This window comes from Tachysurus vachellii, chromosome 8 (assembly GCF_030014155.1).
Source record: "Tachysurus vachellii isolate PV-2020 chromosome 8, HZAU_Pvac_v1, whole genome shotgun sequence".
In the NCBI taxonomy this organism is placed as follows: Eukaryota; Metazoa; Chordata; class Actinopteri; order Siluriformes; family Bagridae; genus Tachysurus; species Tachysurus vachellii.
In genome coordinates, this window is record NC_083467.1 from 26,596,645 (window position 1) to 26,657,592 (window position 60,948).

Genomic DNA, 60,948 nt, shown 5'->3' on the forward strand with positions numbered 1-60,948 from the left:
TCCATCCGGCCTGTTTTAGTGGGGGGAGTCTTGAAGGAACTGACCACCCTGGACCCCAATAAAGCAGCTGGGTCAGATGATCTTGCTGCTTTTTTTATTAAAATTGCTGCCCCCGTCATTGCGGCTCCATTAACAGCCCTCATTAACCTCTCCCTCTATACAGCCGAGATTCCACCTGCTTGGAAAGAAGCGATTGTGCTTCCTCTGTATAAGGGCAGTGATCAGGCTGACCTGAATAATTACAGGCCAATTTACATCTTGCCATGTGTGTCTAAAATTCTGGAAAACCTTGCCAATAAACAGCTAATCAACTATCTTAATGTGAACAGTATCATCTCTGTGGCACAATCTGGCTTCCGATCAGGGTATGGTTGTGTTACAGCTACCACTAAAGTGCTCAATGACATTACATCTGCATTAGATAACAAACAAAACTGTGCTGCTATCTTCATTGATCTTGCAAAAGCTTTTGACTCTGTGGACCACAGCACACTTATCCACAGACTCAGCAGCATTGGTGTCACTGATCACTCACTGGTTTGGTTCTCAAATTATCTTTCTCACCGGGTTCAACGTGTAAGATTTGAAAACCTTTTCTCCCATTCTCTCCCGTTCACCAGGGGTGTCCCCCAAGGCTCCATTCTTGGTCCCACACTTTTCTCAATTTATATTAATAACATTCCCCAGGCAGTTGGTAAATCACTCATTCACTTATATGCCGATGATACAATCCTTTATGCCATAGGTCCCTCCTCTGATGCTGTTCAAGCTACCCTGCAACATAGCTTTTACCAACTACAGCAGTCTTTTACACAACTCAATCTCACTCTCAATACCTCCAAAACAAAAGGCATGTGGTTTTGCCGTAGGGGTACTACGCCTCCTCCTGCCCTTAACATCACCACCTGCAAGGGGGCTATTCTAGAACAAGTCACTGCTTATAACTACTTGGGCATCTGTTTGGAAACTTCACTTTCTTTCTCTATTCACATATCAAAGCTGCAATCTAAGGTCAAAGCCAAGCTTGGTTTCTTTTACAGAAACTGCTCTTCCTTCACCACTTCTGCCAAACTTATTCTTATTCAAATGACCATTCTACCCATGTTAGATTATGGAGACACTATATATAGGGTTGCTTGCAAGTCCACCCTATCAAAACTTGATGCTCTTTACCATTCTGCTATCAGGTTTGCCATAAATGCTCCTTTCAATACACACCATTGTGTTTTATATTCATCTGTAAACTGGCCCTCCCTTCACAATCGCCGTAAAATTCACTGGTTCACCTTCATTTATAAGACCCCTCTCGGCCACTCACCTCCTTACTTAGGTCACTTGCTGCAGTTAATGCCTGTCACGTATAACACCCGATCCTCACCTCATTTTCAATTAAGCATTCCTAAAACCAACTCTGCGTTTGGTCTTGCATCTTGTATGTATTTTTAATGTTTTGTATTTATTTTAGCCCTACTTCCCTTTCCCTCAGTGGTTAATCCACTTGTCAGGCTGCCATTGTAAATAAGAACCTGTTCTTAATGATTTGCCTGTAAAAATAAAGGTTAAAAAAAAAAAAAAAAATACACACACACGCACATACACACATGCACACATACACATACACACACCAAGTTTAGGACATTGTACTGTTACTGTATTTTCATGTTCTGGTGATATACATTACGACCTACTCAATACCAGTAAGTGTAGCATTCACCAGTGGAGGCACTGTGCTACTGGATATTAATGGAGTTTCTTCGTTAGCCACCTCAAATACTAGTTCCGGGTTGTATTGTAATTCTACTTAAGTACAGGGAGATCAGCCAGTTCACCATTCCACCGCTGAGAATCCAGGATCCTGCTGCACCATTGCTATACATATTGTAGTTTAACCCTAAATAACTAGCTAGTCAGGTGGTATTAGTTGTTGTCTGTGTTTCAGGTGACGATCACGGGTGAAAAAGGGGTTTCACTTATATTAGGAAAATGCCTCTATGGTTCATGAATGGCCAATTCTCCTTGTCTTCATTGCACTATCAAGTTTCCAGGAACTCGAGTTTCTGTTGTTGATTGACAGTTTTTCATTTAAAATTCAAGTTACTTGAGTGTAAACTTCCCTGAAACAGGACATCCAGGAGATCAGAAACTCTGAAAGTCTATCAACTTCTCTGTGGGATATATCGTTGGCCAAGCATACACTTTGATATTTACACTTTTATCTCCAGTGCCTATATGTCCATCCTGTGACCAGGCCAATCTTCCAGGATACTTCCAGAGGGTAATCTGATATCCCTCCTCGCACCTCAAAGATCATAGATTTCTTCACTGCCAACCCTGTCACCAAAGGCAGCAATTGTCAGGAATCAACCCGGACTTTTGGCCATGTGCAATTGTTGTTGTTCCGTGTCACGTGTTTGCCCGTCTTTGTTCACTCCTCTCCGTCTCCACACACCTGTTCCTTATCGTTAATTGTTATGTGTATTTAACTGAGCCGCGTTGCCGATGGCAGCACAAAATCATTGAATAAGTGTCAGTGTAATGTCTATGTCTCGTCTGTGTTACCTTATTGTTTCCTTGTCATTTGTATTGCTTAGTTATTAAAGTTATTAAAAAGTTATGCTATTAGTTATTAAACCCTATGTATTTGAAGCTATCCTGCGCATGGGTCTGTCTCTCTCCTTCCTGGTTGTGACAGAATGATTACGCGCAGTAATCATTCTGTGACAGAATGATTACTCTGACACAGCAGGATAGCTTCCAACCTGGACCGGCTTATTGGGGGCATTTTTTTCCCTTTTTCTCCTCCTCCAGGACTGTTCCTTTTGATTTTCAGTTTTCCAGTCATCCTGGACCTTTTTTTGGTGACATCGCTCCGCTTTTTTTTGGTGGGGGACGTCGCTCTGTTTCCGGTTCACAGAGGAGGGCGTCGACTCACTTCTGTGCCGCAGAGAATGTCTCCGTCCCAGTTTTGCCCCCCTTTTTTTTTGGTGCCCAGTGGCATCGCCCCACACCTGTTCCGGTGGGGGATGTTGTTCTGTTTCCGGTTCACCTGAAGAGGACGTCACCTCACTTCATCCGCGGGGGGTGTTGCAGGCCCGTGTCGAGGATTTGTTTCCCACCCTCCAGCCCTCTCAGCTCTGGTCGTCAAGACGTAGGTCTGGCCGTGGTGCAACGGGGATGTGCTCTGCTCTTCAGCTCGGCGGTGGACGTCGCTCGGCCCTCTCTGGCTACGCCGCTGTCAGGAATCAGCCCGGCCTTTTGGCCATTTTTTAAGTAAATTAGGCTCCAGCTCACATGAACTGAATGGCATCTGGTGGCCATTTTTCAGATGTCAATATGATTTGAACAACATTTTAATATATTGCAAATATGTTAGGTTTAGGTGCCTATTATGCAATTATGCAAACATCTTTTATAGCACCTTTAAGGTCAAAATAAGATTTCTCAAATTCAAACTAATTCAAATTTCTCAAATGCAAACTAATATATTGAGCCAATTTTGCATGATATAACCTCAGCTCAGAAGTTGTCATTGGAATAGAATTTTTTTTCCTTTTTTTTAAAATGTTTCATTATGTACACTACATATTATCTAAACAAGCCTTAATAGGCTTCTTTGTTTGATTGTATTTATTAAAATAGTTTTGTCCCCTTTTAAGGAAGGTGTATTTATTTCTTGAATAAGTTGTGTACTTGTGAGTAAATGTTTGTTGGTTGTTTTTCAGTTATATGTAAGAAATAGAAAACTAAGGTAGAAAGCTAAGGTTTGAAAAACATGATTATATTAGAGATTAAATATCTGTGCCTGGATAAATTCTGAAAGGATGCTAATGCAAGGTGAACTACTTCTTCTACCAGTTGCAGAGAGTCTTCTGCTTAGAAAGAGAAAATACATACATTTTTGACATATTTATATAGAAAATGTTATTGAAAGAAAAATTGATTGTGGTATATATTTCTATTTTTTAGTCTTTTTTATTTTAACAATATCACACCACTGTGACATTAATATTTATTTACATATGTAGGAAATATCTCATAAGCAATTGTGCTATGGCGACATAAATATTTTTTCTTTTTAAAGTTTCAAGAAGTTGTAGATTCTTAAATATATATTTTATGTCCAGGCAGTGATACATACAGTGAAATATACCAGTGCTTTTGCATGTTCAGTCAACTGAATCTCAAATTCAACTCAAACTAATTGGAAAACAAAAACCATTAAGCTATAGCATATTGAGGTGGAATGTGGTCATGTTTTGAGTAGCAGTTGTAAAAATGCACTGATGAATACAATTTTATTTTGAAATGCTTTAATGTTTTAGGCTTCACAAAAAACTGAAGGAAAGAGGAAGAAAAGCAACAACAATAGGATTCCAAAGCACTTTGCTTAGACTCAGCAGAAACAAATCTGTTGCTTAAAGGTCAGTGTAAGTAAACATCAAAATAAGATTTTCCATTCAAATGTTTTAAATGCAAAATAATAAAGTGAGCCAGTCTAGAAAGATGTAAATGTAATCAGCTGACCAAATATTTATTTATTTATATAATGGTGTTCTAGTCTATTTTCTTTAACCTTCATATTTTCCCTGGGTCATTTTGACCCTGCTGGAAGAATTTAATGTGTCATAACTTGGGTTTTCTTCCACATATTTGCCTGAAATTTAGCAGGATTGTTCCAAATTTTGAACTTTGCAAGCAAAATTAATTTTGTCTATTTTCGTTGAACTATGTGTTCAGACTAGTTTATACTACGCGTTTTTGGCCTGGAAAAAAACAGGTTTTATTATTTGCTGGCATTAAAAATGGTCAAAATGGTTTCAAACATCTCCTGCCCTTGAAATATACCAGCCTGTAATAATGCATCAACTTTTGTGCCTCTATAGTGAAAATAATGAAAAATTTCTTTCTTTTTTTTTTTTTTTACTAAAAAATGAGGCATTTTTGTATATACTGTAAATAAGGCTTATTATACTGAATATATATATATATATATATATATATATATATATATATATATATATATATATATATATATATATATATATTGAAAACAAATTAGAGTAAAAAGGTAAAAAAAAAAAAAAAAAAAAAAAAAAAAAAGGGAATAATATATACTTCATTTTTTATAAGCAGTCAAAACAGACAAGGCCAAGTTGACTCAGCGCAGGACAATACAAGGGTTAAACCAAGTTTCTTAAAATTACATTGTACTCTATTAACAAGAAAGATAATGCTGAACGATATTCTCGAAATGTTTGTAAGATTAATAAGCATGGCAGGAAAATGCAGTCTTCTGTATAATTTCTGTTGCAACACTAAACTACAGCAACTCTAAAAAGACACTTAATTAAAACCACAATATTATATTGGCTACTAGATACGGTTGTGGGGTTGTGTTAACAAAGTCATCACAAACCTCTTCCCTAATTTTAAAGAAGAAAAAACGTATGCTTCTTTTTCCACCTAACTCTATACTCAGCATCCTCTACTCTTGAACCAATTAACTTCATATCCTATTTCACCACATCCATATATCTTCTCTTTGTCCTTCCTCTTGACATCCAGCTCCATCTCCAATATAACCATTTCCCCCCTCTGTACATGTCCAAACCATCTCAATTTAGCCTCTCTGACCTTGTCCCCAAAACAGCCAACCTGAGCTGTCCCTCTGATGTGCTCGTTCCTAATCCTGTCCATTCTTGTCATTCCTAAAGAGAACCTCAACATCCTCATCTCTGCTACCTCCATCTCTGCCTCATGTCTTTTCCTACACTTCTACAGGGGTGTCAAACTAATTTTGGTCTGGGGCAGCATACAGCTTAATCTGATCTCAAGGGGGCCAGACCAGTAAACCCATAGCAAAATTACATAGAACTAACAATAAGTCCACTTTTTTCTTTGTATTAGTGCAAAGAAGAAGTAAATTATAAAAATCTTTATATTAAATGAATATTACAAAAATATATTATGAACAACCTAAGTAGTATGTGCAATTTCAACAACACTTTTACCCAGTTTAACATTTACTTAAGTGTAATGCATAAAAACTGAACAAAGTTATTGTACAATGGCGCAAAACATTTAGTCACAGGTTTGTGGAACTTAAAAACACTGTCCTGCATTTTAACATAAATCAAACATTAAAATATAGAAAGTGTTTAAATTCTGAATACATGAATTGACTCCACACAATCTTAAGTAGCAGCTGTTTTAAAAAGAAACTCTCTGTAAAAATTGTTAATTTATACGTAAGTATGTATATTTTTTAAAGTAAACAAATTAATTTTATCAATTTGCCCCTGAAACTTGGCATCTTTTAGTCTGCACAAGTGCATCAATATCAGGCATTATGTCCTGAGTAGCAGCCAATTTTAGAATCTCATTTAAGTTCTTATGTGTGAGCTTTGAGCGCAGCTTCGCTTCTTTAATTTTCATTACTGAAAAAACTTGCTCACAAAGGTAGGTAGTCCCAAACATGCACAAAATTTTTGCAGCCAGTGCTGTTAATTTAGGATAGCCTGGCAGGAGATACTGATAAAAAGTGTCCAAGCCCACAGAGACAAATTTATCCTTCAATTTTACATCACACTGCAAATCAATTATTTCAGGTTGCATGTCAAAAACATCAGAAGCTCTGACTGTGAATGGTGAGCGAAAAACTGTGAATTCTGTCTTGAGTTCGCTAAAGACCCGAAATCGTTTCTCAATCTCCCTCAGCAACCCTGAAAGTTTGTATTGTAAAGTTTGTATTTGTACTGTCTCACATCAGGATTAACGCTTGCTGTGCACGCATCTCTTAGACAGGGAAAATGAGCAGGGTCACCACTTGCCATCTGCGTCTCCCATAACGTGAGCTTTAACTTGAATGCACGTACGCTCATAATACTGTGTTACAACTTTTTTGCGTCCTTGCAACATTTTGTTCGGGTGAAAACAGATTGCTGTTTCCTCAGACCCACCAGCATTTCATTTACCTTCTGTCTTCTTAGTTCTCCATGCAAGCTGTTGTATTTTTCTCCATGCTGAGTTTCATAGTGGCGCCGAATATTATATTCCTTAAGCAACAAAACTTGCTGCGTGTACACCAGGCACACAGGTTTCCCATTCACCTCCGTGAACATATAGGAATAGGTCCATTGTTCTTGAAAAATCCGACACTCTGTGTCCAGTTTTCTCTTTCTTTTTTTTGATAAAGACATTATGTTGATGAGGGTGCCAGGGCCAACAGAAAAGCAGGTAAACTGATAGCACCAAATGCCACTCAGACCCTGAAGCTCAGGAAAAAAAGGAATGCAGGGTACAAGTCAACTTAAATTGCATTAAATCTTCTTGTTTTAATTCCCATATATTCCCATTAGTTCCCATATATTCCCATTAATTCCCATGGAAAGTTTCCAGCCTTGAAAATTCCCAGAATTTTGCAACCCTACTAAAAAGAGAGGGAAAATCAGAAATGAACTGAATTATGTCAGACATCTGTTCTGTCGATAAATGTGTGAGATATTATGGAAGACCTTTTAACATCTCAAAGTTTGCCTGAGTCCTAATCCCTACCTGTCTCCATACAATATTTGTGCAGCATTGACTTAAGGGTCTGATGAAAATGTTCCAGCGTGCCTTGACTTTCAGGTTGATACGCGCTGAGTGATATGCGGTGAGTTAATGCAAGAGACTTCATTACTTCTGTGAAGAGTGTTGAAGAGAATTGGAACCCTGAGATATATATATATATATATATATATATATATATATATATATATATATATATATATATATATATATATATATAAGATACATATACTAGAAAAACAGTTTAATGTGAAGTTATTACTAAAGCTTTAACAAGTCAAGGGTTTGTGCCTATTCCTCCTCCCATCATTTACGCTTGGCCCATTTGCTGGGCACCTCCTTAAGAAGGAGTCGGTTTATTTTAAGAGAAGTGCCTGGTGTACAAGCTCCTGCTCTAGATCTGCCTGTTCTACTGCAGCCATAAATAATCCAATTCACTGGAGCATTCTGCCATGGACTGGGGGGTGAAGGTGAATGTTTGTGCACAAATCTTTATGGAGAACAAACAAAACAAGCAAAGGCTGAGAAGGTTCCAAAACAATTGAACAATAAATGGAGCAAGGCAAACTAGAATGTGAAAACAAAGCAGATAGACAGTGCAAACAGTAACCATAATCTATTCATACACACAGACATTAGCATAATGCTTTAACCAACAGGAAGGAAAAAAGGGTGACTAACAGGGAAATACTAATCAGGTATGTGAAATCAAGAAAGGAATTTGAGAAGGTGCAAGTGTAGAGATTTAAAAAAAAAAATGGGAGAGACTTTCCTCTGCTGGTCTTGTGAGAATTTGTCCCTGGTGGCTATGACACTCCCTAATGTGTCTTATGCAGATAAGACTGGTCAGACTAGATGAATGGACTAGAAACTTGAAAATTATATAATGGAGATTAATTTGGGGTGTGTTCATACACCGAGGTTTATCAAAACATTTCCATTCAAGCTCAAACTTATTATGTTCCATGTCTGTGCTAATGTATATCCTAAATTGGATTTTGATAACCTAATTAATTTTAAACAGATTTCAGTAGACATTTGACAGGGTTGATACTGAGCTATTATCATGGATCTTAAAACATAGTTTCAGGCAGTGACCCACAACTAGCTAATGTAGTCTCACTGAACTTGGCCAATGGGGGGCACTATTAACTAAAGTCAGACGTCTTCAGATTCTTCCAAATTTTGACCTTTCTGGTTAACAAAAGTTGAAGTGCTGATACTATCTTGGTATGTAGAGACCATGATCACTAGAATTTGTTTTAACTACTCTGAATCGAATGCTCCCAACACTACACAAAGGATTCATGCAATAGTGGTCCATCTATTTAAATAAGAATGGATCCTGATCCATACAAAATCCGCACTAAAGATTTACTAATAATTATACAATGTTTTAACATGAACTTTATGAGTTATATAATTAAACAACACCTGCCACTATTCCAGTAGAATCCACAATGACCAACTAGCAGATGTAGTCTCACTCAAAGTGGCCACTGGGGGGCACTAGGAACAAACATCCAATCGAGACAACATTTTGTGTGTCGCATTGTTTGCTAATCAGTAATCATCTCTGAATAGCCACTGTCATCTGAGCAGCTTTCAACAGTCATTTTAAACAACTATCATTTAACTGTCATAAAAAACATTGTCTCTTTAAGGTTCAATTTATCTTGACACGAAATGGCCACTGGGGGCATAGTTTTTGAAGCCTGCTGATCACTGCTTGTGGCAATATTTATTATTATTCATTCATTCATTCATCTTCTACCGCTTATCCGAACTACCTCGGGTCACGGGGAGCCTGTGCCTATCTCAGGCGGCATCGGGCATCAAGGCAGGATACACCCTGGATGGAGTGCCAACCCATCGCAGGGCGCACACACACACTCATTCAATCACACACTACGGACAATTTTTCCAGAGATGCCAATCAACCTACCATGCATGTCTTTGGACCAGGAGAGGAAACCGGAGTACCCGGAGGAAACCCCGAGGCACGGGGAGAGCATGCAAACTCCACACACACAAGGTGGAGGCGGGAATCGAACCCCTAAGCCACCGTGCCCCCTATTTATTATTATCATTCTGATTATTCACTGGAGAGAAGGTGCACACAAATAAAAATAAATGAAAGTTTATTTTTAAATTTGTCTTTATATAGACCGTTTAGCTCAGCCTTAAGAATTTTTTTTATATAATTTCTAAAATATGTGAAAACTACTTTTTCAAACTGGTTGTACGATTGTTTATCCCAAACTTGTCAGATGAGTGTAAAAGTGTTAATTATCAAAACATGTTTAAATTTGTAAACGATATGCTGTGCATTAATAAATTCCAACAAGTTAGATGATTTATCCAAACATTTTGCAAACACTGCGATCAACATAGCCTCCACATATCAATTAGTCAACACCCATAACTGAGGACTGGTTGTATGTATCAACATAAAAGTTCTTTAAGTTCTTTACATAATCGTCTTCAAGCAAATTTTATGAAGAGACATGCAAAGCAATCTTCACAATGTGATCTCTGTGAATGTGAACATACAATCCACAAAGTATCCAAATCCACTTCATAGTAACTAAAGCACTATACTATCATCTTTTTTCAATTACAAAAAAATCATGTAAGGTATTCTCATAACAGTGATCTTATTTTAATGATTGTAAGATACAGCAACAACAATGCATTAAAAAACAGCTTAAATGTAAGTAGTGACTCAAGTTCTATGCAAAGCAGTCGACAAGTTTTGCACATCAGATTTTCTTTTCAAATCTGTCAAATTCGAGCTAAGAAAGTGAGACTCTTAAAACAATATAATGCCGGTTTCCTCTTGAATTTGTATTTATTCTTTATACAATAACAAACTAATGAAGCATTAATAGATTTTTTTAATGAGTTACACTTTTAAAAAAAGCTTTTTTAACTAGCTGTTTTCCTAACAGATAAATACATAAATGCACAATGCTTTAACATGAATATTAAGAATTGTATTTAATGCCATAAATGTAATTTAAGAATGCATGTGGACAAACAGAAATTTTATTATAATAAGTTGTATTACCTATAGGATTGAATTTGGAAATTATATTGATTTCCCAAAAAAGAAAAGAAAAAAAGAGTTATGTACATGACTGAAGCTTATGTCTTCACTGACCTTTGTCTTTCTATTCTATTGATGGAGCTTGGTGTCACTCTAACAATTACCATGTTACTATTGCTGTTTCTATGTTGGTATGTTAGAGGCCATAATCGAATGCTCACAACTCCACACAAAAGATTTTAGCTAGGATGGATCCTGAGAAATACACACTCAGTACACAATATTCTAACCTGAAATTATTCTAGAAAGAAAACAACCACAAAACATTTACTCATACACAATTTAAAAGAGCACAATGTTCTAACATGAACTTTATGAGTTATATAATTAAACAACACCTGCCACAATTTCCAGTGGACCAAACTGCTGTATTAAAGCTTAATGGCAATGAATATACTGCATAATATATTGGTATGAATGACTTCTTGAAGAATGCTTCTTGAGGGAGATATTCTTCTTATTCCAAGTGTAGGTAGAAATTTCATTTCTCTCTAGGAAAAGAAAAAAATACACAGTTTTGAACATATTGAGATTAAAGGAGTCAGTAATTAAGTGAATTCTATTGTAAATTCTTTATATTTACACAATCAAATTATATAATACAATGTTTATTTCTCACCTTCAGTAATAGCAGATGAAATTAAGCTCCTCACTGCAGTCTCTGTTCTCCCATACGTATGTGTTGAAGTTGTATGCTCCACAACTGTAGGACTGGATCGGGCATGTAGGCAGTGATACCAGGCTCCCTAGTGTTGTCCCGTTCACCCAGAACCATTGTCCATCGAGGAAACGCAAGCCTGTCCACACACTGGCTGTTTGGGCTTCTTCCGTCTCTGTTTTAAGCAGGTCTAGCACTGTTTGTGAATCCACAATTGCCAGGTTAGAGTAGTATGTCCTGCAGTACTGGAGAGCCTCCTCCCATGTTTTTTTCTCCTTTACCAACATAAATCTCCTAGAACAAATGAAAGAATTTCCTACCTGACAGCTAACATCATACCATCCATATGGACTATTAATTACACAACTCTCTCCATCAAGTGACAAATCATTGGGCTCATTAGACCTCCAGTGAGTGAAATTTGTTTTTTCACCATCAGACCACTGCCAGATGTCTACATGTGGTGCAGTTCTGTTCAGCCCAATCCAAGTCCAAACATTGGATCCTACAAGCTGTATAACTTTCTTGTTTTCCTCTTCAGTAGTGATGGTAGCAAAATCCCCATAATGCTCTCTGCAATAGTTCTGAGCTGTAGTCCAGATCATCCTCTGAGGAATGTAAATGTATTCTCTTATCAGACTTACAGTCAGCCCATAAAGGGCCACCAGGTGACAAATGAAAAAGAGATACTTCATTTTTGTTGTACTGCGTCTAAGCTCTGTAAACCTTTACTTGCATTGCCCAGCTTGCAACGTTCTGACCTCAGCTTGACTGAATGTCTTAAAAGCACATGCAAAAGAGAGTTGAAACGTCATCAAAGCCCAAAGTGTTGCAGACATGGACATCACATTTCTACCTGCAGTTAGGGTTTTTCAAAAGTCAGCAAATTCCACCAGTGGTTTAAAAATACAGTACATAAAATCCCTTAGCCTAATGTTATGGATTTCCTTTCCTGTGAATGTTTAAGCAACAACTGTCTGGTTGCTTGGCCCCTGAAAATGCTGCTTGTGGCTGTTGTGGAAGTTTGGAGAAAATACTGTAGCACAGTGGTTGGCAAAAGTAAGAAGGTTCACAATTTATGTGTAATGCAGCACAACAGGACTCAGTGCTTGAGGAAGGGCCTCAATCATTTGTTACATTAAGTATTTATATTTATGATTAAACACAAAACCAAAAAAAGTAAAACATTGTCAATCATTTAATCATTGGCTACATTACAACGTCTGATCATCACCTGATCAGGAGAAGCTTACTAAGATCAGATCTAATATTTTGCACAAGCAATCTCTGTTCACAACAACTTCTAGTCTTTACAAGCAACTTGTAAACTTCTTTCTATCACAATTCTTTCATCTTGTCCTTAAATCAACACAAAAATGTTACCAATCATTAATCATTATCAAAAATTTAAAAGATTGGAGATTTAAAAGACTACACAACACAGTACACATAATCAATCAAGAATATGACTACATTTTTAAGGCTAAGTTTGATCATGTACAATCTCACAGTATTGTATCATTTCTCCTTACAGATTTTCAATGATCATAAAATACATGATCTTCAGTGGATGTTTTTGTGGGGACAGGACCTGAACACATAAAACGCAAATAAAAGGCAAAATACTTATCTGATTATGATCTCTTTACAAGTCATATGTGGCCTCAATTGGAATTGTGTTGGACTCTGCTGTCTGTAATTATCTCTATCTGGTTCTGAGTAGGCCAATCAGAGAAAAGGGCATCTTTAAATAGTGGAGTCCTGTAGCTGTCAGGGTCATTTAATTTAGATTCATCTACAAACAGTTCAAGGTCTGGATTCTACAATGGTGTCTTCTGCAAGACAATGTCTTTGGACCCGGGGCTGCAAATTTTATTCACAACTGCTACACAAATGTGCTGTTCTTCATTAGCTTCTGTGAAAAGAAGAGTTTGCGGGTTTGCTACAATACGGCATTTCACTTGGCATTTCAGGTAAGACTCTAATATATCTCAACAATATGACAGATGTCATGTCAGCTGTTTTCTGTTCAAGGGGAAGAAATGGTACTGCAAGTGGAACGTACGTATACTGTTTTACTCCCCTTTGAGAGACTTAATTTTACTGATTCCATCTATAAAATGATCAACCTGCATTCTGGATCCTATACCAATGTGTTTCTTTAAACAAAAAATTAAAAAATAAATAAATTCTTCCCTTAGCAGTGGCTATGTGCCGAATTCTTTTAAGCTAGTGGTTATCAAACCTCTGATTAGCTGCCCACCTATAGGCTAAAATCAAATCCCCCCTTTATCTCCAAGATACTAGAAAAGGTTTTAGCACAGCAGTTATGCTCATACCTACATAGGAATAATTTTCATGAAATGTATCAGTCAGGATCAAGGCCTCATCATAGGACAGAGACAGTGCTGGTTAAAGTGGTAAATGATCTGTTACTGTCCTTTGATCAGGGTTGTGTCTTTTTCCTGGTGTTGCTTGATCTTAGTGCAGCTTTTTCTACCATGGAACATGTTATTTCACTTGATAGGCTAAAACATGCTGTTGGTGTTTAAGGGACAGTCCTCTCCAGGCTCAGGTCTTATTTGACTGATTGTTATCAGTTCATAGATCTAAATAACGACTACTCTAAACAAACTAAGGTAATTTTCGGTGTTCCTCAAGGTTCTGTTTTCGGTTCATGTTTTTCTCCCTTTGTGTTTGAACAATTAAAAAGCACTGTGGCTTAAACAAATATTGCCTCAAGGTCAGCACAAGCAGACACCAAAATAAGATTTCCCATTCAAATGAATCAAATGCAAACTAAAAAAAGAGCCACTGTAAAATGTTGTAAACTCAGCGTTCACTCTGTCTTTGTCTTTGACATTTTTCTCTATTCTGTTCCCAATATATAATCTAAACAAACCTTAATATATTCCCTTATTCCATTATATATTTCAAAGACTAGCTTTCCAGTCTATATTCTATAGATAACTGAATACCAACCATCAAACATTTTCTCTCAAGTACACAATGTATTATGGAAAGTAAAGAGGGTCAACAATATAGAAATACAGAACAAGCGTGTGTGGGAGGAATTGTCTGTGGTAGCTGTGACAGTTTCCACTTAATCAGACTGGCAACATCAGCATAGCAAGGGGCAAAGCATCCTTAGAAGGACCAGGGGTCTCATTTATAAAACTGTGCGTAGGATCCCTACTAAAAGTTTACGTACGCCCAAAAGCCAAAAATGGCGTACGCCAAAAAAAATTCCGATTTATAAAACCGTGCGTACGCACTCCTCTAAGCAATGTTCCCTTTATAAATCACAGATCACCCACAGATGTGCGTACGTGAACCAGCCTCATATCCTGCCCTGTACACACCCATTTTTAACCATAAATAGTCAATGCAAATCACTGCGCGGGCACGAGAGTGGACCTCGTTATAATGAGTTTTCTCTGCGGGTTTAAAAATGGGGTGAAGAGCCAGCGTCTCAGGGGGTAGCCACTGTCGCCTGCAGGTTATAATTATATTAAAAGCAATGTTTTCCCGCTGGAAACAGCCAGTTGCCAAGAACCCCAGAGTGGTGAGGACTTGTATTTGGACTATGATGGCATGGTTCCGGCGTGTTGCCCTCTCTAATACTGGACCCAATTCAGCACATAGATCTAAGTTCTAGATCTAAATCGGCTTATTAGCCAGTCATCATCATGGGACAGGAAATCATCATGGTCCCTGAAATCTCGTTCTCTCCTTATTCTGCCATTGGCGTAATCCTCCAACAGTGCCAGCAGTGCCATCATGAAGCATTACATACCCGGGTCACCGGAGGATTTATATGTTTCTAGCAATTAGACTGATCGTTAACACCTTGACAAAATCACAGAATTAATTTGTGGGCGAAAATTTAAGATGAAAATGTTATAGTGAACACATGCTTCTTCATGACGGTTTTGTAATGAACAGCCGCCTTCACACTGCACACGACAAACGGACACGACTGTCGGATTTCGCCCCCTAGTGACAGTCGCACGGAATATGCAATATGATCGTGTAGACGTCAACATGGGAGATAAGTTAATTCTCGTGGTCTCGGAAAACCCATTACTAGATGATCGTGACAAAAATGTTCTCCATTAAGGCGCAACTCTTGCACTAAACGGTGATACTCACCGAGTCTTTTTCTCCGAGTCAGGTGGTGTTTTATACACACTGATTTGTAATGTTTTCTTTGGCGTCTCCAGTAAAGGAGAGTAAAAGCAAGAGCCTGTATTCTCCCTCCATTTATCATGGTGAATGAAGAAATTAATTAATGAAGGAGTAAATACAAACAATCAATACAACAATAAATCCAGAAAGACCGTGAATAATTTTTGAGGAAACATGGACACAACATTAAAAATAATACAATATAAATATTAATAATTTATTACTTTTTTATCAATAACAATGTATTTAAAACAAAAAGATTGTTTTTGGTAAAGTTTAAAAATGACTAAAGTTAATATTAATACATCCTGCCTTGATGCCCGATGACACCTGAGATAGACACAGGCTCCCCGTGACCCGAGGTAGTTCGGATAAGCGGTAGAAGATGAATGAATGAATGAATGAATGAATGAATAATATTAATACTTTTCAATAATTCTTATCATCTCGCGCACACGAACATGATAGGACAACATTACATCACATCCGGTCGGCATATCGGATGCGGTGTAGTCTCACAAGTTCAATTTTTATAACGGATCCAACGCTCAAATCGGATCCGAAAATTACGGATCCACAGATGGTCGTCACCTCACGCAGCGACCTTGCGACTCTCCATAGGAAATGAATGACTTCCGGTTTATCAGCGGTCGTTTGTCGTGTGCACTGTGAAGGCGGCTTTAATAGTTAGGACCGATGATGAGTAGCGATTGTGCTTCATGACTGTATTTGCAGACTTTGACATTTTATGATATATGTAGTACATTAAGGAAAATATTTCGTTTTTACACTGTGCTCTGCAGTTCTCTAATAAAAGGGTATTTCATGCTATTCTGTATCACATGTAGTCGTGCTATCTCCTGCGCTCCCGTTGTGGACAATGTGACTGTAAGGCAGCGCTGATTATTCATTCATTCATTCATTCATTCATTCATTCATTTTCTACCGCTTATCCGAACTACCTCGGGTCACGTGGAGCCTGTGCCTATCTCAGGTGTCATCGGGCATCAAGGCAGGATACACCCTGGACGGAGTAGCGCTGATTATTATTATTATTATTATTATTATTATTATTATTATTATTATTATTATTATTTAATACATTTTGAATTATGTTTGGATTTTACTAGATGTATATAGCCTAAAACAATCGGCACAAATAACACTGTTGGATTTAATCTTCATGATAATGTGGATATAACGTATGAAATGGGGTGAAAATGAAATGTCATTAATTCTTACAGTATAATCGTTCTTCTCACATGTATTTTCTACAATCTAACTTCAGTTCACGACCTCACCATCTGTGTCGCCAATTCCCTTTGTCTCCAGAATGTGCGTACGCACGTCTCAAAGTTTGCTTAAAGGTGCGCACATTTTCCCGTCAAGTTTGTTTTTTATAGATCACAACCTTTGCGCGAAAACTGCACGCTTTATAGATGAGACCCCTGATCTGCCAGCTCCTGCTTTAGAACTTTCTGTTCTGCTGCATACATAATTAGTTGAACCATTCTGTCAAGGTAGATGGTGGATGCATGTGTACAAATCTTAATAAAGAACAACAAAAACAAACAAAGACAAAACAATTAAACAATAAAATGTGCAAGGTGAATTAAACTATGGAAACAAAGACTGTAGACAGTGCAAACATAAAACTTAAATAGGGTGACTAATAGTTAGAAAAATTCTAAACTAAACAGCTAAACAAAATAAAGAAGACAAATGTAGAGATTAAAATAATTAGAATTCTCTCTGCTGGTCTTATGACGAATTTTCCCTGGTGGCTGTGACGCTGACTCCTGTGACTCAGGCAAGTCATACTAATCAGACTGGAAGAATGGTGGCACTAGAGTGCAAGTGTTTGCATTTCAGTCAATATCTGCTAAATCATGAAACCTACAAACAAATCTCTTTTTCACTTAGGTTCTCTAAAACAAATTTTCAAAGTATTCAAACAGATCCTGAGTGCTTGAATAGATTTGAATGAAACTTGAAAGTCATGAGAAGATTCTGAGGTCATTTGGAGTGTTGTCATGCAAATTAGTGATAGAGGATAAGGTCCGATAACTGTTACTTAGGAACAGTCATTCCATTCAAACTGAATTTTTTTATGGTCCATCTACAGTATGTGCCAAGCTGTGTGCCAAATTGTATTTTTGATGACCTAATGAATTTTAAAATGTTTTAAAATTTCAGTATGCATTTGACAGTGTTGAGCTATACAGTGAGCTATATACAGTACAGTACTCCCTATGACCAGGTGCTCTGTCTAATTACAGCGGATGTGAGGAGAAATCTGTGCATGTTCAACATTCCTTGAAGAATTTTCAGGGAATGTGAAGAACAGCTAGCGGATGCCTTAACTGATATTCAACATTTCCCTGACAATATTGTTCCTACATGCCTAAAGTCCACCACCATCTTCACTGTGCCTACAGTGTCCTGCCTCAACAATTATCACCCCGTTGCACTTACATAGCCTATAATGAAGTCGAGAGGCTCATCATGAACCTTGATGCTATTTTTACTGGACCCCTTATAGCATGCTTATCATCCAAACCACTCCATTGATCACACACCTGCACAGAAAGGACACAAACATACAAATGCTGTTCATAGACTTTAGTACAATATTCAGCTCAGTCATTCCTCAGCACCCCATTAGGAGCTGAGCCTGCTGGGCCTGAGAACCAGAGAATGTCAGTTAGTCTGGATCAGAAACAGCATACTGAGCACTTGGGCCTCTCAGGGCTGCGTGCTCAGCCCACTGCTGTTCACTCTGCTGACTCATAACGGTGTAGCAATGCACAGACAGCTCAAATCACATCATCAAATTGCCAATGACATGAACGTGGTGGGTCTCATCAGCAAGAACGGCGAATCATTATACAGTAAGAGGGGTTACAACAGCCTGGTGTAGAGACAACAACCTTTTTCTGAATGTTGACAAAACAAAAGAAGAGCCTAGAGAGACCACTCTCCACTGAACTACCATGGAGATTGTCAAGAGCACCAGATTCCTTGGTGGTCATCTGGCGGGTTAAAGCTATTTTACACCCCATCCTGGCTTTAGTACAATATTCTGCTCAATCATTTCTCAGCACCTGATTGAGGAGCTGAGCAATTGCATCCTGCATTGCAAGACACTACAGCGGATAGTGAGGACAGCTGAGAAGATCACCCGAGTCTCACTTTTTCTTCCATCATAGACATTTACAGCACTTTGCATCTGCAAAGCCAACAACATTGTGGACAACCCCACACACTCATCACACACACTCTTCACCCTTCTGCCATCTGTGAAAAGGTAACAAAGTATTCAGACCTCAAAACCAGACTGTGTTTCTTTGCTCAAGCCATTAGACTCCACAGTACCCATAACTATGAAGTGAACTGAAAACACACACTCATATTCAATATACAGCTATGTTTACAGCTCCACTCATATAAACACTGATTATATGTTGTTTTGCACATCCGCATCAATGCTGTTTTATGCTCAAATCACAATTTAATTGATGCTAACAACTGCTGGTACTATAAATTTAGCACACGCACCACCACACATAAGCCTGTCAAACTCAGAAGAGCCAATCAGGAGCAGCCTTTAAACTCCTCACCCGCCAAGAGCGGGCTAATTCAAACAAAAGGGCTCAGCAGCTGGGAAGGTAAGCCACCTTTTTTGACTGGCTATAAGCTCATGCTGTCTTTTTCCTCTCTATGTGTCTGCAGAATGTATGCCATGGAGAGCATGACACCACCCGCTACACTGAGCCACTGCCATGCTCCTGGGATTCACCTCGCTGCCTCCTCACACTCACCCTACACCTCTTCCAGGAACCATGCTCCACGAGGCACCTTCCATTGCAGTTTAATTTCTCACTGTAATAAAAATAAAAAAGCACCTTTAAAATCCCTCTACCCCCTGCTAAAAAAACCAGCATTGCTGGTCCAGCATAAGGTATGTTTTGCATGCTCGGACCAGCTTGGGATGGTGGTATGCTGGTCCAGCATTAGGTGCTGGATGCTGGTGTGCTGGCCGACCAGCCTGGGATGCTGGTGTGCTGGCCGACCAGCCTGGGATGCTGGTGTGCTGTTCAACATATGTTGTTTTTTGGATGCTAATATAATCCCAGCAAGACCACAACAAAACCCATTTGTTACATATCACATTTCTTAGTGCATATTCATAGTTATATATTTTCTAGAGAATTGCATAGTCATCATTTTCTAGAGAATTGCAATTCACTTTTTAATAAAGAAAAACATTCTGGATATTCCTTTCATTTACATGGCTTTCTGGACCAGCATGGAATTCATGCTGGTTTATGCTGGATTTTTCAGCAGGGCCTACTGCCTCTGTGCTGCTTTGTCCCATGTCTCCCACTATGAGCTGCTACAATATGTTTACAAGAATCCTTTTATTTTTTTACATCCTCTTATTTCCACAATGGTTAATTACAGACTCACTGTTCAGTGCTATTTTATGTCCTGAAGTGTATTGTGTTATCTGTCATCACTGCTTCTTGTTCAATTTCAAATTTTATTTGTCACATACATAAACATACACAGTATGACATGTAGTAAAATGTGTTTGACTGTTCCTTATAGAAGTAAATACAAAGGAAAAAATATAAGTGCAAAAAAGAAAGCTAGATAGAAAGAAAAATAAACATAGATCAGTAAATTTAGATATAAATGTAGATACAATAAAGATAAATAAGATAAAAATAAAAACAGATCTCTACAATTAGCAATGAATATATACATGATAGTGTGCAAAGTAAAGTAATGTAAAAGTAGTGTGCAAAGTAATGTAAAGTGGCCAGTGCGTGAAGAGTCCCAAAGTGACGTGTGCAATGTGTGTGCACAAAGGTCTGTCAGAGGTATTAGTGTCATGTGTGAGTAGTGAGTTTATAGAAACCTGGTTCTAGGTATTCTGTTTGTTGAGGGCTCGGCTGGCCTGTGGGAAGAAGCTCCTCATTTTCTCTGAGATTGCCTTCAGGGAACGGAAACACTTTCCAGAAAGCAACAGAGAAAAGAGTGTCAGTGTGACTGGTACGTTCGGCTGACCACACCTCCCTCTGGAGAGCTCGTCTGTCCTGCTTGGTACTGTTTCCAAACCAGGCTGTGATGCTTCCTGTCAGGATGCTCTTAATGGTACAAGTGTAGAAAGTCCTAAGCACCTTAGAGGGCAGTTTAAAATCCCTTTAGCATTTGAGGTGGAAAAGACGCTGCCAAGCCTTCTTTACCACAGTGCTAATGTGACAGGACCATGACAGGTTGTACGAGATGTGAATACATAGGTACTGGAAACTGTCCACTCTCTCCACTGTGGTCCCATTGATCCTAAGCATTTGGTATTTCCTCTCTTTTGGGGTGATTGTGGAGGGAATTATTGTGTTGAATTTTGAACTGTACATGAGTTTCTTCCCATAGCGCTGCTTCGCCTCCTTCACCACAGGTCTGGCAGTGCACGCTTGAGGTTGCTAAACTCCTGAGGAAGGTAAAAAAAAGTGACATTTGATGTTTAGGAGTTCCAAGTTGGGTGAGCAGGAGTGTGAGAAAGGAATGGATGGCATGGACTGGCACCGCTCGGTTTAGCCATGTCTCGGTGAAGCAGAGGAGGTTGCAGTCCTGTACTGTTGTCTTGCACTGCTTGCACTAAAGATGCACACTATGCACTTTATGTGGTTAGGACGACTTACTTTTCAGTCCTTACTCTGTGATGTTCTATGTAGCTCTGTTTCGTTTTATGTAACTCTGTGTTGTTTCATGTAGCACCATGGGCCCTTAGCTATATATGTATGGTTGAAATGACAGTTAAAGCCTCTTAAATTGACTTAAATTGAATGGGATTTGCACCAATTATTATGATTTATGGCTTAAGTTATTATGGTTTTTTTGGATTATTTGGATTTTTTGGATTATTATGGATTTTGGATAATCCATTTTTTTATGGATTATTATGGATTTATTGCACCAAGATTATGGCTGCTATAATGTGAGCAAATAAGTCACTTGTTTAATTGATCAACTCTAGACAGTAAGGTTGCCCAGGCACTTCATGTAGTTTCACAGTTACTAAAGCAGTAGATTTTTATTCAATAATTATTATAGCAGCAAGCAGTAACTTGAGGGTCCAAACACCCAGGGTGCTGCAAAATAAGAATTCCTCCTACATGTGTTAGATGCAGGACATCATAATCTTTTGAAATCTGTTAACAACTGTTTATTTGAGTCTTATATCTTGTTACAAATATGGGGTGCTTCACTATTTTGATCACTAGCCACGATTAAATGTTTGTTAGCTACTCTAATGGCAGGTTCTCCTTTGGCTTCCTTGCTCATGAGACAAATTCTCCCAACTAGCAAAAGATTAATGCTACATTTACGTATCTAAACAAGAATGGATCCTGATCAATATAAAATCAATACAAAATGTTCTAACATGAACTTTGTTGCATATTACAACTTAACATGAAATATGACCGATCCCAGGTTAATCATACCTATATCTATAATATCTATGTCTGAATGATTTCTAGAATAATGCTTCTTGAGGGAGATATTCTTCTTATTCCAGTTGTAGGTTATATATAGTTTTAACATATTCGGTTTGAAGGAGTCAGTGATGGAGAAAATATAAGTGATGTAAACTTTTATTGTAAATTCATTAGATTTACAAAATCATGGTTAATGTTCTGGTTATTTATTATTCACTTTCAGTGATAGCAGGGTGAATTAAGCTCCTCATTGCAGTTTTCCCACACAAAAATATCGAAGTTGTATGCACCACAGCAATAGGGCTGGATTGGGCATTGAGACAGTGATACCAAGCTCCTCAGTGGCACCCTGTTCAACTGTTCCTGAGCGGAGTGCCATAACATTTCCAGAGGGTAATCTGAGACATTTACATTTACAGCATTTGGCAGATGTCATTATCCAGAGCAACATACAAAAGTGCTTTTAAATCTCCATCATCGAATACATTAACTCTGGTTCACTAGGTTACAGACTTAAGATACCATGAGCCTAAAACATTGTTCAAAGTTTTTTTTTATTTTTTTAATTTATATACACACAAACTAGCACTTTCTCCCCTCTTTGTTGTATAAGTGATCTGGCACCCCTCCCCACACCTTAGAGATCATGGTCATACCATAGATATTTCACAACCCTGTCTCCCAAGGCAACAATGTCACTTAAGTAACTAAATCCCTGAGACTTATACCATCAACATTTAGAAATGCTGAGACTATTTTCAACCATGTTTTCAGGCATTTGGACATTCCTAACGATATCATAAGAGGGATGATTGAGCACAGTTTCTGCCATGGTTAGAATATGCCCAAATTTCCCTGCATCACTCAACTACACAGTTCAACCTTCTTGACGAGTTTTTGTTTTTGAGGCTAGAAAAAGTGACTGATTCTAATCGGCTAACTGCAGCTATGGTTTTTAGCATATAAATGTTAGATTTACTTGTCTTACATTTCTTAAGAAACAGTTATCTCATTCTGGATCTGCCCGCTATATATATATATATATATATATATAAAGTAGGCTTTGCATATACTTAAATGTTAAAAAATGCACTTATGTATAGAATTTGATGTCGAAATGCTTTAGTGGTGAAAAAGACAGAAAAGCAAAGAAGCTGTAGCTTAAATTCAGTTTTCTTTTTTATTTTATTGCGTCAAGGTCAGTGCAAGCAAATGTTAAAATAAGATTTCCTATTCAAATGTGTCAAATGCAAACTAATATAATAAGCCACTCTAGAATGATGTAAATGTGGTTTTTCCCCTATTCTGTACACAGTATTTCATCTAAACATGCTTTAATAGGGTTCACTCACTCTCTCTCATTTTCTACCGCTTATCCGAACTATCTCGGGTCACGGGGTGCCAACCCATCGCAGGGCACACACACTCTCATTTACTCACGCAATCACACACTACGGACAATTTTCCAGAGATGCCAATCAACCTACCATGCATGTCTTTGGACCGGGGGAGGAAACCGGAGTACCCGGAGGAAACCCCCGAGGCACGGGGAGAACATACAAACTCCACACACACAAGGCGGAGACGGGAATCAAACCCCCAACCCTGGAGGTGTGAGGCGAACGTGCTAACCACTAAGCTCCCTGCTTTAATAGGGTTCTTTATTTTATTTATTACTATTTATTTTATTTATTTCCTATGAATAACTGAAAACCAATCACAAACATTTACAATATTTAAAAATCACCCCTAATTCTGAATGAGATAAAAGGATTTTACTGTTATATTAGACATACTACATAAGATCTAGGTCTGGATGAATTCTTAAGAAATGCTAATGGAAAATGAGAATCCTCGTTCCAGTTGTAGAGAATCATCTGTTTAGAAAAAAGAAAATAAATTAATACATTTTTGACATATTTATATAGAAAATTGTATTGAAAATAAAGCTAACTGTAATATATATATATATATATATATATATATATATATATATATATATATATATATATATCTTTTATATATATCTTTTTTTTTTTTTTTTTTATTTAGTGCAGATTTGGCATTTCTAACAAATGTCACATCAAAATGACATCAATATCTCAATATTTTCATAGTTTCTTATATTTTCCTTCAGTTATCACAAATAGCTCCTACAAAGTCACAGCTCGATAGAGTGTTGTTTTCCTGCATGCAAGACACAGACTAACTGACAGCCCATAATAAGTGTAATAGCAGTTTCAAACTATTGCTAGAATTGATATTTTATGTAAAAAACAAGAACACTGTGATGTACAAGTAAAATGTACTAGTGCTGTTGTATGTCCAATTAAATAAATGGACCCAAACTAATTATAATACAATTCTGGATAATGATCTGGATGTTTAATTTTTTACCTTCAGTCATAGCAGAGGAAATTAAGCTCCTCATTGCAGTTTCTGTTCTCCCAGATGTATGTGCTAAAGTTATAGGCACCACAGCGATTAGGCTCGATTGGGCATTGAGGCAGTGATGCCAGTCTCCCAAGTGGTGCTCCGTTCACCCAGAACCAGTTTCCATCGAGGAAACGCAGGCCTGTCCACACACTGGCTGTTTGGGCTTGTCCTGTCTCGGTTTTAAGCAGGTCTAGCAGTGTTTGTGAATCTACAAAGGCCAAGTTAGAGTAATATGTCCTGCAGTAATGAAGAGCCTCTTCCCATTTTTTTTTCTCCTTCACCAATATAAAACTTCGGGAACAAATGAAAGCAAAATTGTTATCACAGTCATAATTTCTCCAGCCCTGTGAATTCATAGCAGCACAACTCTTTCCTGGAGGCTGATAATCAGGCTGACTTTTGTACCACTTTGTGAAATTCAATTCTTCTCCATCCAACCACTGCCAGGTTTCTGCATGCGGTGAAGTTCTAGTCAGCCCAATCCAAGAATCATAGTATGGCCATATAACGCTCACAGCTCTCTGGTTTTCCTCTTCAGTAGTGATGGTAGCCAAATCCCCATACTGCTGCCTGCAGTAGCTCTGAGCTGCATTCCAGGTCATCAGTTGAGGAAAGTAAACGTATTCTCTTATAAGACTTACAGCTGTCCCATAAAGGACCAACAGATGACAGATGAAAATTAAAGATTTCATCTCTGCTGTTATGTCTCTATGCGCACTAAACCTTTACTTGGATTTCCACTGGATTTTGGATTAGCGTCCAGCTCATCTAAATGAGTTTAAAGCACATGCAAATTAGAATAACAGCGTCACTGTCACTTCACCAAAGCACAAAGTGTGACCAGCTTGGACACCTGTAATATACAGTATATCATAATTGATTGATGATCAGAATGAATAGAGTAGGAATGAGAAAAGATTCTTGAATATAAATGGCTAACTCTTCATTTTCATTCTAGTAGTATACTGTGTGCAGTACACAGTGAGTTGAAATAACACCCAAGATGAAAGATTCAAGTATGACATTGCTGATAGGACATAAGTAAATTGCATCAGGAAGCAGAAGCATGCAGTGATAAGGGTATGTGGAATAATGGAGGTGAGTACACAGAAGAGCGGTACTGCGGAAATAGTATTATCATATTTATCTCCCAATAGAGTTTTAGAGTGATTAGCAGAAATAGCGATCTAAAAGGCACAGAAAGTGTGGACTTTGATGCCGTTGTCCCGAGGCTTAGAACATTCTACAATGCCCTTCATACCTCTCACCACATTTGTCACAGCCATCTACAGGGTGGCTCAACCCCAGCAACCACCAACTCAAGATTTAGTTACGTATGCCCTCAACTATTTTCATTCCAGTTCAGATAAGCCTCTCAAAGTCTCTCTACTATTTCAGCATTGGTTTTAATGCAGACCCATCAGAAAGAAGCCAACCCACAATATCCAATTTCTGCAGAATCTATTTCATGTACAAGCCTTGTTGGAGTACCCATAGCAGAAGTATCCATAACCCTTATATCCCGCCAGCTCCAAATTAGCCTTAACTAGTGACCGTATCTTTGAAGTACCCCACTGTCCACAGCTTTCCTTGGATGCAGGCACACAATCCCCACATCGATGGGGGCAAGAGAGAGATCCTCACCTGGTAAAGTGAAGAAAATTTTATTGTCATTTCAACCATATATATCTCACATAGTACATAGTGAAATGAAACAAAGTTCCTCCAGGACCAGGGTGCTACATAAAATAACATAAAGCTACATAAAAAAAACATAAAACTAAGGACTAAAAAAAGTAATTTAACTTTACACATACAGTAAAGTGCATAGTGTGTAACCTAGTGCCAACAGTGCAAGACAAAAAAATGAGCAAGACAGGAGACAGGGCAAACAGACAATACAATACGTTATGGGGGAGATAAATAATATAGAGCTGATAGTTTACAGTCTGTATGGAACATTGTACCAAGAAAAGGATTCTTGTAAAAATATGAACACATATGATAGCAGCAGTTGGTAGCAGTATTAAAGTGCGATGTGCAAAAATAGCATATAAACATTGTTAAAGTACAAGTGTTAATGTGCAAAGAACATGTAGTGTTCACGTAGTCCACAGTAATTTACATCAATGCTAAGAACTGTGAATTCCAGAATGCATTTTACACTCCTTCATGATCTTTTTAAATACAAGAATCATGAGTGTTTGAAAACAACCAAATGGCTCAACTTGCACCAACCATGACAAGCTCTCTTCTTTTCCAGGTTCCAGTTTAGTATTTTATATCAAATTATCTCTAAGAATATCAAATCAGACTCACTGTCATTTGGTTTGTTTCTCAGTTTTTGTGGTTATGAGTCACCTTGTTTATGCTATTTGATTTTTTGCATCTGTTTGCACCATGACAGAAATTACAAAAATAGACTTGGCATGTTTTGTGAATGGGGGCACGGTGGCTTAGTGGTTAGCACGTTCGCCTCACACCTCCAGGGTTGGGGGTTCGATTCCCACCTCCGCCTTGTGTGTGTGGAGTTTGCATGTTCTCCCCGTGCCTCGGGGGTTTCCTCCGGGTACTCCGGTTTCCTCCCCCGGTCCAAAGACATGCATGGTACGTTGATTGGCATCTCTGGAAAATTGTCCGTAGTGTGTGATTGTGTGAGTGAATGAGAGTGTGTGTGCCCTGCGATGGGTTGGCACTCCGTCCAGGGTGTATCCTGCCTTGAAGCCCGATGACGCCTGAGATAGGCACAGGTTCCCCGTGACCCGAGGTAGTTCCGGTAAGCGGTAGAAAATGAGTGAGAGAGTGAGAGTTTTGTGAATTTGCAAAAAAAAAAAATAAAAAAATCCATTATGGCAGAAATAACTTTGTGAGTTATTTTTAATACTTTGAGAGAACAGTGTGGCCGCTGTTTAAATTTCAGATAATATGGGGAGAAGAAATATTAGTGCATCCCATATTGTTCTTAAGATATTACCTAAAATGGAAAGCTTCTCAAGGAGAAGATGAAGAAGAACAAAGAAGAAGATAAAAAGTCTGAATTAAAATAATAGTATTCCAGAGCACTTGCTTGGACTCCTAAAAAACACTCTAACTACAATTAATCTCTTGCTTCAAGGTCAGTACATACAAATATCAACATGTGGTTTTGCACATCAGATTTCCCATTCAAATGGGTCCAATGCAAACAAACAAAGTGATCCTCTCTAGAATGATGTAACTTCAAGTAGTTTTCAAGCTTTCAAGTAAACTTGTCTTGTATGCTAGATTTCTAGATTTCTGTACCAACAAACATTTACTCAGATGTACACAATGTTTTAACATGAACTACATAATTAATGAACTACTGCTACAATTTTACAATGAGCCAAAACTAATTTACTATTATATTACAGCATAAAGTGATGATCTGGGTGTTAATCATATTACATAATATGTAGGTCTGCAGGAATTCTAAGTAATATGATTTTCTGCTAATTTCAGTTGTAGTGATTAGTGGATGGTTGTACGTAGGGAACAGTGGTGATTAATGGTTCTTTAGTCTGAGCAGTGGTGATAAGTGGTTGGTCAGAGGGAGCAGTGGTGATAAGTGGTTGGTCAGAGGGAGCAGTGGTGATCATTGGTTGGCCAGAGGGAGCAGTGGTGATCAGTGGGTGGTCAGAGGGAGCAGTGGTGATCATTGGTTGGTCAGTGGGAGCAGTGGTGATCATTGGTTGGTCAGAGGGAGCAGTGGTGATCATTGGTTGGCCAGAGGGACCAGTGGTGATCAGTGGTTGGTCAGTGGGAGCAGTGGTGATCATTGGTTGGTCAGAGGGAGCAGTGGTGATAAGCGGTTGGTTGTTGGGGGCAGTGGTGGTCATTGGTTGGACAGAGATAGCAGTGTTGGTCAGTGATTGGTAAGAGGGAGCAATAGTGATCAGCGGTTTGAAGTGGTTTGGAGCAGTGGTGATCAACAGTTGGTTGTTGGGGCAGTGGTGATCAGTGAGTGGTCAGAGGGAGCAGTGGTGATCATTGGTTGGCCAGAGGGAGCAGTGGTGATCAGTGGGTGGTCAGAGGGAGCAGTGGTGATCATTGGTTGGTCAGTGGGAGCAGTGGTGATCATTGGTTGGTCAGAGGGAGCAGTGGTGATAAGCGGTTGGTTGTTGGGGGCAGTGGTGGTCATTGGTTGGACAGAGATAGCAGTGTTGGTCAGTGATTGGTAAGAGGGAGCAATAGTGATCAGCGGTTTGAAGTGGTTTGGAGCAGTGGTGATCAGCAGTTGGTTGTTGGGGCAGTGGTGATCAGTGGGTGGTCAGAGGGAGCAGTGGTGATCATTGGTTGGCCAGAGGGAGCAGTGGTGATCAGTGGGTGGTCAGAGGGAGCAGTGGTGATCATTGGTTGGTCAGTGGGAGCAGTGGTGATCATTGGTTGGTCAGAGGGAGCAGTGGTGATCATTGTTTGGTCAGAGGGAGCAGTGGTGATCATTGGTTGGCCAGAGGGACCAGTGGTGATCAGTGGTTGGTCAGTGGGAGCAGTGGTGATCATTGGTTGGTCAGAGGGAGCAGTGGTGATCATTGGTTGGCCAGAGGGAGCAGTGGTGATCATTGGTTGGTCAGAGGGAGCAGTGGTGATCATTGGTTGGTCAGAGGGAGCAGTGGTGATCATTGGTTGGTCAGAGGGAGCAGTGGTGATCATTGGTTGGCCAGAGGGAGCAGTGGTGATCATTGGTTGGCCAGAGGGAGCAGTGGTGATCATTGGTTGGCCAGAGGGAGCAGTGGTGATCAGTGGTTGGTTGTTGGGGCAGTGGTGATCATTGGTTGGTCAGAGGGAGCAGTGGTGATCAGTGGTTGGTTGTTGGGGCAGTGGTGATCATTGGTTGGTCAGAGTGAGCAGTGGTGATCATTGGTTGGTCAGAGTGAGCAGTGGTGATCATTGGTTGGTCAGTGGGAGCAGTGGTGATCATTGGTTGGTCAGAGGGAGCAGTGGTGATAAGCGGTTGGTTGTTGGGGGCAGTGGTGGTCATTGGTTGGACAGAGATAGCAGTGTTGGTCAGTGATTGGTAAGAGGGAGCAATAGTGATCAGCGGTTTGAAGTGGTTTGGAGCAGTGGTGATCAACAGTTGGTTGTTGGGGCAGTGGTGATCATTGGTTGGCCAGAGGGAGCAGTGGTGATCAGTGGGTGGTCAGAGGGAGCAGTGGTGATCATTGGTTGGTCAGTGGGAGCAGTGGTGATCATTGGTTGGTCAGAGGGAGCAGTGGTGATCATTGTTTGGTCAGAGGGAGCAGTGGTGATCATTGGTTGGCCAGAGGGACCAGTGGTGATCAGTGGTTGGTCAGTGGGAGCAGTGGTGATCATTGGTTGGTCAGAGGGAGCAGTGGTGATCATTGGTTGGCCAGAGGGAGCAGTGGTGATCATTGGTTGGTCAGAGGGAGCAGTGGTGATCATTGGTTGGTCAGAGGGAGCAGTGGTGATCATTGGTTGGTCAGAGGGAGCAGTGGTGATCATTGGTTGGCCAGAGTGAGCAGTGGTGATCATTGGTTGGTCAGAGTGAGCAGTGGTGATCATTGGTTGGTCAGAGGGAGCAGTGGTGATCATTGGCTTTTCACACTGGTTGTGAGTTGAGTGAATTTGCACATTTAACATTTCTAACAAGGTTGTCAGGTGCGTCTGGATGACATTGTTGTTGGAACCTGACATGAACTACTGTACAGATGACATGTTAAAACCACACACAGTTTAATGACTCAATTTAATTTATTTGTTATGGCACAAAAAATACACAAGATAACTACCCAAAACATTACTTTTAATTTGTTAAGTCCTTAAAGTACATTAAAATAAATATTATAATTTATTTAACCACTTAAGGACACATTTAGTCCAATAATAAACCTTTATTCTATAATTTCACATTCTATTTTAAAGCTAAAAATGTGGGTTCAATGAGAAGATAAGTCCAGTTCATGCTCTTTAAATTTCTTTATTTAATTATTATCGTTCTGTTTGCCTGTGATATGATATAAACCAATCTGCATCAGGGTGGAGTTTGTTTTTCAGCTTTAATGCAGGCTGTGAATATATTTTAATTATATCGGCCATGGTGAAATAGTACAGTAATTACAGTCATTTTACTGTTGTGTGTTTTAGTGTAGTTTGGCCAAACCCAGAGTGTTATGTAACAATAATAGTCAAGAATGAAGTTTTCTTTACTTTTAAGATAAAAACAACAGTAACAACAATAATATTCATCTTCATCATGATTGAAACTGTTTACATATCTATAAATTTAATTTAAAATGTCAAAAGAAATGTAAAGAAAGATTTAAATATATTAATTGTCAACATTATTATTTATTGTGATTTTAATGTTTTTACATTTAACAAAATGTTTATGATAAATTAACTACACTGATTTTGGTTCTGGGGGGGCACGGTGGCTTAGTGGTTAGCACGTTCGCCTCACACCTCCAGGGTTGGGGGTTTGATTCCCGCCTCCACCTTGTGTGTGTGTGGAGTTTGCATGTTCTCCCCGTGCCTCGGGGGTTTCCTCCGGGTACTCCGGTTTCCTCCCCCGGTCCAAAGACATGCATGGTAGGTTGATTGGCATCTCTGGAAAATTGTCCCTAGTGTGTGATTGTGTGAGTGAATGAGAGTGTGTGTGCCCTGCGATGGGTTGGCACTCCGTCCAGGGTGTATCCTGCCTTGATGCCCGATGACGCCTGAGATAGGCACAGGCTCCCCGTGACCCGAGGTAGTTCGGATAAGCGGTAGAAGATGAATGAATGAATGAATGATTTTGGTTCTTTTATTCATTTATTATTACACGGCTTCAGGAAAGCTGACAAAATAAAATTGTGCCACTAGATAGTGACCACTAGGTGGCGGTAAATACTTACACCTGTATTCTATTTTAATAATCTACTGGAATAAATTCATCCACTCTTCTATTTTTCTCGTTTTTCGCTCTTGTTAAAAAAACAAATAAAAAGCGACTCATATCACGAATTTGTTCAACTTATCCAGGACGCACCTTGATTGAATTTTAATAGACATGCTTCTTTATAATTACACAATTACAAGTCGTTTGAAGTTTCAGCCAATCAGCTTCGACCTCCCGGCGCACTCGACCAATCAGAGGAGATGCAGGTGAGACGCAGACGTCAGTGTGGTGGTAGTGGAGCTTCTCAGCAAGCTGCTGGTCCTAATAACCTCTCTGTCTATCCCTCTCTTATTTTGTCTTATTTAATGACGTTATTTACTCAATTCCTTGTGAGCTGGAGATGTTCAGGAGTTGTGTGTTTCCTGTGCGCACGCGCTGAGACCCGTGATGGATGAAGGAGTTGATTATTGTGTTGAGATCTTAGCAGGAACTTCAGAGGAACAATAAAGAGGTAAGTTCAGAGAGCAGATCTTGTCCTGGCATTGTGGTATCATGAGTCTGGCTTGTTTTATGAGATGACATGCAGATCATGCAGGATGATTATAACACCTTCATGAAGAGGATCTTCTCAATGATCCATAGTGATGCATTGGTTCAGTTCTGTTTATTTGACTTTGTCAGAATGAGGCTCAATACGTTATACTGTACATCATGTATCATAAGGGCGGGTGATATAATGCTAGAAACTTGTATTGTGATTAATTATGTCACAATAAACTTTTGTCCAATATCATTGGTATTGTGATTATTTATTTAAAAAAAAAAAAAAAAAAGACATAATCTTCCACTATAACATATTTTACACATCATTTCCAATTTAAATTGTATCTTTAAAAAAAGCCTTTAAACTCTTTAACTGGTTATTTTTTTAAATGTTTACGGACATGAACAGCAACATTACAGTTTTGTGGCATTTTGTCACTATGTCCGTGTGCCTTGAAATATCATGAAGCACATCATCTGCCTACAAGAGTATAACTCTGGGTGTGGTGAAGCTTGTATATTTACACAGGATGACAAACACCCTTCCTACGCTGATATTTTAGTGTGCTCTCAAACTGTAAAGCTAAAGCATTTTAAAAAAAAAAAAAACATTTATTACGGTTGCAAAAGTGTCTTCTATACATAAACTTTAGGAATGAATAGCATTTTTTAAAGAGAGAGATAAAAAGAGAGAGAGGTTAAGATATACGTTTATCATGTAGCCAAAACACATGTAGCATTTATCTGTGTGTGCTTCTGCTACTTTAAACACACCCGGCTCGGTGAAGGTCAGTTTTATTCTATTATCTTTTTTAATTCCATTTCCAGCCCCTTGTCAGGTGACCGTATTAGTCTTTGCTCTGTAACAGTGACGTTATCCTCCACAGCGTCTTTGCACAGAAGTCAACTTGGAGCATAACTCTGCTAATAACAAACATGATCTCATTCTCGCTAGTCACTCTGGGGTCATAGAGCTACTTGGGAATTATATTTCGCGTGTGCTTGTGTTATATGAGGTGTATTTATTTATTTTTTGTCACAGAGATGGCGAGTGACCGTACAGCCATCCTGACTGACGATGAGGAGGAACAGAAGAGAAGATATGTCCTGGCTGAGCCGTTTAATACCCTGTCACTGGGGACAGCAAACAGCACTCCACCCAGTCAAACACCATCATCTACCTCTATTGACTCCCTGCCCCCTCCAACCTCTTCCAGTACAGACTGTCTGGAGCGAATATGCCTGAGAATAGATGAGCGTCTCCTGATTTCCAAGATCTTCTACTTCTTTTTCTATGCCGCGTACGGATCCCTGCATCCTCTCCTGGCTGTCTACTACAAGCAGCTGGGCATGACACCGAGCCATAGTGGTCTCCTGGTGGGGATCCGTTACTTCATTGAGTTTTGCAGCGCGCCGTTTTGGGGTGTAGTAGCTGACCGCTTCAATAAAGGCAAAGCCGTTCTGCTGTTCTCTGTCTTCTGCTGGGTGGTGTTCAACCTTGGCATCGGCTTCGTCAGGCCAGCAGCCATGACATGCATAGAGAACAATAACGTAACAACTCCAAGTTCCTCTGGAAACCATACCAGAGTCCGTCGAGACGCTGTAGGGGATCTGTTGGGCACGCCCTTAAGGTTTCAGACTTTGTCTGAGGATTATAGGCCACTGGCTCGATATGTGAGAAGTGATAACACAAGCACGTCTCCCTCCACTACAGCTACGCCTAAACCACACAATGTAATTTATGACAATAGCCAAGTGCACACTATCTTCCTCGTGATTCTGCTGGTGATCATCATTGGCGAGTTCTTCAGTGCTCCGGCAGTGACCATTGTCGACACTGTGACCCTGCAGTACCTGGGAAGGCAGCGTGACCGCTATGGCCTCCAAAGGATGTGGGGTTCTCTAGGTTGGGGTATAGCCATGTTATCTGTAGGCATCTGGATCGACCATACACACATCACCCTGATCATCCAGGGGGTCGGCTGCACCGTGCCAGACTACAAGAACTACCAGATTGCCTTCATTGTCTTTGGCATACTCATGACTCTAGCTCTTATAGTTGCAACGCAGTTCCGCTTTGATTCCCGGTTTGGAGCTGAGCCTTCAGAATTGGATGTGAAGCAGCAGGTGGAGATCCCTCATGTGGTCCAGAACACATCCAGCATGGAGGAAGTTCCGGTGTGTCCCAGGCCTAACAACCCCCCCAGGTTTCCTTTCAAGGACATGATCCGTCTGCTTTGTGGGATCCGTTACGGCTCCGTTCTTTTCGTGGCCTGGTTCATGGGTTTCGGATATGGCTTCGTGTTCACGTTCCTGTACTGGCACCTGGAGGACCTGGAAGGGACCACCACGCTGTTCGGGGTGTGCTCGGTGCTTAGCCATGCCTCCGAGCTCGCTGCCTACTTTATGAGCCACAAACTCATCGAACTTGTCGGCCACATCAGGTAAATTTGCTTGAACTCTCGAGAGCATGGTGATAACGTCACTTTAATAATGTCTAGTCCACTGAACTGAAGTAAATGGCCACCAGTTAACCTTATATTACACAATCCTACCTGGAAGTTAATATAACACAACTTTACCTTTATATAATGCAGACCATGTTGGTAGAGAAGCGTAAAGATAAAAAAAACAAACGTTAAAGTTCCAAAATTTTATTAAATACTAATGGACACCGGAACGCTGTTCAATTCTGTACTCTGATTAGTCAGAATATATATTTTTGTTGATTAATTTTCTATTATACCAACTCTGAGAGCAGTGCAACTCTGAGAGCAGTTCTCATATAAATCTGTTTTCTTGTACGGTGAAGATTTCTTAAAGTAAGAAGCTGTTTGTTGAACATTTATGAAAGGAGTCGTGCTTTAAACGTTTTCAGGACGGAGAAGGTTACGCAGAAGGTTACGCATTGCAGTATCTTGGTAAAAGAGCAATGTTTTTTTGTCTTGACAATAAATAAAGAGAGACTGGTGAATGAACCAGTGTTTATAGCTGCTGTAACGTATGTAAGAACAGGAACTAACTAGTTTCTGGATGAACCACAGCTCTAAATGGAAATGGGAATAGATACAAACTCATACTAAGTTGTTGTGGTATAAAGAGAAAGAAAAACGTTCTTAATACTGAGTGAATTGATCCTTACACAACAATACCCATATGCTCATGCTTTATGAAGCCTACAGTATATACCACACATTATGACTATGTCCTGATTTTATGTGATTTATTTTTGTATTGGCGACACTAGCTGTGTAATGCTAACTGGTGGTCATTCATATTCTGTCACTGTTTTTAGCCACTAAGCATATGAGCGTTTCTTTAAAGTCTTGTTGAGTTAAAGGTGATTTAACTGACTTGAGTTTGAACACAACAGTGAATGGAACTGAATGTGGTAATGACTTTGAACTGTGTATTGTAGCTTCCTGTGTGTGTGTGTCTGTGTGTGTGTGTGTGTGTGTGTGTGTGTGTGTGTGAGAGCCTTCAAAAGTTTGCATAAGCCATTGCAAGGAATCTACAAGGCATTACACAGAGAAAGCTGAGAGCTTTTTTCTGTATTATGATGAAAGCGAGTTTTGAAAGTCATCTTCAGCTTGTAACGTCATCGCACCTACTTCCTGCTGCTGCTAGTCTCCAGCATGTAACTGAACCGAGTGTAAAATCTCAAAATCATTTCCCGGCGGTTTCAGGATTTTGACAGACCAGTGTGACATGTCTCTCTCTCTCACACACACACACACACACCTCAGTGTAAAATAGTATTACATTTGCTTGTTTGTTTGTTTTTTTAATCTGTTATTACTCTTTTGTTTTACCTTCATTAATTGTCATATTCCAGAATCCTCTGTGCTATGCAGGAAGAAAATAGTGATACAAAAAAAACACACACAGAACTGTTCAGGAGAAAGTAGTTTGTGTGTGCGATTGTGCCTTATGAATGTATGGCGGTTGAAGACCTACTTATTCAGGAAACACTTCAACTAGCACTTCTTTCCTTATCTTTTGCATTGAAACAAAAAAAAAAACACAACCTTTTCATTGTAGCTTTGAACAAATGTTTTAAACTCATGGCATCTTAAGTATATAACTTAGTGAGCCAGCATTAATGTATTCAATGTTAGATTTAAGCTCTTATGTACGTCGCTCTGGATAAGGGCGTCTGCCAAATGCTGTAAATGTTATGATGGACTGGTATCCTGTCCAGGGTGTCTCCTGCCTTGGGCCCCTAGGCACCAGGTTCCACACAACCCAGTTGAATAAGCGGTGTAGAGGATGGATTGATGGGTGGGTGGGTGGATGGGTGCGTGAATCTGTACAACAGCAACAATCTGCAATCTGTACTCCTTCTTTAAAAATTTTATTTTTCTTTGTAACATCTACACGTTTAAAATTGTGACTGTCTTTCTGGAAGTTATCTGCATTTAGGTGAATTCCAAATGATTCCCAGAACACATTGTGCACTAGAAATGGTGAAGAAAGTATTGGATGGATGGATGGATATTTTATGCGCAAACCTAAAAAAATAAATTATTTATTTATTTATTTATTTATTTATTTTTTCCACACAGAAGATAGCAGAAGAATGCATCTCTAGGTTTTTCTCCAAATGTGAGATTTCAGTCATTGATTATGTTGCATTAAAGGTGGGGTGCGCGATGTTTGAGAAATGCTTCAGAAAACTGAGTCGGGCCGACAGACAAAACAAACGTGTAGCCAATGAGTAGAAAGGGGCGTGTCATGTCAATATGCGGCGGAGAGAGTGTTCAGTGCACATGTGTGACATTAGCAGAAAGTGATTGAAACATTGACATGGAGGATAAAAATTAAAAGTGAAGAATGGCTTACGATAAGGCAAGCAGCAGGACCCGTGTTAATATAGGATCAGCTTTCCAGCGCTGGAGAGAACTGAACGTCTTCCGCGTGAAACGGAACTAAACCTTTCACGGTACAACACACAGTACTACAAAAACACATTTGTATTACCATAGTATTACTCATTGTGTTCATTTAATGATAAAAATATCCCCTCGGCCAGCCGCCCCGGCAGGTTCCGCCATAATAGTTGCCTGGGTTACGTATGTATGTGTGGGGCGGAGCTATCAAAACAGGGGTGACACCCATTTGGGTTAGGGGCGTGTTTGTTTTGGTGATTTCAAATGTCAACATTGGCTTTCAAACATCGTGCACCCCACCTTTAAGTAAAACCCAGAATATCACATTGTGTAACTAATTGTATTGTAATTAATCTAATTCTAATCCTAAATTTTAATCCTAATCTGTATCTAATCCTGAATCTAAAACACAAACCACTGTTTACTTTACAGCTGCTTGTAAATCAGAACTGATTACTGTTTCACTTTTACACATCTGTCTGATTCACAGAGCACCTTGTTACATGTACAGTAGATACTTCAGAGGAAGTAAAGGCGCCTACTCTGTCAGTCTGTTGACTTTAGAGCAGAACAGGTATGAGAGCGGCTGTGCACCAGCTGTACAATAAAGGGCATGAGTCAACAGAGAGAGAGGGAGGGGGAGAGAGAGGTGGAGGTAAGGAAGTGGCTTTAAACACACATCCTCCGGTGCTTAGACCCCTCAGATCGCAGCTTGACGTTGTACCACCCGGTTTGACATTTCCAACATGATGTCACAAAAAGGCAGCCTAAAGGATTTAATTACAAATGTTTATTCATTACTCAAGTTAGAGTTTAACGTATGATAAACTCTAAACGTTAGAGTTTAAGTGTGATCAAGTGTGTTTGTTTTTTTTCTTTCTCAACATCAAGTTGATTTGTGATGTCACACTTCACACTAGTGTAACTTCACGGTGTGCTTGTGGGTGTGGCCTGTCCACATTAGTAGTTAAACACAGCTTTTTAAAACAAACTCATAAACACCTCGCTTGTCCAGATGATCGTTTCGTTCTTATCTTGGCTTAGCGAATTGAGCTAACTGTACGTGCTATGTACACTCGCCAGAGGAACCTGTGATATCTGCTACTTCCTCCATAATTGTATCCCTCTTTGTAACGTTTACACGTTTGAATCTGTGACCACGGAAGTGAAGAAACGGCGGTCCGAATGCAACATCAGGTTGGAGTAATCAATTGAGCCAATCATTTGGATTTTTCATGTATCCCATCACATATGATTTACATAGATTTCTCACTTCAGTCCACGAAACTCTATTATATTATTCCTGCTAATCCTGTAGTAGATTGATTCATACGGACATGCCTATGTCTGATGTTTTTCACCAATAGTAGCGCACGATTTAGGTCACATGACCGTCTTTCTGGAAGTTACCTGCCTTTATGTGAATTCCAAATGACTCCCAGAATGTAGTGTGCGCTACAAATGGTGGTAAAATGGATTCAACCCATCTATTGTTAGACTGTGAGTCATTTGGGATTCAGGTCCTTTAAATTGTTTATAATTATTGATTTAATGATGGTGTGTGTGTGTGTGTGTTTCCCTGAATCAGAGTCAGTTCACTGCCTGTGTGACGCATGTACACATGAGGATGGGTTTCTGAACACTAAATAGTCAAATTAATGCCAACCTAAGGAACGAATACTCACATATTCAAATTATTCAGACTAGACGTTCTGATTTGCATTCTACACAAAATACTGACGTCACTTGCAGTGTCATGTGGCAAATCCCAACGTCGAATTTTAGTGTATGTCTGTCTCTAAACCTAAGTGGTAATGACTGGATTATACAAACAGTGGTTTAAGTGGGATTTCTCCATTGAATGGGCATGTGAACACTGGTGCTTGGACCCCGGTGATTGCTACTTCGACACACATTATGATTCAAATTGATTCAAATCATAAAAAAACGGTTCAGTGTGTTCATAAACACTACGCTCTCAGGTCAGTCTGATTGTTATTCACGAGCGGTGCTTGGACCCCTTAGATCGCTTGACTTTGTGTTGTATTTAAATCCACCTGGTTTGATGGGTGTGTGATCTGTGCACTGCTTCCCAGCGCTGCGTCCTGTGTTTAGCAGTCAGATTTCTGAGCTGTGTGCTAACGGGACCCCAGGGTCAGCGTAATCCGATCTCTTCCATTAGCTAACCAGATGTCTGTGCGGTCAGTCATCGATCCGGCCAATGTCCTCCTCCCGAATCCATCCAGCACTCAGAAAGTCGGCGAAAGACAGTGACGGAGACAAAGGCCTGAGTAATAGACTCCAGATTTGCGTGCGTATCTTCATACGTCACCTCACGTCACGGCTGCATTTGCATGTTCAATTTGGTGGCTTACGTGAGTTTCTGGCAAACTGGAAGGTTTATTTATTTATTTATTTATTTATTAGTAATGATATGGTTTAATCATTTCTGATGACACTGGCTATTATCTACAGGGAAGTATATTTTTATGCAAGGGTTTAGTTTTCATTTTACGGAAACACTTTAAGCTCATCATGCCATCATGTCGTTCTCTTCCACCAAATCCGTTCCGAGTAGAGAACATGTTGGTGTTACATAGACACAAAATAAATTACTAATGTTTTCACAACTTAAAGGTGGGGTGCACGATGAGTCAGGCCGACAAACGTGTAGCCAATGAGCAGAAAGGGGCGTGTCTTGACAATATGCGGCGGAGAGAGTGTTCAGTGCGCATGTGTGACATTAGCAGAAAGCGATTGAAACATTGACATGGAGGATAAAAACAAAAAGCGAAAAAAGGATTACGATAAAGCAAGAAGTAGGACCCGTGTTAATATAGGATCAGCTTTCCAGCACTGGAGAGAACTGAACGTCTTCTGTGTGAAACGGAGCTAAACCTTTCACAGTACAACACACAGTACTACAAAAACACATTTGTATTACCATAGTATTACTCATTGTGTTCATTTATTGATAAATAAATCTCCCCTCGGCCAGCTGCCCCAGCAGGTTCCGCCATAATAGTTGCCTGGGTTGCGTATGTATGTGTGGGGCGGAGCTATCAAAACAGGGGTGACACCCATTTGGGTTAGGGGCGTGTTTGTTTTGGTGATTTCAAATGTCAACATTGGCTTTCAAACATCGTGCACCCCACCTTTAAAGGAGATTAAATTATAAGAATTCGAAAGCAGTGGTTAAAATCTGATCTCGATAACACTGAATATCAGAAATGTCATTAATGATGCGTAAACTTTATTCTATATGTCTTTATTATGTCTTTATTCGGTTTGACAGCACATTTATTTTGACATACAGCATGTGCAAAAAAAAAACAGCAGCAGTGACCAAGACATGGAACATATCTAGAAACATAGACAAGAAAATACGATGAAGATCCTTAAACAGATTAGACTTAGATTAGATTTGTCTTTGTCATTGCATATGGGTACAAGGGAACAGTGCAGTATAGACATAAATATATACACAGAGAATATATATGACAGTTATATATACACTGCATATATTTGTGAATATAACTGCAACCTGTGATTAAATAAGTCTGTTTACATCATCAAGCATCTGGAAACCAAACTGTGTGGAAAACCATTAGCATGTTTACAGCTTTACGATTATTCATTTAGCAGACACATTTATCGCTTTTCTCTAAAGTGACACCAACGAGGAAGAACAAGCAAAGCGATCTATCCAGCAGAGAACAGTACAAGAAGTGCTTCCATTCAAGAGCTTTAATAGAGTGCTAGAGGAACAAAGTGCCCAGAGTCGAGGTGTAAGTGTGACGTGTAAGTGCCACCATTGAGGAACAGTCATGTACAACAGGGGTGTCAAACTCATGCCCGCGGGCCAAATTTGGTGTAATTATATTTGGCCCACGAGATCATATCAAATGTGCATTACAGCTGGCTAGCCGCATGCTCCGCTAATACTACAAATCCCAGACTGCCTTGCTACTGTATTGAGTGTAGTCACGAACAGCAAGCGCCCCTCATTCTCTGTTGACAGTCGTTAACAACCATGTTACAGTCACATCGGGCAAGTTAATTCCACCCTCCACAAAAATGGCCAAACGAAAGATGGACAATAGGAGCTTTCAATACAGGTTGGAGGCAGATTATCTGTTCACGAATATAAAGGACAGACCTGTTTTTCTTGTGTGTCGAGCTAACGTGTCTGTAACGAAAGAATATAACATAAGAAGACACAATGAAAAGAAACATTATGAGAAGTATAAGGACCTGGACGTAAAGCAGAAGCTCCAGAAGGCGGAGGAGATGGGGAAAAAAAAAAGTCTGGTTTCCCGGCAGACTATGTTCATGAAAGCAAAATCAAAAAGTGAAGCTGCTGTAAAGGCTGTAAAGCTTTATTGTGGCAGCAGAGATTGCAAAATCTGCCCGGCCCTTTAATGAGGGAGAGTTTGTCAAAAAGTGTATGGTCAGAGTTTGCAAAATGAACACCACTGATGTGTCTTTTATTTCAAATTTAATTTCTTATGTGTTTGTAATGGGGGGCACGGTGGCTTAGTGGTCAGCACGTTCGCCTCACACCTCCAAGGTTGGGGGTTCGATTCCCGCCTCCGCCTTGTGTGTGTGGAGTTTGCATGTTCTCTCCGTGCCTCGGGGGTTTCCTCCGGGTACTCCGGTTTCCTCCCCCGGTCCAAAGACATGCATGGTAGGTTGATTGGCATCTCTGGAAAATTGTCCGTAGTGTGTGAGTGAATGAGAGTGTGTGTGTGTGCCCTGCGATGGGTTGGCACTCCGTCCAGGGTGTATCCTGCCTTGATGCCCGATGACACCTGAGATAGTCCCCGTGACCCGAGGTAGTTCGGATAAGTGGTAGAAAATGAATGAATGTGTTTGTAATATCAAGCTCTGGTTGTTCCAAATCCTGTGTTCAAGCAAAACTAAAGTTTGTTTCCATATGAAAAAGGTTGAACATTACAAATCAGTTGCAGTTAATTTTTCAATAAATATTCAGTTTGGCCTGTGACTTTATCTCAGTTTTATATTTAGGCCCACTGTGAATTTGAGTTTGACACCCCTGATGTACAAGCTGGAAACACCAGGAAAGGGACCTCGTGCCTCACTGAGGAGGTTCATTGCTCGTTAACTGATCGCAGGTTGCCTGAGGAACCTAAACCTCCAGGAGAACGTTGAGGTAGCAGATAATGTTTCTGAAAAGTGCTTGTATGTAAGCAGCAAGGCCTTGATTGTAAGGTGTGTGTGGCGTGGGCATGTTTCAGGTTCTTTGTTGTATACCGTTAGCATGCTTGTAGCCGTCATCATGGGTTTGCCGTCATCTTATTGGTTGATTTCACAATGCGCGATCATCCCACTTCCATATACCACAAGACCTCACAGCTGGTTATTACCCTGATTGACCTCATCATCATGATCAGGGATGAAGCAGGTGATCCCTAGAGAACGGGACGAATGTTTTACACTTGCACTCCTCATCTATCATGCATGTCCCCTCATGCTAAATTTGGCTAGTTATAGAGTTATAAAGGTGGCTCCTGTTACCAAAGCTTTAATGCTAGCAAACAGGCAGAGATCAGAGGACTCGCAGTGCGTACACCACAACAGCCATTTCCTCTCGTCGAGTCTTTTGTTGTAAACACTCGAGAATCTTTCACACGTTCATCTTTGCAAAGCCAGCAAGGGGAAAATGTTCAGTTTTTTCCAACCAACCCGACTGATGATGTATTTCTTTCGTTTGGTTTGGTATTGGTTGTGGAAAATTTTACATTTAATGAGTTGCGAATTCTTCAAACATTTTTGGCCTGGGTTTAACTTTAAGATATTTTGTTGTTTTATCTTCTTCTATATTTTAGTCTGGTGTTACCTTCTGAGACATCTCTGACTTTAAAGATATTACGATCATCAACCAGAGACTGCTTGGTTTTTACTAGTCAAGTCAAGTCAAGAAGCTTTTATTGTCATTTCAACCATATATAGCTGTTGCAGTACATAGTGAAATGAGACAACGTTTCTCCAGGATCAAGGTGCTACATAGAACAAAGACAGAGCTAAGGACTTAGTAAGTTAGTCCTAGATACATAAAGTGCAACTGTGCAACCTGGTGCAAACAGTGCAGGACAAGACAGACAAGACAGTGCAGGACAAAAGACAGTGCATGACCAGTGTAAATACTGTATGTTCTATCAATATTGCGTGTGCAGAAATACTGGAATGAACACAGTGTTATAGCAGCGGTTGCATGAGGTAATGTATTGTGCAAATGTGAGACGTGCAAAGAGCAAAAATAATGTGCAAAACAGCTTGATGGATGTATAATGGAAGTGTGTGTATTTGGTGTAGGTCTGTGCAGTCCTATTTTTAGCCTATTTTTTACATTTTTGGCCTGATTTTGTCATCTAAGACTTTTTCATTCTTGTTTCAATGTTTTTTATGCCCTGTTTTCAGATGAATGAGAGGTTTTTGGCCCAATTTTTATCATCAGAGACATTTTTTTTCTCCTGATTTCTCCATGTGAGGACAGTCGTGGCTTCGATTGCCATTTTTATCCGGGTTTTATCTTAAATCGTGTTGTAGACTTTTTCCAGAGAAGACCAGGAGACTTGGATATCCTTGTGCAGTAGTCTTTATTGTAGATACACGATGAAACGAGTCTGCAAGTCGGAGCGTACTAGCAAGGGCGCTGCAGTCATCAAGTCTGACTTAAAGTTGTAATACATTGTAATTATACACATTTTAGCGGGCAGATCCATCAGATAGAGACAAAACACTCAGGTGACAATGAAAGGATGCAACAGCCCCCACACCAGATCCTGGAATTTCACCCTTAATCCAATTAACATAAGTCTTTCTCAGACCCCTTCATTATCATAGGAATGAGTTCACCTCTAATGCTTGGCATTTCTTCTTGACTCAGACCTTGAATCAAATGGCCACCTTAAACAACGGGACAAATGACACAAAGAGACAGATGATACCCTGAGTTACCTTGCCCCTTTCCTTTCATATTAATGAGATACAGGAACCACGAGTCTAATGTAAAGTTTGAATTTAACTAGCATTGTAACTTGATTTGGCTTCTACGTGATCCACAAAAATATGCTAGAACTAAAAGGAAATAAAACCATGACTTATTTGGGAATTATTTTCCCACAATTGTAATAATCAAAATATTTTTTGTCCCTGTTCACAACATTAACACATTTCTTTACTGGATCATTTCTTCTGATAAACCTGGTTTCCCCAGATTTTAAGCCTGGTTTAACCCCTTAAGGCACTTTGGTGTGCTGTTTCTGCTTTAAGAAACTTTTTTTTGTTCAGGTTTCATCTTACTGACACTTTTATCGTCTAAGCCACTTTTGGCCTGGTTTCAAGCTGTAAGACAATTATTCTGAAGTCTTTGTGTGTAGAAAGGTAAATGGTGGAATGGTGTGTGTGTGTGTGTGTGTGTGTGTGTGTGTGTGGGTGTTATTTTAACAAACCACTTTTTTATGCCTTTTCTCTGTTGTCCTTCAGAGTCTTGTATATCGGGTTGGCCTGTAACACCGCACGCTACTTGTACATCTCCTACCTGCAGAACGCTTGGGTTGTCCTGCCCATGGAGATCCTTCAAGGTAAGAGACTTGAGCTTTGCCATTCTGCTGCACTCAGGCTTCCGGTTGATTTCTCTAACAGGAAGCGTTTGGACCGGTCGCCTCTCAGGCTCTAAGTTCAGCCCAGGCCATGAATCGGCTGTTTGACTTGAAGCTCAGGCTCATTGTTTCCTGCAACACGCCCTTTTTACTGCAGATTACAGGGTGTAGTTACAGAACTCTGTGTTCTGAGTAAATATCGTTTACAGGAGGATTAATGTGGAATTTGTATAATGCTTTCAAACTGCTTTATAGGTATAATCAGTATGTATCCAATAATAATAATAGTATCATTATTAAGGCTTGAAAAGCTGCACCTTTAACAAGCCCACATGATATTATCTATCCCAGGCAGGTTCAGCAACTTTTATTGTTGACTCTCCTCACAAATATGTCTAGATTAATGAAGCCGGTTTGTCTGGCTTTTATACCAGAGACTCAGCAGTCAGGCCAGTTTATGGTCCCACATGGGTTTGGCCACAAAACCTATTTTAACCTAAATCAAATTTTTAGTGATAATCTGTTTAAACTAAGCCTGAAGTCACACCCTATCATGCCATGTTAGCATTTGAAGGACGATATCTATCCGTCGCTGACAGCGTTCACGTCATTATTGACGCTGGGTTCCAGTGGCCCCGGTAAATAAAGACAGAGACAAAAGCGTCTCAAAAGTGTTCACCTGTTCATTACATCGCTGTAGTTTCGTTATTCAAGTGTCTTTAAAACGCATCGCTAGAATATTAATCACGGGTTTATGTTCTCGTTCTGATGCCTTCCGGTTTCCATAGTAACATCTCCTTCACAAGGAATAGCTAACCAGTGTCCGAGCTACGGCTGTACAACTGATTTCTCGACATCTCCAGGAACTAATGGTTAAATACTACGATCTTTATTATATATTAACAATGGCAGTTGTTCTAGCGTATAAGGGATAAACCACTCAGGTGTGTGTGCTGCTATGGGAAATGAATCCATTCTACCAGTACACTGGTGTTCCAGTCTGCCAGCAGAATGGAAATCATCTTATGAGACGTTTTCTCTCCGTATATAGAAGCGTCTGATGTCGTGTCTGTGAGTCTGATCTAAATAAATCAGGACTCTGTTGTTCTTTCGGCGTGTATTAGACGTGTGTTTGTCCCTCTGTTGATGATCTTACACTGAATTTTAGTGATGAAGATAAATCTGAGCGGCTTTTTAGATGAACAAACACTTGGAGCATCTCAGAGAGCAGAAATGGGTTTGATATCAACATTTACTCTGAAGATACAAACATCTGTGTGTAATTTTTGAATATTTATGGAACATTTAGAACTTTTCTATGTATATGAATAAGTCCTGAGAGTCTACTGTCATGTGAGATTCATATCAACACCACTGTGGAGTGAGACACCACGAAGACGGTCAGCTTCAGCTTCATCATGAACAGTGACTTCACTTCATCGCACCACGACGCACACGGGGTTATTCGGCACCGTGCTCCGTGTGTGTGTATTGACTTATTTTCAGCTGGAAAAGGAATCAGCAGAAAAAATAATTTCAATTAAAACTTTTTTTTAACCCTTTTTCCCATACTAGACTTTTCTCCTCTTCACACACACAAACACACACAGATATGCACACACACACACACACACACACACACACACACACACACACACACACACATCCTATAGGTGTTTGCATTTAATATTGACTTTTCATAGCAGTGTTTATATTTTACATGTATCACATGTGTATTTACCTTCTCGAGCTGTAGTGTGTAAATCAGTGGAACTGAAGGTTATTTATGTTAATGCTGATGTTATTGATGATGATAACGCTGATGTTAGCGATGATGTTAATGACCTTGTTTTCCCGTAGGACTGACCCACGCATCGGTGTGGGCTGCGTGTATCTCGTTCCTGAGCGCGGCTGTTCCTCCGGCTCTCAGGACGTCTGCACAGGGAATCCTGCAGGGCCTTCACCTGGGGCTGGGTCGTGGCTGTGGGGCCATGATTGGAGGAGTATTCGTCAACTTCTTTGGTATGACGGAAAAATGCAAAAAGGAAACACACCCGTGTCGCTTCTCAGATTGAAGGAACGACCTCAGGTTTCAGCTGATGACGTGACTTTTGAAGGAAAAGTGCTTCCTGTTAAAGTTTGTGATGTTTACAGCTCCACCTGCTGTCTGTGAAAGGAATAACAACTGAACAGTCCATGATCAGGGACTGTCAGATGTGGGGCTGGGTGGGCTGAGGGGTGGGGCCAAGGGGTGTGGCTGGGTGAGTTGAGAGGTGGGGCTTATTTTTGGGTGGAGCAGAATAACTGTCTGAAACACTGAATATTACACTTCTAAAAAACACTTACTGCCTTTAATATCTATTGAAATAATAATAATAATAATAATAATGATAATAATAATAATAATAATAATAATAGAGTGTATAGAAATATATTAGACTTTTATTTATCTTTTGCATTTAAAAAAAAAAAAAAACACACCTTTGACACTTTCATTGTAACTTTGAACAAATGTTTTAAACTCATGGTATCTTAAGTATGTAACTTAGTGAGCCAGCATTAATGTATTCAATGTTAGAGATTTAAGCACTTATGTACGTCGCTCTGGATAAGGGCGTCTGCCAAATAATGTAAATGTAAATGTATTTCAATATGAAATGCTTTTTATTTTCAGGACTACTGAAGAAATTGCCTTGTTTGTATTTATATTGAAAGTTAAACCTTGTTCTGTCTTGGTGTAATATTTAATATTTTCATCCCCACTGCTCTAATGCAGTTTTCAAATGTGGCAAATGTTAAATAATTAGTTCATTAATTTTCATTTTTTTATTTAGTCACTTATAATCATAATCAGTTCATAATCAGTTATAAACCATAATCAGTTCGTTTGTGTATGAAGTTGAATTTACGGTTTTGTAACAAAGCCTTTATTGAGATTAATGAGATTTAAAGTAATCTAATACAAAAAAAATTGTTAATTTAATACTAAATTACTTGTAATTGCATTAAGTTTAAGTATTATCAAACAATTCAAAGCTCCAAAGGTTTGACTTGAAATCATCTTTTCATTATTATTTTTTAATAATAATAATAGGCAGTATTCTAGATGGTTATAAATTATTCTTTATTAATTGTTTTTCCTGTGTGTGTGTGTGTGTGTGTGTGTGTGTGTGTGTGTGTGTGTGTGTGTGTGTGTGTAGGTGCGGCTGAAACATTCCGAGGTTTAGGAATGGCGTCTCTCATCATCCTGCTCATCTTCGCCCTCATCCAGAGCCTCATCGGGCCGAGCGACAGCAGGCGTAAGACCATCTCTACGTACACTTTAAATATAAACACATCCAGACTGTAATACAGGATCTTTAATCTCCACTCATGTGTCCCCCACAGGAGACCAGATGCTGGCTGAGAACATTCCTGTACCTTCCAGTCCTGTTCCCATCGCCACCATCGACTTGGTGCAGAACCAAAGGCCCCCGGAGACGAGGGTCGAGACCACCTCCACCACCGCTGCCTCAGCTCCTGCTGCCAATAAGACCAAGTTCCAGGAAGAGCAGGAGGATGTGAGCAAGCCAGCATGGGTGGTGTCCACTTCCCCCTGGGTCAGCATGTCCTACGCCCTTTACCAGATCAAAGACATGATGTCCTCCATCAGGAGCACCCGTCCAGCAGGGGAGCCCCGCCCACAAGGGGTGTGTCCTATAGGAAACCACAACAATAATAATAACAATAATAATAATAATAAATACATATAATGTAGAAAGTAAAAATCTTTTCTTTAATCAAATAAATTGCATTTTTCTGCTTCTCCGTTACACTAATTTGTTCTTTACTGTGGCTCACTAACAATCTATACCTGTCACTTACCTTTGTTTTTTTTATGTTTGATCAGTTTCAAGAAATGAGAGAGTGACATTTCAACTCTTTCCTTTTTCCCATTCATTCTTTTCTCTGATCAGATTAAAGGTGAGATCTTTTTCTTGTCTTCTTGGGCTTTCGGTGTTGCGTGCGGTTAAAGGACAATAATCCTGACGATGGCACGAATTAGTCACTGTGTTATCAGACTGTTGATTATTTTCCTATAACGTCACGTCCTGAACTGTTTTATTCCTCTTACACCACGGCGAGTTCTCTAGGATTATAATTTTAACTGTAAAGAAGTAATGCATCATAATTTTTTATCCATTTATTATTACATTTAATGTCGAGTGAAACAGGTTTGTTTCTGTTCTCGTCATATTTACAGCACCTACAAACGTCATTCCTTAATCAGTCATCCTTTTTTTGTCTTTCAAAGGTAAATAAATAAATAAATAAATAAATATAAATAAGTAAATAAATGCAGCTTGTAGTGACAGTTTCCCCGAAAGCTACAGCTTTACCTCTGACATTTACAAAGTGCTGACACTGGAGACTCCTTCCTTTCCACCTCCCTACAAAAAACGTGACATTTTTTCACTGCTAGTGAAAAGATAACACTATAACGAGCACATTAATACCTAATAAACCTGCGCTACTGTCAGAAAACTAATCAACACCCTCTGACTGATCAAAGTCCAGAATCCAACAGTGCGGTGGTGTAAATGAATGAAGGTACTTACTATAATATTTAATGCTGTATGGTTTTCTCTAATTGTTCTTTTCACCATGAGCTGCAGTCAAGTGCAAAAGTTTGTGTAACCTGCACAAAACAGCCTGGATTGTTTAGGAAAAGAAACAAGAAGACCTGGGGTACAAAGTGTATGGAATTTCTGCATTTTGGAGTTATATTTTACTCGCTTAAAAACTCAGGGGGTGAAAACCTTTGCACTTGACTGTGTTTTGGATTACATCCACTTTGTACTAGTTGCACTTTAATCTCAGATGATTGATTAAATAGGAATCTGCACAGTGTGGAAATATATTGAGCTACAGAGCGAGTTTATCGTCTGAGATAAATGTAGAACACGAAAAGATTTGATGTCACAAACCAGCGATCACCACCGTGTCACCGGCTTTACAGACATTACCACTGATGATGTTATTTATACTCGTCCAGGATGTGTCCTCATTTGACTCTTTCCTGTCTCTGTTTGTAGGAGAGCATTGAGCAAGTGTCTGCAGCACCATCTGCTGGAATACCTCTTCCAGGTCCTTCCAAAAGTGCTCCAGAGCAGATCTCTTCACCTGATCCTCCTCAACATCATGTCTCAGATAGTCCCGCACAGGATTCTCCCGTCCCTGATCACACAGACTCGAGAGAATTGTCAGAAGAACCACAGAAGAACTCGGACAAAGCACCGGAGCTTGAAAACACACCAGACTCTCCTCAAATTCCCCCTGATCCATGACCTCTAGAGTTAAACAAAACAAAAACTGCTTTATCTTTTATTTTATTACTTTATACTGTAAATACAGAGTACTGTACGAAGGTTGGGACAGAAAGCTCATCTTGGTTCTTGCAGTAAATGCGATTTGCACGTCTAGGCCCAGTTTTGTTCGTTATGACACACAGCAAACTTTAAACCCTGCTGTATTTATCGACGTTCTCCAGGAATCACACACACTGGCTTCACAAGGCTGCTTTCATTCTTGATATCAACCAACAGCATTCATTTTGTAAATAAAAAATTCCCAGTACTGAGCAATGAAAAATTGGAGGGGACGAGGAATCCTGTGGCGCGTGTTGGCCGACGTTTCTTCGGTTCTTGTTACAATCAGTTTTAACCTGAAATCATTTCCTACTTATTGTTTCATGCACAAAAATGGAAGAATAACGTAATACTAACAATAATAATGAGCTCTTTAAATGTGTGTAGAAATATCATGAAGAAGTTCGGCTAATTCACCTAGCTCTCTTTGCTAATACAACCTGAGAACAAATCTAATATGAAGCCTGCAGACACTTTTCCCACTGATCAATTAGTGCGTTCTTTAACTACTGTAGCTAGCATTGCATAGCATTGTTTGTATAGCTATTAGTGTGTAAATTTTTTTTTTTTTTCATTTTTTAATGCTGCACAGGCCGTACCCGCAAGAGACAAACTACATGTGCCACTTGCTAGTCAGCAAAACAAACATGGAGGACAAAGACCTGGATAAAATGAATCTTCATATGGTGAACGGAAAATGTTTAATCATCAGTGTTTAACAACAAAAAAGATAATAAAGATCTCAAAAATCAGTCTTGAATTTCTGCTTCTGAATAAATAACTCATTAAAGCCAGCTAACTAATTATAGCTACATATACTGAAAAATTGTGTAAACAATTTTATTAATAACGGCTAAGGGTTGAATAGGTCACTGTTAATGTTAGATAAGTTAGCTAGTACTTAATGTTAGGTAACTAGATAATGACAGCAAAAAATGTTAATATATAAGTTAATGTTATATATTTAATTAATGCTCATTTGACGTTGATAGCTAAAGTAGCTAAAGTTTCTATGTTTTGAAGTTATACGGTTAATAAGAAGTTAGCTAAGCGGTATAATATGTAAGTAGCTAGTTAATGATGGCTAAGTTCAACAGTTAGCTTGTTAGCTAATGACAGCTGAGTTGGATAAAATGTTAGGTTTTTGTTGAGTAATTGGAGGTTAGCACTTAGTTCTTGGATTATGGTTAAGTTCAGATTAAAGTATAAAATGCTAAACAGTCAATTACAGGTAAAATAGGCAGAGGATAACAGGTAATAGTTATGTTCCCAAGTTTTATTTATTTTATAGCACAAAAACTTGATAATTATATACATTTTATTTTTATCAGCTGCTCTTCAAGTCGACGTGAATGAGCTGTTTCTATAGTAACGAACAGGTATTAGCATGAGCGCTTTAATATAAACCTGAGCTCGAGTCAGAGCTGCTGTTCTGACCAATCAGAGTCCAGTTGGTCAATTCAGATGTTTTTATTTTCAACCTGTTGTGTGTTTATGCTTATTGTGTTTTCTGAGAAACGAATTATAACACATTGTGTGTGTGTTTGTGTGTGTGTGTGTGTGTGTGTTGGAACAACAGCATGTTAAAATCTCATTTCCCTGTGACACGAGTAATAGCACTTCCTCCTACATGATTAATTTAATTTTAATTAAATAACATTAGACAAGAATTAAACAATATTTTAGAGCAGACTTGCTCATAAAAACCTTAAAACTAAAATCACATGAAATTCAGAGTAAATTCAGCTTCCTGCATGTTGTGATTATATAATAGTGACAATGGAGGGCAGTGTTTCCCTGAATTATTAGTCGAAGCCCTCGGGTGTGGGATGTGGCGTCCTCATTTACATTTATACAAAGTTAAAATATCAAATAAGAAACGGTAGAAAAGTCTTCCAGTAGAAAATATTTAAAATAAAAGCAGTGCAACATCTTTTTGTTGTTGTTACACATGACTCAGAAAGGCTCGTCGTCATCTGGGAGCGGACGCTCGGGGGCTGTCTGGGGGCTGGGCGTGGGGGGGTAGGGGCAGATCAAAGCGGGAGGAGTGTAAAGGAAAGGAGGAGAAGGAGGAGAAGAGAAGGGGCTCCTGAGCTTGTTAACCTCGTTGTCAACAAGCGCAGGAGGAGAAGGAAAAGAAGAGAAGGGGCTCGGGCTTGGAGTTTGGGGCGTGCGCATGTTGACCTCGTTGTCACTGAAGTCCGCTGACGCAGCCGTGGGATGTGTCGAATCCAGAAGCGTGTCCTGCTCGGTTCTGAAGCCGGAGTGTCTTTGCAGCTCGTGGTTCTGCAGCTCTGACGGCGTGACATGGGCTCCATTACGCAGGAACTCTGCAAACCTGTGTGTGATCAGAGACGGTAATCAACACTCTCTTTAGCAATCAGAGAGCGGTATCTGAGAGTGCTGTGGTGTGTGTACCGTTGTGGAGCTCGCAGTCTCATCACCGTGTCCCAGGCGGGAAAGCCGGGGTTGGTGCAGTACCTCCGCAGCTCCTCCAGAGAGGCTCTGGTGTGTCTCTCAGCCTGCTCCTGATACTCCTCCTCAGTCAGCAGCCTTCTCTTAGAGGATCTCCTCCTCTGGAAGAGACCAAGGAATGTCCATAGCAGCCAGCTTGCTTGTCTAGAGAGAGAGACAGAGAGAGAGAGTGGGTGACAGAGAGAGCGAGAGAGAGACAGAGAGAGAGAGAGACAGAGAGAGAGACAGAGAGAGAGAGGGAGAGAGAGAGAGGGAGAGAGAGAGCGAGGGGACAAATGGAGGATTTAAATATGGGGGAAATAAATTAATATACATTATAAATATTTGAAGTCAATGAGCCAGGAGAGTGAGAGTGTGTGTGTGTTTTTGTGTGTGTGTGTGTGTGTGTGTGTGTGCAAGAGATGAACTTTAATTTTAGTTGAAGTGGAGGAAAGAAAAACAGAGCTTTAGAAAGAGAGAGAGGAGACAGGGTAGAGACATATGACAATGAGATTGAGAGACAGAGAGAAAGGAGATGGAGATAAAAAGAGGGACAGAGATGGAGAGAAAAGGAGCGTGCAAGAAAAAATGTAGAGAGATGAAGCATAGCAAGGAAACAGAGAGAGAGAGAGAAAGACAAAGAGAGAGAGAGTGTTTATTTTTTGCCAAGCTTCATTTCACATTTCTGTAAAACACTGAACTGCATTTTAAATGTATGAACAATGCTTTATTAAATCGCCACTAAATATCCTGAAATGCTCATTATTTATATCAAAGTTTTATATATATATATATATATATATATATATATATATATATATATATATATATAGTGTGTGTTATATATGGTGTCTGTGGTACGTTGTATATGATAAAAAAGTGAAGGAGTGAAAGAATGTGCACCTTTGGATGGCCAGGACGAGGGCGAGCAGCAGAGGCAGGATCTTAAATCCCAGCAGCAGCGTCAGCAGTATCCAGGACACTGGAGCGTATGTGACGCCGTGACACGCCACCACCATGCCCACGGCCTGCAGCGCCCAAGTCATCACGTACAGAGTGCGCCTTCTAGTGACCGGACCCAGGCGGTAACACAGCACCAAACTCACAAAACCTGACACCAGCAGATAACCTGTGGGAAAGACATGCAGGTACACACACACACACCACTTAGTTCAGGTTTAACTACTATACTGTGTATCATATATATATATAAAAAATAGGTCATTTAGGAATTTTTGCACCACAGCATTCATCTCTTTGTATGCACACCCTCACCCACACCCAGACACACCCCCCCACACACACACACACACCCCCTCACACTAATATTCCAACTCCAACCCTTCTCTCTATCATGTGTGTGTGTGTGTGTGTAAAGACCATATATAGAAATGAAACACCACATTACCTGTAAATATCTTCTAAGTAATATGTCCTAATAAAACAAGCTCATTTCTCAGCTTTCAAAGCCTCCTAACAGGAGATGAAGCCCCGTGTGCATTGTGTGTGTTAATTAGCTTCTTTTAAATGCAATATGTTTTGTTTACACGTCTCCACCTAGTCCATCTGTATGTACACTTACGGTACATTCGGCTTTAAATCACGAGTCCGGGGTGTGGTGATGTGAGTGACTTTCACAATACACAGGTGTGTTCATGTTTAAACCGGAGTTCGATGAAACTTCTAAAGGGTTTTGGGGGAAAAACTGATGATTTGCAATTGTTATTTTTTAAAATGAAGGACACAAAAGAGTTACAGAAAGACATTAGGATGTAATTGATCACCATAGGGATGTTACATCGCTGTATCGTCCAGCCCTACACTGAGTAACTGGAACTCACAGCGGTGAAGTGATGCATTTCCTTTTATAAGGCTTTGTGACACTTGATTGATTTACACTGCAGCCAATAGCGTTCGAGGTACGTTAGGCCACACCTCTATAGAATCTAAACAAATCAGGAGGTACCTAGTGTATTTAAAGTCTACATGAATGTTTCCCAGTAACAAACGATGACATTAAATCAAGGTTCATTTCCATTAACCCAGATATTCTGAAAATGCTCTGAAAGATTACAATTGAACACAAAAACTAAACCAGAACGTCAGTGTAGAGGAACCTAAAACGTTAAATGTTTTGTAGCCTGTTATTGTGTAACGTCAAACGACACGTTATGCAAAAACTTCCTGTGGAGGAAACATGAGCAATGATGAACTTCTTCTAAACATGAACTTCTGATCATTGACAACAACAACTATAGTGAGGAATATAAGTATTTGAACACCCTGCTATTTTGCAAGTTCTCCCACTTGGAAATCATGGAGGGGTCTGAAATTGTCATCGTAGGTGCATGTCCACTGTGAGAGACATAATCTATAAAAAAAAAAATCCAGAAATCACAATGTATGATTTTTTAACTATTTATTTGTATGATACAGCTGCAAATAAGTATTTGAACACCTGTCTATCAGCTAGAATTCTGACCCTCAAAGACCTGTTAGTCTGCCTTTAAAATGTCCACCTCCACTCCATTTATTATCCTAAATTAGATGCACCTGTTTGAGGCCAAGACCAAAGAGCTGTCCAAAGACACTAGAGACAAAATTGTACACCTCCACAAGGTTGGAAAGGGCTACGGGGAAATTGCCAAGCAGCTTGGTGAAAAAAGGTCCACTGTTGGAGCAATCATTAGAAAATGGAAGAAGCTAAACATGACTGTCAATCTCCCTCGGACTGGGGCTCCATGCAAAATCTCACCTCGTGGGGTCTAAATGATCCTAAGAAAGGTGAGAAATCAGCCCAGAACTACACGGGAGGAGCTGGTCAATGACCTGAAAAGAGCTGGGACCACCGTTTCCAAGGTTACTGTTGGTCATACACTAAGACGTCATGGTTTGAAATCATGCATGGCACGGAAGGTTCCCCTGCTTAAACCAGCACATGTCCAGGCCCGTCTTAAGTTTGACAATGACCATTTGGATGATCCAGAAGAGTCATGGGAGAAAGTCATGTGGTCAGATGAGACCAAAATAGAACTTTTTGGTCATAATTCTACTAAACGTGTTTGGAGGAAGAAGAACGATGAGTACCATCCCAAGAACACCATCCCTACTGTGAAGCATGGGGGTGGTAGCATCATGCTTTGGGGGTGTTTTTCTGCACATGGGACAGGGCGACTGCACTGTATTAAGGAGAGGATGATCGGGGCCATGTATTGCGAGATTTTGGGGAACAACCTCCTTCCCTCAGAGCATTGAAGATGGGTCGAGGCTGGGTCTCCCAACATGACCCGAAGCACACAGCCAGGATAACCAAGGAGTGGCTCTGTAAGAAGCATATCAAGGTTCTTGCGTGGCCTAGTCAGTCTCCAGACCTAAACCCAATAGAGAATTTTTGGAGGGAGCTCAAGCTCCGTGTTTCTGAGCGACAGGCCAAAAATCTGACTGATCTAGAGAAGATCTGTGTGGAGGAGTGGGCCAAAATCCCTCCTGCAGTGTGTGCAAACCTGGTGAAAAACTACAGGAAACGTTTGACCTCTGTAATTGCAAACAAAGGCTACTGTACCAAATATTAACATTGATTTTCTCAAGTGTTCAAATACTTATTTGCAGCTGTATCATACAAATAAATAGTTAAAAAAAAATCATACATTGTGATTTCTGGATTTTTTTTTTTTTAGATGATGTCTCTCACAGTGGACATGCACCTACGATGACAATTTCAGACCCCTCCATGATTTCTAAGTGGGAGAACTTGCAAAATAGCAGGGTGTTCAAATACTTATTTTCCTCACTGTATATCATATTAAATCAACACCATCTGACCAATCAGAGTACAGAATTCAACAGCGCTGCTGGATTTTAGCTAGAGAGTCCACGCTTTTGTATACAAGGCACGAAGAAAAGAAATGACTTGTTCTGGGGTTGAGGACGTATAAGGGGGTCGAAGCGAGGAGAAGGTTTGACGTTACCGAGCAGCTCTCTCCAGTACAGCCTCATGATCTCCTCACGCTCGTTTATCAGCTTCTGGATGCCCAGGTACGAGAGACCAGAGCCGACACCGAACAGCAGCAGGAACAGTCCTCGCTTTAATGAAGGAAAAATCAAATCTCATCTAATTTCATCAGGACCTGTGAGCGTTTACGTAAAAGTATAACCTCTACGTGGACACGTTACACACCGTTGGTATGAAGTTCTTCAGGACCAGAAGTAGGAACAAGAAAATGGAGCTCATTCCCAGTAAAATCCCAGAGACGTAGAAAAATATCGAGCTCCTGAGAAAAGGAGAAGAACGTAAACGGATGAATCAAAGCCGAGGAGCAGAAATATCAGATCACATGAATATGGTTATTTTAGTTAAAGGGAAAAGTGTTCATTAGGAATGTAACCAAATGTGAACACATTTTAAACTGATGATAAAAATCTGTTATACATTGTTTTTTATTTGTGAGAAAGACATTTGTTTGAGACACAAGGTGTGTAACAGGACTGGGATCCTGCAAGACACAATGAGAATGGGTGAGAGAGCATGAGAGGTCAGTCAAGTTCACTGGATCATGGTGAAGTGCAGTGTGTGTGTGTGTGTGTGTGTGTGTGTGTGTGTGTTTGTGTGAACAAGAATTTCTGCATCGTTTTTTTTTGTTTTTTTAAGTTCTTCCACAGACGTCACGATTAAACCCTAAAGGCATACTAAACCACACACACGCACGCAGACACACGCACGCACACACACTGTATTAACTGCTCCAATTATGCAGCCAGATCTTTTTCCTTGATCTTCTGCATTCCACATCTGTTTACACACTGCACTGTGCTCGTTAGTGTTTACTTAAAGAGTAATACCCTCTGTGTCATTCTGTGGTGTTATGAGGCAGAGTCACTGTTAGTGGATTATTTTCCTCTAACAGCGAGTCAACTAGTGTTTTATTCCTCTTACAGCACAGAAACCTGCCAAAGATGATGTTTTAATAAATAAACTAAATAAGACGATGTGGAGAGAGAGAGAGAGAGAATGAGAGAGAGAGAGAGATACAGACAGACAGAGAGAGAGAGAGACAGACAGACAGGCAGACAGACAGACAGAGAAAGAGACAACGAGAGAGAGAGACAGACAGACAGAGAGAGACAGAGACAGAGAGAGAGACAGAGACAGACAGAGAGAGAGAGACACAGAGAGAGACAGAAACATACAGACGGAGAGAGGGAGTTAATCAGAAAGCTTGTTATGTTACTGAGAGAACTGTGACACTGGAGACTCCTTCCACATATAATCTGAATATAATCTCTACGTGTGTTAAAGCAGCGGTTCACAGAAACAGACAGCGACCTGCCTTAGAGTCGTGTTACACCTGACGATACAAACGGCATGAACATGTGACAGGAAATGACATTTCTGCTTCAGGGTCAAGAATGTAGTGCCTCTCAGACAGATCCTCACTCATCATGTAACACAGGCAGAAACATAAACTCCTGCTGTTTACCTGCACACGGCTCCGGCGAAGAAGAAGAGCGCGAGTCCGGAGACGAAGAGGAAAAAACGCATCCTGTTAAACCCTGAAATGTAAAGCACACACATTTAAACTCCATCAGAGTTACAGGAGCAGGAAGACGTGGTGTGTTGGAACGAGCTGCACATTAACAGGACTTTGTACCTAGAGCAAATTTCATTCTGAGTTTAACACTGAACATATACACAAATTTAAGTTGTTGCTATAGAAACGTAAAGCAAAGAACAAATGAACTTTCTTAACAATCCTCGAAGCTTGACACCGATGTGGTATCATAATATTTGGTTACAAAGAGCAGAAACGAGGAATGTTATTGAATATTCATAACAACGTTTACATATTGAACATATATCGAGAAGAATTCATTCTCCAACATTAAGGTGAGTTTCAACATTTAAATGATTCCTTCCCGTATTCACAAAGCTCCGCCCCCAGTAACTACAATGGGAAGTGCTGTTATAGGAATATATGACCTCTGAGTGAGAGGTCAGTGTGGTGCTCACTGTGTTTGGACACATGGAGTGTGTACTCAGCGCTGGCTCTGGGAGCACTGGTCATGAAGAACACCTCCTCCTCGATGAGAGGGACGTCCACCATCTTCTCCTTCTGAACACTTGAGGACCAGTAGTGCTCCATCAGGCACGCTGTGAGCTGTAGAAGGTTATCTGCGCTGTGGCAGGTTCTATGTTCCATGGGGTACACGATCACGACGTCCTCGTTGCTCATCACATGGACCTGCAACACACAAGAATCGAATGAGAATCTTTGTATTCATTTACAAATACATTTAATGACTGTAAAGGCGTAAACTCCTCTGACTGCTACAAAGCGCTAGAAGTTAAATGCACATCACCGTACCATCGATTACGTGTTGTGCGTATCTGACCCGTTGCTATAGAAACTGCAGCATCGAATGAAAGATCTGACCAATCAGAATCCTCGAAGCTCAACGCCGCTGTGGCATCACGATACTTAATTACAAGGAAAGCTCAAACTGTGTTATTGAATATTCGTAACAAACTTCACATGGGGTTGAGAGCAACTTTCGTGTCTGTTAATTGCTCTGTGAAAAAGCCACACATTCAGCTGTGTTATGATCAAAGACTCACACAGGAAGTGAAATTCAATCATGGTGCAACAAAACTCTTCCTCCTACAGACTCACGTGTAAACGTTAGCTTGAGCTTCGGCGTTAGTGTTATTTCAGGACAGCAGGTTGGGTGGGTTGACCCGTAAGGCTCGTACCTGGAAGGTGGACCAGTAGTCTTTCCATTTGATTGCTGGACTGGTGTAGCAGAAGCACCGACCCCCATAGTAGGTGGAGGGGAAGTCTGGCTTCACATAGGTGCAATCTGGAGATGAGAGGACGGGTTAAAATGTTTAACGTTATCGACAAGTCACCACAGGACCTCTGGGATCATGTGATTAGAGGATAAAACTGTGTCTCATTATGTCTTTCTAATAAATACACCTGTCAATCACAGTGAAACTAGCCAACTGTGTGTGTTTCTGTGAGATATCTAAATAATTTTGAGAAGTCTGGAGAATTTTTCCAAACAGTAAATTAGAAGATCTTGATTTAAAAGATCTTTCAGAAACACAATTACTTTAATTTATTGATTTATATTATGGATGTATTTTCTTTTCTTATCAGACTTTACCCTGATCGATCGTTTCTTACTCCCAACTCGGGGCACTTTACCTTTTATGGGGCTTTGTGGGTGTCACCATTTGCTAAAAAGCTACAATTATGCAAACATTTACACTAAGACTAAAAAAAAATAATAATAATTGATAAAGAAGGCCAGTGTCCTCAAAATCATTCTACATTAATGCTCATAGACAACAGACTGAAAAACCTTTGTATGTATAAATTAATTAGTACCGAAACACGATATTCGTTTTCCCTGAAACTTTCTCTACGTTTCCTGAATAAAATTACATGTAAATCTTTTATGCAAGGTTTAATGTCTCCTATTGATTTTTTTTAATCATGCAGGTTTCTATTATTTATAGAAAATCCTCAATCTTTAGGGTAGAAATGTATTTTATTATTATTTTTGTTTGTTTTTCTGTAAAAAAGTGCTCCAAACACTTATTAATATTTCACATGTATGTATCTTTAATTAGTTATTTATTGATTATCATATTTAATAATAAAAGTGTTAAGTAGTTTAATAATAAAAGTGTAATAACTAAAGTGTTTAATTAAATTCTGTACATTTTATTTTTTTTTAATTGAAAGAAAAATGTAATCTCTTTTTTTTAAACAAATTTTATTTTGCTTATTTGTTCATATATTTAGCACCAATTAAATACTAATGTTATACATCTTTATATGTATATAACATTGTATATAGCTAGCTAGCTAATGCATTCACAGCCCCCTAACTATGATTAATAAATAAGAGCACAATTCTGAGTGAGTACTGTGGCAGAAAGTTTTACATAACTGAGATAATAGAGATTTATTTCTCAGACTAAATCCCATTTACAGTGTTAGCAAACACTTAGTCGTTAGCTCGCTAAGCTAACAGTTACCTGTATAGGAATATCCTCTGTTTCCTTCAGCGCGTGAGATGAAAATAATCATTAAACCCACAGCACATATCCTGCTAACAACCTTTTTCATAACGGTTAACGTGTTAGTTAGTTAACAAAGCCGCAATGTTAACCCAGTATGTGTTAAGCACCTAAGCTAGGCTAGGCTAACTCAGCTAGCAAATATTTTGCTTTCAAATTCCGTGCACTACGTTAAGGCGTAGCTAATAGAACCAGAGCCAAATCGTCTGGCAAAAATGTCTCGGTTTTACATTCTGTCAACTTGTTTAACCTCTAAACAAACACGTTACTCGGATAATAACTATAATAGCTCGATGTTCCGACGTATTCGCTTAAAAATATCTTTTTTTCTCAATAAAAATGTTCAGACTGATTAGTTTGGTCTGATAGAGGTGTGTAAACAATTGTGGTCATAAAGGAGTTTAAAAATAAATAAATAAATCAATCAATAAATAAATCAATCCTCCACTTTAGGGTGCTATGAAAGGCAACACAAAGGTCACAGAGGTGTGAAATAAATAACACAACTATCTACAATTACGTTATACATACATACATGTATATAACTCAAATTCTCTATTTACACACAGTTTAAACCCCTTCATCATAACAACAACAACAATAATAATAATAATAATAATA

The 60,948-nt window shown here is 39.6% G+C and overlaps 2 protein-coding genes across 3 annotated transcripts; one reads left to right on the plus strand and one right to left on the minus strand.

Annotated features, from left to right (window-relative positions):
• Nucleotides 1–31,613: 31,613 nt before the first annotated feature.
• Nucleotides 31,614–50,539, plus strand: mfsd6b (major facilitator superfamily domain containing 6b). Its single transcript, XM_060877072.1, has 7 exons — nt 31,614–31,833; nt 32,908–34,309; nt 44,264–44,361; nt 46,240–46,401; nt 47,580–47,678; nt 47,767–48,068; nt 49,455–50,539. The coding sequence occupies exons 2-7, from the start codon at nt 32,910–32,912 to the stop codon at nt 49,704–49,706; spliced, it is 2,313 nt and encodes a 770-aa protein (XP_060733055.1). The 5' UTR covers nt 31,614–31,833; nt 32,908–32,909; the 3' UTR covers nt 49,707–50,539.
• Nucleotides 50,540–51,048: 509 nt separating this feature from the next.
• nemp2 (nuclear envelope integral membrane protein 2) lies at nt 51,049–60,505 on the minus strand. Of its 2 annotated transcripts, XM_060877073.1 has the most exons (9): nt 60,286–60,505; nt 58,990–59,096; nt 58,249–58,480; nt 57,719–57,791; nt 56,419–56,512; nt 56,210–56,324; nt 53,145–53,370; nt 52,206–52,406; nt 51,049–52,125 (listed from the first exon to the last, which is right to left on the minus strand). In XM_060877073.1, the coding sequence occupies exons 1-9, from the start codon at nt 60,374–60,376 to the stop codon at nt 51,744–51,746; spliced, it is 1,521 nt and encodes a 506-aa protein (XP_060733056.1). In that variant the 5' UTR covers nt 60,377–60,505; the 3' UTR covers nt 51,049–51,743. The 2 variants fall into 2 exon arrangements, with proteins under 2 accessions (XP_060733056.1, XP_060733057.1); XM_060877074.1 differs by lacking the exon at nt 60,286–60,505 and having other exon boundaries at nt 58,910–59,048.
• Between the last annotated feature and the right edge of the window lie 443 nt (nt 60,506–60,948).

Bases quoted from the DNA above. Each gene is read 5' to 3' on its own strand.
- mfsd6b (XM_060877072.1), top strand. From the start codon at position 32,910: ATGGCGAGTGACCGTACAGCCATCCTGACTGACGATGAGGAGGAACAG. The intron at 44,362-46,239 runs GTAAGAGACTTG...GTTTTCCCGTAG, and splicing joins GCCCATGGAGATCCTTCAAG to GACTGACCCACGCATCGGTG. The intron at 48,069-49,454 runs GTGTGTCCTATA...CTCTGTTTGTAG, and splicing joins GGGAGCCCCGCCCACAAGGG to GAGAGCATTGAGCAAGTGTC.
- nemp2 (XM_060877073.1), bottom strand. From the start codon at position 60,376: ATGAAAAAGGTTGTTAGCAGGATATGTGCTGTGGGTTTAATGATTATT. The intron at 56,513-57,718 runs GTAAACAGCAGG...TCCTTTTCTCAG, and splicing joins TTCGCCGGAGCCGTGTGCAG to GAGCTCGATATTTTTCTACG. The intron at 53,371-56,209 runs GTAACGTCAAAC...TCTTTCCCACAG, and splicing joins GTACTGGAGAGAGCTGCTCG to GTTATCTGCTGGTGTCAGGT.